General features: G+C 51.4%; 7 protein-coding genes across 14 annotated transcripts; 4 read left to right on the top strand and 3 right to left on the bottom strand.

Annotated features, from left to right (window-relative positions):
* Positions 1-8,661: 8,661 nt before the first annotated feature.
* Positions 8,662-17,678, bottom strand: ZNF3 (zinc finger protein 3). 2 transcript variants are annotated; one of them, XM_040262799.1, is made up of 6 exons: positions 17,569-17,678; positions 16,208-16,336; positions 14,094-14,223; positions 13,012-13,103; positions 12,609-12,735; positions 8,662-10,898 (listed from the first exon to the last, which is right to left on the bottom strand). In XM_040262799.1, the coding sequence occupies exons 3-6, from the start codon at positions 14,146-14,148 to the stop codon at positions 9,829-9,831; spliced, it is 1,344 nt and encodes a 447-aa protein (XP_040118733.1). In that variant the 5' UTR covers positions 14,149-14,223; positions 16,208-16,336; positions 17,569-17,678; the 3' UTR covers positions 8,662-9,828. The 2 variants fall into 2 exon arrangements, with proteins under 2 accessions (XP_040118733.1, XP_040118730.1); XM_040262796.1 differs by having other exon boundaries at positions 12,609-13,103.
* An 8,823-nt stretch (positions 17,679-26,501) lies between these two features.
* Positions 26,502-29,374, top strand: COPS6 (COP9 signalosome subunit 6). The gene is made up of 10 exons (XM_040262899.1): positions 26,502-26,612; positions 26,829-26,954; positions 27,374-27,505; positions 27,823-27,911; positions 28,010-28,072; positions 28,374-28,421; positions 28,498-28,612; positions 28,699-28,791; positions 28,876-28,976; positions 29,114-29,374. Exons 1-10 carry the CDS (start codon positions 26,546-26,548, stop codon positions 29,252-29,254), a joined length of 975 nt encoding a protein of 324 aa, XP_040118833.1. The 5' UTR covers positions 26,502-26,545; the 3' UTR covers positions 29,255-29,374.
* A 283-nt stretch (positions 29,375-29,657) lies between these two features.
* Positions 29,658-37,207, bottom strand: MCM7 (minichromosome maintenance complex component 7). 5 transcript variants are annotated; one of them, XM_040262699.1, is made up of 15 exons: positions 36,968-37,207; positions 35,694-35,773; positions 34,999-35,163; positions 34,704-34,828; positions 34,449-34,629; positions 34,019-34,156; positions 33,575-33,724; positions 33,260-33,374; positions 33,041-33,172; positions 32,771-32,854; positions 32,112-32,505; positions 31,788-31,871; positions 31,039-31,207; positions 30,182-30,291; positions 29,658-30,040 (listed from the first exon to the last, which is right to left on the bottom strand). In XM_040262699.1, exons 1-15 carry the CDS (start codon positions 36,996-36,998, stop codon positions 29,839-29,841), a joined length of 2,160 nt encoding a protein of 719 aa, XP_040118633.1. In that variant the 5' UTR covers positions 36,999-37,207; the 3' UTR covers positions 29,658-29,838. The 5 variants fall into 5 exon arrangements, with proteins under 5 accessions (XP_040118633.1, XP_040118625.1, XP_040118650.1 ...); XM_040262691.1 differs by lacking the exon at positions 36,968-37,207 and adding an exon at positions 36,757-36,775; XM_040262716.1 differs by lacking the exon at positions 36,968-37,207 and adding an exon at positions 36,416-36,488 and having other exon boundaries at positions 29,668-30,040.
* Positions 37,208-37,257: 50 nt separating this feature from the next.
* AP4M1 (adaptor related protein complex 4 subunit mu 1) lies at positions 37,258-41,259 on the top strand. Its single transcript, XM_040262861.1, has 15 exons — positions 37,258-37,473; positions 37,576-37,664; positions 38,034-38,140; positions 38,229-38,325; positions 38,426-38,536; positions 38,624-38,704; positions 38,927-38,989; positions 39,070-39,136; positions 39,239-39,292; positions 39,422-39,528; positions 39,630-39,724; positions 40,049-40,093; positions 40,316-40,366; positions 40,490-40,601; positions 40,760-41,259. The coding sequence occupies exons 1-15, from the start codon at positions 37,416-37,418 to the stop codon at positions 40,979-40,981; spliced, it is 1,359 nt and encodes a 452-aa protein (XP_040118795.1). The 5' UTR covers positions 37,258-37,415; the 3' UTR covers positions 40,982-41,259.
* Positions 41,163-48,478, bottom strand: TAF6 (TATA-box binding protein associated factor 6). Of its 3 annotated transcripts, none has more exons than XM_040262747.1 (15): positions 48,395-48,478; positions 45,585-45,800; positions 45,402-45,488; positions 45,128-45,281; positions 44,878-44,934; positions 44,681-44,800; positions 44,316-44,461; positions 44,157-44,234; positions 43,949-44,050; positions 43,686-43,868; positions 43,121-43,195; positions 42,868-42,993; positions 42,232-42,405; positions 41,811-42,008; positions 41,163-41,696 (listed from the first exon to the last, which is right to left on the bottom strand). In XM_040262747.1, exons 2-15 carry the CDS (start codon positions 45,738-45,740, stop codon positions 41,316-41,318), a joined length of 2,037 nt encoding a protein of 678 aa, XP_040118681.1. In that variant the 5' UTR covers positions 45,741-45,800; positions 48,395-48,478; the 3' UTR covers positions 41,163-41,315. The 3 variants fall into 3 exon arrangements, with proteins under 3 accessions (XP_040118681.1, XP_040118667.1, XP_040118673.1); XM_040262733.1 differs by having other exon boundaries at positions 48,416-48,451; XM_040262739.1 differs by lacking the exon at positions 48,395-48,478 and adding an exon at positions 47,950-48,388.
* A 203-nt stretch (positions 48,479-48,681) lies between these two features.
* CNPY4 (canopy FGF signaling regulator 4) lies at positions 48,682-53,041 on the top strand. The gene is made up of 6 exons (XM_040262625.1): positions 48,682-48,947; positions 50,873-50,999; positions 51,098-51,194; positions 51,431-51,553; positions 52,058-52,175; positions 52,268-53,041. Exons 1-6 carry the CDS (start codon positions 48,833-48,835, stop codon positions 52,402-52,404), a joined length of 717 nt encoding a protein of 238 aa, XP_040118559.1. The 5' UTR covers positions 48,682-48,832; the 3' UTR covers positions 52,405-53,041.
* MBLAC1 (metallo-beta-lactamase domain containing 1) lies at positions 52,566-54,794 on the top strand. Its single transcript, XM_040262613.1, has one exon. It carries the CDS (start codon positions 53,664-53,666, stop codon positions 54,453-54,455), a length of 792 nt encoding a protein of 263 aa, XP_040118547.1. The 5' UTR covers positions 52,566-53,663; the 3' UTR covers positions 54,456-54,794.
* The last annotated feature ends 5,509 nt before the right edge of the window (positions 54,795-60,303 follow it).

Genomic DNA, 60,303 nt, shown 5'->3' with positions numbered 1-60,303 from the left:
GACCGGTTGTCTAGCCAAGCCACACCCCAGGAGACACTTTCTCCTTCCACGAAAAGCTGATGCTCAGTACATGGCTCACAGCTCTGCCCGCCAGTTTCCCCTCTCTGGCCTTTAGGGCCACTCCTGAGCAGGGCCTTGTGAATCATCACATTTTTGGTTCACACATCAAAGTACTGAGCTGAACCCTCTGTGAGACAGAAACCCTACTTGTTTCTTCCACCACATCAAAGGGAAATGAAGCCATAGGTGTGAGCAGAGAGACATCAGTTCAGCAAAGGTAAAGGACATGGGGGTGTGGGTCTCCTGCTTACGTGCCTTATGACTTACGGGCCTGCTCAGATTGTCTAGTGACTACATTCATATTTGTCATAAGTCACAGTATTGCAGTCTGTATGTATTGGGGAAGGTGGAGACAGATTTTAAGGAGAACAGGCTTTAATCTTGAGAGGCACCTGAGTCAGGTGGGATCTTTGCATGGTCTTCAGGCAAAATGGGGCTCTTCTGCATCAAGGGGGAAGAGAGGTGCTTTTGTTAGGCCAGAGGGCTCGGGAATTTAGGATTCCAGGTGATAAAGCATTCCTACTGAAATGTCTCAGATACCAGGACCCCAATCAGGGCCTGGAATTTTGGCCTCAGTAACTAGGTGAGGCTTTTCATTTAGCCACCTTTGCAGCTCTCCCACCCTTACAACTAAATCCTGCACCTGGTTTTCAGAGCAGCCTGCCTTCACTGCAGAAGGTGCACCCTTAAACTCTACCTGGAGGACTTTGTGCCCTCAATAAATAGTTGACTGACCCGAGTCTGTTGTTTTCTTCAAAGCTTGAGAGAAGGAAACTCTGCAGCCCTTATAACTGCTCCTGTTCTAGTAACATCCAGGTCACAGAACCAACCACCATTGAGTTTATCAGCAGTCTCCTTTAAAAAAAAAAAAAAAAAACACACACACCTGTTCCAGAATCCCGTTCTGAGGACTCACTTTCTAGGGCCACTTCCAGTACCAACTGTCAGTTTGGATTTCCCCTAAAACAGAGCCTAGGACAAGAACCTGGGGGCAGAGAGTTTATTTAGGGGATTAGAGGAAGCAAGGAGAGAGGAAGGAAAGTCAGTACCGGATGCAGTGTTGAGCTGGTGCTAATGTTGGCAACCAGTGCTCAGGTCTGCTGGGGACCTTCAGAGATGGGGGAAGACCACTGGTTTACCTGAGCTCTGCTCAGCCCCAGTGCAGAGCGGCGGAGGACCCCTGGTGGGCTGGGAAGGTCACTATCCCGGGGACTGGGAGGCCGGCTTGGTTTGAAGATGCTTGTGAGCGTCGCCTCGTATGTCACGCAGATACACGTTCATATGCACACATACACAGGACCCCTGGCTGGGCTGCCAGGTTTAGCAAATAAAAGCACATTTGGATTCCAGGTAAACAGTATACTTGGCACATACTTCTTATACTGGAAAAACTATTCAATGTCTGAAATTAGGGTTAGGGTATCTGAGCATTTTATCTGGCAGTCCTACCCCCAGTATGTGTGAGCAGCAAAGCCTCCACCTCTCTGTCCAACCTACTCCAAGAGCATAAGGGAGCAAAGGAGAAAGAGAAACAGGACATCAAAGTGCTTTAAAGGACGCTGTCAAGAAAGTGAAAGGACCACCCACAGAATGATAGAACATTTTTGCAAATCGTGTATATGTGATAAGGCACTTTTATAATGAATATATTTACATCTGAGTAATAAAAAGACAGCCAGTTGAAGACAGGCAAAGGAAAAAGATAAACCTGTGGACAATAAGTTTATGGAAAGGAAAGGTGCTCAAGATAGCCATGAGAAAAAGGCAAATCAAAACCACAATGAAATGACATCATACCCACTAGGATGGCTGTAATAAAAAGTTAACATCAAGTGTTGAGGATGCAGAGAAGTCAGAAGCTCATACCCTGGCCGTGAGAATGTAAAATGTGACAACCACTTTGGAAGCCAGTCTGGCATTTCCTCATTAAATACAGCATTTGACTGAAATTCCTACCCTAGATACGTACCCAAGAGAAATGAAAACATATCCACACAAAAACTTGTACCCAAATGTTCAAAGCAACATTATTCATAATAGCCAAAAAGAAGAAAAATCCCAAATGTTTCCATCAGTGGGTGAAAGAATAAACAAAATGGGATTATCCATAGAATAGAATATTATTTAGCCATAAAAAAGGATGATGTATAGATTCCACACTGCAACATCCATAGGTGAAATGACATCATTATACTAAGAAGCTTAGAAAAGAAAAGCCACATATTGTATGACTATGATACCAGTTAACATGGAACGTCTAGAATAGGCAAATCCATGGAGACAGAAAGTAGACTGGTAGTTGTCTAGGGCTGGGGGAGTTGGGGGAAAGTGAGGAATGACTGTTAAAGGGTGTGGGGTTTCTTTTTAGGAGATGTCAAATTGTGATGACAGGTTACACACTCTGGATACTAAAGACCGCTGGATATGGTGATGAATTACATCTCAATAAAGTTGTTTTTAAAACAACACAAGCTCAAGCAAAGGCTTTGCCAAGTGGCCAGCCTTGGTGGAGCAATGAAGGATTCACGCTGTGGAGACCAGTGGATGCCCATGTAGGCTGCTGCTTGGAATATGCACCGGGCCAGGGACTCAGATGTGAAAAGACAAGATTCACACCAGCAGTTAATCCTTGCATGTAATATCTAGGGAAATTTTCCATCCATTTCAGCTGGAATCGAGGATCAAGAATTCTGTGTGAGAAAACCCCCTCCCATCTGAGAGTCGACTTTCAGAGCACAACCCTTCCTAGATGGCAGCGCCCCTCACAAGTCTGAGAATGTAGCAAACACAGCCCTCTGCAAGAGCCCTTTGCATTTGCTGTCCTTGGGCTTGGAGTGCTTTCCCCCAGTTGTGAACATACTGGGAATTCAGCAACCTGGAAAGAAGGGCAGGACTCTGCAAACAGAACGGTACCAGCAAAGACATAGGGGTGGAAGTTAGTGGCAAACACATGAGGAAGGGGCTGGGGGTCCTGGGGAGACTGGTGAGCGGAGAGGCCTCTGATGGTGGGTTGCGGAGTCTGTGGTGAAATCTGACAGGACAGAGTGACAGTTCCAGAACAGGTGTGAGATAAAGAAAAAGGGGTGGGGCTACCCCAGAGGATCATTCAGCTGGTGAAGTTTGGTGTATCTATGGTGTAATTAGAGCAGATATGAATTACTGAGAACTTCTATGTTTAATTCAGGATACAAGACAGGTAACATAAGTAGCTTTATGAGCAATTTTTTTTTTTTTTTTTTTTTTTGTCACTTGCTACTCCATGAGTCTGCGTCAGCCTCTTTCTGCAAAAGAGACCACCTGAACTTCCTTTTCACTGGAACTTTTCGTCTGGAGTCCACACTGTGATAAGGCAGACCAGGAGGGAAGAGGGTGGCAGTGGTATTTCACAGTTCTGGACAGTTTTGTCTTGATGTCCTCCAGCCCCCAGCCTAAGTGTTGTACCACACAGAACGACACACAGCACAGAAGGTCCTGCACTTGGGCATGATGGTGACGGTGACTGTGATGTCGAGATGGTCCAGGGTGGTATCTAGGAGGACATGATGGAGTCTTGAGGGAAGGAGAAGTCACACCCTTGTTATTAGAAAAGGAACAGTTGCCTGTATTACTGGTCCCTGTTCTCAATTCAGCTTTAATGCCATTTGCTCACTGAAGCTTTTTTGTGTCGGCCACATGCTCTGTCCACAGGCAACACCAGCTGGCTTCCTGTGACTCCCCATTTCATTTGCAGAGTCAACACCGCAGTGTAATTAAGAGCCCAAGCTCCAGAGCCAGACTGCCTGGGTTTGAACCCTTGTTCCACTGCTTACTGTCTCTATCATGTATTGGGTTCTCATCCATAAAAAGAGGGGTGTTAATATGACTAACAACACATGATCGTGTGAAGATAATGCTGACTTTCCTGTTCATGCTGGCGCATAGATGGTCAGTAAAGATACACTGTCATGATGGTTCCCGACCTCTCCTAGGGTCTCACTCTGCCTCCCATTAGGCTGGCGTCCCCTTCGTGCAGTGGGTAGTTCATCTCTGTATCCCCCACGGCGCTCACTGAGCTGCTGGCGAAGAGCTTCAAGGATCAGTGGCAAGAGATCTGGGGAGACTGTGATGAGTACCTCTGAGTCTCCCGGCTCCATCTAGTCTATTGTGTCTGGAGAACTCCCCTCCCTCCTCTCCTTCCTTTCTTCTTTCCTGAAGAAAAGGGAATAAAAACAGGGCAATAATAGCACCCACCTCGCAGGCTGGCTACAAAGATTAAATGAGTTATCAGGTAAAGCGCTTAGAACAATTCCTGATACACAGCGTGTGTTCCATGGCTGGTACTCCTTACTACCTTTATTTTCCCTTTTTCTTGATGTATATATTTTTTCTGATTATGAATGCCATACTTATTTGTGGTAGAAATGTGTGAAAATGTAGGGAAAACCCCCACTAGAGTGAAGGAGACAGAGGTATGAACAAATAAGTAGAAGACAGAGGAGGAAGAAGATAAGCAAAATCGAGCGTGTGTACAAGGTGCAGAGGCAGCTGGAGGAAATGGTGGACCTGGTGGGGCCGGAAGGTGGCGTCCCCCAGGCCCTGGGAAGGCTCCACAGACTAGGGGAAGGTTACGGAGGAGGAGGTTTGCAGAGACGAATTAGGTGGATGGAACAGAGACGCGTGTTAGGTGGATGAAGGGGAGGGCCATTAGCATGTCCAAAGACACAAGGCATTAAATGACATCCGGGCGCTGTCACTGCCGTTCTGCATTGCCCCCGTGTGCTGGAGGGGAGGAGGGTCGGGAGAGTGGGTAGGGCCGGGAAGTGAGAAGCCCTGTGTCGACAAGAAGAATTTAGACTCTGACCTGGGGGAAGAGAAGGGGGCCCTGGACGGCTTGGAGGTGCCATCATCCAATCAGCATTTAGGAGAGATGACTCCAGCACAGGCAGGACCAATGGGCTGGAGGAGACTTTGGGAGCAAAGAGACCTGCTGTTAAGGCTGGTGCCAAAGTCCGGAACCAGTTAGAGACAGCCGCTGCGGAAGACCCCGGAATGGGCCATATAGGATGGGCTGGAGACGTGGAGGGAGAGGATGTGGGGAGGAAAAGTAGCGCAGCCAGAATGACGCCCAGGTCTGGGTTGTGACAGGGAAGTTGGTGTCAGCAGTCAAAGCAAGGGATACACGAGGGAAGCCATGTTTGTGGAGGAAGGTGCTGAGAACCCTCTGTCATCCCCAAGAAACCACGCTGGTGACCATATTTATCTGCGTGTGTAGATGGTAGTCCATGGGAATTTTTATTCATTAAAAAAACCCTTCAGTTCTTCATTATTGATAGATTTTAAATAATGCACCTGACTGCTTTAAGTGGAAAAAACCCTTAAACTCTATAAACAATTTGTTGTTCAGTCGCTAAATCATGTCTCTTTGTGACCCCGTGGACTGCGGCACACCAGGCTTCCCTGTCCTTCACTGTCACCCAGAGTGTGCTCAAATTCATGTCCATCCAGTCAGTGATACTATCTCTCTCATCCTTTGCTGCCCTCTTCTTTTGCTTTCAGTCTTCCCCAGCATCGGGGTCTTTTCCTATGAGTCAGTTCTTCACATCGGGTGGCCAAAGTATTGGAGCTTCAGCTTTAGCATCAGTCCTTGCAGTGAATATTCAGGGTTGATTTCCTTTAGGATGGACTGGTTTGATTTCCTTGAAGAAGAAAAAAGAAATCTTTGGGGAGCTTTTAAAGACAATCTTTTAATCAGAGAGGAACAGTTTGCTAAGATGTTCTTTTCCATCACCACCCTGTTGTTCACACTGCTGGCAACTGCCATGTTCGGATAAAATCAGGCTTTTCCCCTACTTGGAAACTGAAGACAGAATATTCTCTCTCAGAGTTATTTCAGTTGGAGCTCAAAGGACAGGTGTAACTTAGGGTGGGCAGGAGGCAACAGGGATAAAATTGCTTTGCTATTTTTGTTATGACTGATAATGTCCCTGTGAATCACTCACAGGTGAGAAGGCAGAGCTAAGGGTGGGAGGCAGGAGCGCACGAGGGGGCGGCACTCAACACAACTTAACATCCAGCGATTTTGCCTGGGGCAACAACCGGCCTCCCATCCCTGCACACAGCACCGTGGAGAGGAGAGCCATCTGCCGAGGGATACTGCCCCAAGTGTCTGCACTGAGCGGAGGCTGAAGATGCTTTCCGAGGCCCTCCTGGATTCTAATTCTCATTGGCTGGAGGTAGGGAGCTGGAGCAGGATGCAGGGGGAGTGAACATGGGGTGTGTTTGGGACTCATTCATCCTGCTACTTGATGCGACAGACTTTTTGCTTGAACAAACCTTAGGCTTCCAAACCTTTTCTTAGGCCCCCCTCTGTGCTCTTCCTTGTAAAATCTAGTTTTAGTGAGTCCCCTGCCCTTCACATCTGAACCCCCTTAATATCTAGTCATCTTGCACCAACCCCCTAGGGAGATGTCCAACCACTCTGCCCTTTCTCCAGCAAGTCAGTTTAGCCAAACCCCTCTGACCCCTAAAGCTTCCCCTTAGAAAGTTCTCATCCACTGACCCCCTCCCTGCTCCTTCACTATAAATCCCCATGTGGCCATACGAAAACCACTTGGGAAAGGGTCAGGAAGAGTATGTGCCACGGGTCTGCATCTATTATGACCTTCACTTGGAAACCCCCCACCTCCATGACCTCAATTCTGAAACCTTCCCCTGTGACAGCAATTCATCTTTCCCGCTCAGGACTTGATGCTGGTCAGATGTAGGAGGATGAGAATAATTAATCTTTTAAATTTTTTATTTATTTTTTGGCTGCACTGGGTCTCTGTTGCTGCTCCGAGGCTTTCATTGAGGTGAGCATGGGCTGCTCTCTAGCTTCCTGGCGCACAGGCTTCTCAGGGAGGTGGTTTCTCTTGTTGCAGAGCACGAGCTGTAGGGTGAGAGGGCTCAGTAGTTGGAGAGCACAGGCTGTTTCCCTGTGGCATGTGGTATCTTATTTCCCAGGGATTGAACCTGTGTCCCCTGCATTGGCAGATGGATTCTTAACCACTGGACCACCACCTCAGACCTTTTGACCTTGAGCGGTTTATAGAAATTCTGAGAGGGGCCAGTTTATGGGGGGGAAATATATCTGGTTTGAAAGAAACAATTGGAAACTTTCAAAAGGTCCAAATGTAAATGCCCCACAGTCTGATGAGGCCAGAGACTGGAGGTTGGGAGAGATCAGGACCACGTGTGTGGATGTAAAAATTAACTGAAGTTAATAATTGAGGTCATCGGAGTAAATGGGTTCCCAGGGTAACAGCATAGGCATAGAAAGAGACCACTGATACCGTGACTGAACAGTGAGGAATGCAGTTAGGGACGGAAAAGAGCAATCAGGAGAGAAAGGGATGAACCATCACAACACTCAGGTGAATCAGATGGTATAGCTATTTCAAAGGTTTTTTTTTTTAATGTATTTTTCAGGCAGTGGCCCTGCTGAGTCTCAGGTCCCCCTGAGAAGCTCTGAGGAGTGACGGTCATGGTCTTTTTGGAGTGGAGGCGGTCAGTGCTGGGGCAGAGAAGGGACTGAGCCCCCCCCCTCCCGCCCCCCGCCGTGCAGTGACGGGCCATCACCTAGCAGCTCCACGTGCTCAGTCTCTCCCAGAGCTTCACAACTGCACCTGCACATGAGGAGCCAGGCACCTCCTGCCTGCCACTTCCTCTCCTTTACCACGCAGAGCCTAGTAAGGCCCCGCTCAACGTTTAGCTCCTAGAAATGTTCTCCATTTCATGACCAGTTCTTTTCAGTGTAAAGGTTTAGGAGCGCTACCCTCAGGAATTATACTTCATGGGTCTGACTCGAACTCTGACACCTGTGTGACTAGCAAGCAGCCTAGTGACCCTGCTGTGATGGTTTATGGTCTGCACTTGGAGAAACAAAGTCAGTCTCAAGTCTGTGGTGGGCGTCAAAGAGCCAAAAATGGAGTTTAAAATATTTAAAACATATTAGATGGCCAATCACAGTATATGATCCAGAATTTTTCAGAGGCTAGAGTTCCAGACATTTCCTCATCTTCTCCATCTCAGCCTTCTTCATGACTATAACCCCCCACCCCCAGCCAAGAGCCAAACCAAGAAATCTCAATGTCCCTATTGTTTTGTTTTGGGCTGTGTGGTATGGCCTGCAGGATCTTAGTTCCCCAACCAGGGACTGAACCCTGCACCCAGACAGTGAGAGAACCGAGTCCCAACCACTGGACCTCCAGGGAACTTCCTCGCTATGTCCATTGTGACCCAGCATCTAAGTAGGCTCCTGTCAAGGACCCCACATACAGAAGCGCCTTTCCAGTCCTGGTTGTGGGTGCTAAGTACCGCACCACACAGGACATGCAGCACGTAAAACCCTAAAGGCAGGCGTTGAGTGTGTAAGTGGCCGTGTGAATGAGACAGCCCGTGTGTGGCGTGAAGTGTGCCGTGTGCAGAGGACAGGCTGGGGTCAAGGGAGGGAGGTTCCAGGTTTGAGATCAGAGGAGAAATAAATGGTCGTTTGTAAAAAGTTTTAAAGATTCCATTCATAGTCACTGTTTGCTTAAACTGAAATAAATTTGGCCCCTGCACAAAGACACACTCAAGCCATCCTTCTGAAAAACTATTCTGTTTAATAGTGCATTTCATTTATGCTACAGATGAGCAGGATTGGGAAAACAGAATGAAAGGTCATCCCTTCTGCTGGGAAAACTTGGGGAGCTCCATCCTAACCCAGCAAGGAGCCCTCCGCTATGCTCAGGCCCGAGCTTCCTCCTTGGGGCTTTGCTCTCTGCATTCGCACTTGGCTGTTGAAGTCAGAGGTGAGGTCGGGAGAGGTCTAGCGGCTGGGGCCAGAGGTCATAGGTCATAGGTCTCAGAAGGCGGGGCAAGCTGGCTGAGTGAGCTCCTTAAAAGCATCCTTGGTAGCTAGGGGTTTAGCTTAAATCACTTTCCATCACAGGAGTGGCCGGAGGAAGAGGAGGAGAGGAAGGAAGGAAAACGGAGGCCAGTGCTAAAGGCTTTGGATCCTTCCCCTCAGGTTATGCTCACGGAGGAGCTGGGCTTTGCAATTAGTCCTGTCATAAAAGGGATGAGCGAGTTCTCCACCAAACGCGTGGAGGTTTGGTCTTGATGCTCCAAGAGCCCTGGAGGATACACGGTCACTACAGAAAACCTCTCTCGGTGTTCCCTCACACCTGCCCAACAAATCCCTCAGCACCAGATTTCCATAATTAATGAAGTCAGGAAACAAAATAGCACATTCCTTATCAAAAGGAAGAAATTCCTCATCAAAATTTAAAGCTGGATTAGAAGCAGTGGCTTTGAAATGCAGCCTCCATTTCCCCTTTCTAGCACGAAACCCAACCCAGAACGTTCTTTCCACTTTCTTCTGTGCTGACTATGCCAACTCCAACTAGAGGAACCCCTGGAATTTTATTCCTACTGTGCTTCCATCCCCACTGTGGAAAGGCTCTTCTGGTGTGAGAAAAATGATCTAGTGCAAACTCCCCTCCCAAATGGAAGGAGACTGGTCCCAGAGTTTCCTCTGCTCCCAGCGCTCTGTCTGTTGCTGGCAGCCTAATTCTTCAAGGCTGGAATCATTCCTGGGAAAAATGACTAGGTTGCTAATCACTGGGCCAGGATGATTTGCCCAACAGGCCCCGTTCTCTAAGGTAAAAGGCTGGAGTCAGAAGGGACACGTCCTAAGTTCATACTCAGGTAGTAAGGCAGGAGCTCTGGAGACTCAGAAAGTGAGGAAAACTGGCGTGTGGCTCTCTTTCACGTAGACTCTCTGATATTTACTTCAGCAGTAACTTGGAGGGAACTTTTATTCACTCCCATTACATTCAAAGGCTTCTCTCCAGTGTGAATTCTCTGGTGGCGAACCAGAGCAGAGCTGTACCTAAAGGCTTTCCCACACTCACTACATTCATAGGGATTCTCCCCAGTGTGGATTCTTTGATGCTGAATAAGGCCTGAGCTATAGGTAAACTTCCCTCCACATTCCATACATTCATAGGGCTTCTCTCCAGTGTGGATCCTCTGGTGCTGATAGAGGTGTGAGCTCTGGCTGAAGGCCTTCCCACACTCGTTACATTCATAGGGCTTCTCTCCAGTGTGGATCCTCTGGTGGTGAATGAGGGTGGAGCTCCTGCTGAAGGCTTTCCCACATTCGTTACAAGCATATGGTTTCTCTCCAGTGTGGATCCTCTGGTGGTGAGTGAGGGTGGAGCTCCAGCTGAAGGTTTTCCCGCACTCGTTACATTCATAGGGCTTCTCTCCCGTGTGGATCCTCCGGTGGAGAATGAGAGCTGAGCTGCAGCTGAAGGTCTTCCCGCAGTCATTGCACTCGTAAGGTTTCTCCCCAGTGTGGATCCTCTGATGCTGAATAAGGTGTGAGCTCTGGCTGAAGGCCTTCCCACACTCGCTACATTCATAGGGTTTTTCCCCGGTGTGGATTCTCTGATGCTGAATAAGGTCTGAAGTTCGATTAAAGCTCTTGCTACATTCATCACATTTATGGGGCCTGTCCCCCACAGGGAGTCTCTGATGGGAAATGAGGTTGGCGCCCACCGTGAAGCTGTCCCTCAGATCGCCGCACTTCTCACTTCTCCCTCCTGTGGGGGCTCGCTGCTCCTCAGCTGCCACTTGACGAAACTCCTGCATCTTCCTATTCAGTCTCTCTCCAGAGGAGCTCCCCAGCTGCCTCTTCAGACTGACTTCTTGTTCATAGGCTTCTTCAAACTTAAGACCCTGAGAAATATCCTTCTGGAATCTTCCCAACAGCGTCCCGTGAGATCCTCTATCTTCAGAAATTTCAGAATCAGGTTCAGTTCTGGTCTCACCATCTGGCACAATACAGAACACAAATATCACTTGTTCCTTGTGGAAAAAAGGCTCAAAACCAGAGACAGGCTAATCACATCATGTTCACAGGCTAAAAGCACATGCCACTTATCAATGTGCAAAAAGGCCTGCCCAGGCTGTATGCAGCTGATGCAGAATAAGAGAACTGGGCCAAAAACACGGAAGGAGAAAAGAAGGAAAATCGAGAAATAAGCTGGAAGTGAAGAGAAAACTGGGTCAGGCAGAGGCAGGGAACCAAAAAATAGGAGAGGCAGGACAAACTGTGTAATGAAGTGACAAAGTCCTAGAGGTCAGAGGCTCAAGATAAACTGGGAGGTGGTGACAGCCGGGCCAGTGAGAGGATGAAGGGGAGTGGGTACAAGAAACACAACGTGGACCAGTCTGTCTCCCACAGGAAGACACAGCCGGGTGTGGAGAAGCAGCAGCAGATCAGGAGGCCACACAAGGGTGCAGCCCTGCAGCCCCAGGGAGACAGGACACTCTGGTCTGCACTCATGTCACCTTCACCAAGTCCATGGGAGCAGGCAAGAGACAAAGGTCAGTCCACCTCCAGCCTGGGCCTAGAACACTGTGCTAGCTGAGTGGATTTGTAAACAGTTTCTATGTTTGACTTTGCCATTCTCAGCGCTCTAGGGTTTCTAAGGGAACTTCAGGCATAGAGGACAAGTGGAAGGGGTCCAGATGGTTAGCATGTTTAGTCTGTCAGTAACTGAAGGAGTGAAGGCAGGGCAGTGAGCGTTACGGACAGAAAGAGCTGTTCCTCCCTCACCCGAACAGGTGCCTCTCAGGACCTCTCTGCTCTCAGTTCCCTTCCAATCCAGGCCCCTCGGCAATTCCTCTCACTCCAGCCCAGAGATCACGTCAAAATTCAGAAAAGGGAATCCTGCTCATGGGGAAAGACAGGACAAGGTTTATCCTGTTCGTACCCAACAGCCCAGAGCTCAATCCCAGACCCAGGACCTGCAGGGGACAGAGAAGACACACAGGGGGAGGCCTCACATGGGAGCAGGGAAGACCCTGGCCTTGCCCAGGAAAACGTCCTGACAGTGGGTGAGGGGGAAGGAAGGAACAGTCCACAGGTTTAAAAGGTTAAGAAGCTAACTGCTCCCTGACACAAGGTGAAATTTCTACAAGGGCAGCAGTTACCCAAGGTCCATCCACAAAGCAGCAGGTCCCTAAAGGAAGTCCAACAGAGAAGGGGAGGAGCCTGACAGAGTTCCAGAATCTTCACTTGGGCACAGAGCAGTGCCTCACATGTTCAGGGATCCCAATGTGTGAATCTTTTGAGAAAATCTCTAGGTTTTATGTTAACATGTTAAGTCCTACGAATAACATGAGAAAAAGTAACAGATTGAGAGTTTAAAGGCCAGGGCTTGGGTCCAGCCAGTCACTAGCAATATGACTGTATGCAAAGCATTTAAGACCTCTGAGCTCTCTTTCCTCACCTATAAAATGAGGATAATTCTGGCTGCCTCAACAGCTGCAACATTGTGAGGATTGAAGGAAAGACTATCTGTAAACACTCTTTAGGAACTACAAACTGCAAATGGGAGTCACTATCATTGTTGTCAGAACTTTCTGAGACGAAGTCAGTCCTTAAATAATGATTTTCAGTGACTCAACTGTTACTAGCAAAGGAGGAAGCAAAGGAAGGCCAAAAGGGAGTTTCACTGAGGAAGCATCATTCCTACCCAGCGAGAACACGTTGCCGTAATTCTCCAGCATCACGTCCCTGTAGAGGTCCCTCTGGGCAGGCTCCAAACGCTTCCACTCCTTCCGGATGAAGTACACAGCCACATCCTCAAAGGTCACCAGCTCCTGAAACGACACATTCTCGTGTGCAATTTCTGGTTCAGGGATGAGGCTGGTAGAGCCAAAAGCTAATTCGGGATGGGGTTGAATAACACTTCCTAATATTTGGGAAGTGAGAATGGTGGTCAGGGTGGAGGAAGACAGAGGAGAGGCTGAGACTAAGTGGAGTCCATGATTCCACAGGGCAGTCCCGCGGTCCTGACGGGAAGCACAGAACGGGATGTTGGTGCACAAGAGATTTCTGCACAGTGGGAAGGGAAAGAAGGGTAAAGCACGGCTCACCTGGGCCTTGGCCTTCAGGAGTGCAGCTGCCAGCATCTCATCCCCCAGACCGCCCTTGTCAGAAAACGCTGGGCCTTTTGAGGAAGGAAGAGCTGAGGACGAGAGGGTCCGTGAGAGTCGATCTGCACTTGAGCCTCTCCACCTGTTATGGAAACTCCTGGGTCCAGGACAGCGCAGTACCCCCAACTCCTACATCTCTAAGTTCGCTCCCTCTGCCACTGGAAGAGGTGCTCGCGGCCAGCATGGGCCTCGTGGCCTGAGCAGAGACGCCCACAGCCCTCTGACCCTGGCTCTCTGGTCTGTCCCAGGAGGCACCAGCTATCCTGTTAGTGTCTCTTCCATCGTTCTCCACATTTCACCTCAATCTCTTGGACTTCTTACCCAGAGGAAAGCTAGCTTCACTCGAACTCTGAAGCAAATCATAATGCCCACGATTCTTATTTTCTCAATACCCAGATCAAATCTACACACCGTAAGTGTTTCCCATTTCTGTGCTTGATTATGTATCTTCTCCTGTAATTCTTAAGTTAACATATTGGTCCCTGAAAGACTAAATCTCTGGAGATACTAGATTCTGCAGAATCATGCAGATAAAAATGTTTTTAAATGCATTTTCCTGATAAGCATGGGAATAATACTTCCTTGGATGCAAACTGGCTCCAAAGTTACTGGCAGTCTATGAGAACAAAATACAAATACTTTTCACGCCCTTCCTCTTCCTTCTACCCTTTTTGCCTGTGATCTGCAAAATAACTCCCCAGAGCTCCCCTAAGCACATGCTCCAGAAGAGCACAAACCAGGGCTATTACAAAGCACCTGGAAAATGGAGTTTGGTGATTGTCACAGTTTTCTAAATGCTGCATGAGGAACCCAGAGCCCTTAAAAATATCTCAGCTATAAAACCTATCAAGCTGTACTTCATGAATGGCTTCAGTCAGCATTCCCCACTAGGCTGGGAGTTAGTGAAAGGCAAGGACTATGTTCTCTCCAGTCAGGATTCCAGTAGTTACCCCAGCCCCTGGTGAATGAGCGATTTCAATGGGCGTCTGCTGAATAAGTAAATATAAGAATAAATTCCTTACTGCTCTCAAGCAAAGCCTGAGGTTCCTGAGATACTCGATCAGCCTGAGTTTCCATGGGTCGTGCTAGAAGCTCGGATCTCTGGTCTCCTATTTTCAGAGTCAGCAGGTTTTCTATGAGAAGGTAGAAGCACTGCAGAAGCAAAAGTTCAAGGTTCAAAGATAATTTTTTAAAAACCCTCCTGCATACAGAAAGAGGGGAACTAGCATTTCAGTTAGTACCAAAACAGCAAGAGGAAATGCAGTAACTGGGACCAGTCTTTTGGGTCAAAGGCCCAAGTTCCTGGACAACATCCCACTTTAGGCTCCCCAACTCACACTGGGTGGAATTTCTAACAACAAAAATGGAGAACGCAGGTGCCAAATGAGGCCATTAACAAAGTTAAATACTAAGCAATTACTCAAATGAAGGATAGTGAAAAAAGAGTGTTACAGGCTGCAAAATGTGTAAGTATCAAGTTTTAAATATACTTGGAATAATGGATAAACTAACGTATACAGATTTTTTTTTAAATCCTCATAAACATTTTTCTTCTACCAAAAAGAAAAAAAATTTTTTTTACTATGGTACATTTCTAGCTGTTATAGTAAACATAGATGCTCTCTTTAGAAGAAAAGGGGCCAAGAAGCAGCACCCAAATAACAGATATTACAGAATACTTCCAGAACTTCCAGAAGTTCTCTGTCTCATTTTATAAACCCTGTCTCACAGAACTAGGACAGATAGCTCAGATCTACTAAGATAAATTTGGGAGTTCCCCAGTGGTCCAGTGGTTAGGATTCAGTGCTTTCACTGCAGTGGCCCAGGTTCAATTCCTGGTCAGGGAACAGAGATCCTGTAAACCATGCAGCATGGCCAGAAAAAAAAAGATAAACTCTTCCTCCATTTTTCCCTGAGACAGTTTTCCGTTTTTAGTCTCAGTCAATGGTGGGATGTTATTGACGGATCTGGGCCCTTTCTGCGGTCCCTGTATAGTCTCATCACAGGGTGTGGGTGGGCATATTCGCCAGGTTCTGGGAGACTAGTCCTAGTTGCTGTGACTCCTTGCCCGGAGAAGTAGCAGCCAGCCTGCTTTTTTAATCTCCCTTCTCTCATAACAGATTTCCTTGGATCAGAATGTAAGTCCCTGAAGCAAGAATCAATGCTTTTAAAAAAGCCAAATATCATTTATTACTGAATTTTTATCCCTACTAAGGTCCCTGCTCCCTGGTTGCCATGGCAATCAAAAGAGGTCTGTTCTCTGTTGCTCCAGTGAATAACAGTGAATGTCAAATTAGTACCTAGACTAAGATTTGAATCTCAAGTACAAGTCTGTCCTCAAGAATCAACAGGTTGAGAAGAGTGCAGCAGTCCCCAGAGCAGCCAGAAACTTAGGCAAGAACCTAGGGGAAAACCCCTGGATTTTGTCCGCCTCCCTCTCTTTATTCATCTACTCATATAACAAACATCTGTTGAGTGCCAAGTACATTGCAGGGTACTCCTGAAAAGAGTGAAAAATCAAGAGTGACTGTCGCATTCACGTAAGATATAAAAGAAGAAGGGCCCCCTAGTCACTCAGAGTTTAGAGAACTCTAGTCTTTGGGCAGTAAGGGGCTATAGAAGGCCCATCACAATGCCATTATATGGTGAAAAGCAATGCATCAGGCATGAGCCAGGCCCACTGACAATCAAGGTGACACACCCTCTTGCTATCATCACCCTCCTAGCTGGGGCCCTTCAGCTTTTTCTCAGAGTCAGCCATCTTATTCTTCCTGTTGCCCAACTTAACAATCTCCAGGACTGGTTATAAGCAGATACTCCCAATAAATACACTCTCAGTCTAAACTCTCCTTAGAAAGGAAAGTCAGAGGCTCAGACTCCAGAGAAAGAAGTAGCACTCCCTCCTCGCAGCTGGGTTAACCAAAGCTGGAGCTCAAAGGCATACTGTTGAGAACAAGTCCCCAGTGTCTCGATCACTGAACAATGTTTCTCACAGAAAGAAAAACCTCCATTGTGCCCTTAGAGCTTCAGGTCCAGGCAGGGCCCTTCCCCTGCTCCACTGCCCATGTGACCCCCTGCAGTGCTCCTGGGGACTAGGAAAGATGACCGGGCAGTGAGAAGTCATGGAAAGCTTTACCTGCTGGACTCTTTCCTTCCTTCTCTGGAGTCAGTCTCTAGAAGGCCAGAGTAGCAATTATTGGGAATTTGGCAGCCTCTGTTCAAATCCCTGGGAGTTCAGACTTTAGTTGCTATCAGTGCTGTAGGACTAAGGAAAAGAAAAAGAAAAAGGAATTTCAAATGTTTATGTAAACTTCTAGTCTAGCTATTTGGAGTTAAGAGGAAAAGACAAAGGACCTATGCTAATAAATACTGATTAAGACCACAGCTGGTATTTTGTGTTGCACCTTTAGAACTGGAAGGAAATCATGGTTCTCCAGGTCAACCTCCCACCCAAGACAAGAAACACCTTCTCAAGTTCCTAAGGTTCTGGCCTCTAACTTGCTACTAGACACTCTCAGCTACTTCAGGGAGTCTCTCCCACTGCCGTACCGGTAAGCCATTAGAAAGGGCTTTGGATGCTTAACTGAAAAAAAATCTACCCCTTGGACTTTCACCTCTGAGAGTCCTAGTGTCCGGTGTGATAGAACCTTCTCCGTCCGCAGGACTTTCCACAAACAGGTGAAACCAGATGATGCCCACTCTCCACAACTTCTCTTCTTGGGGATAATAAATAGGTTTAGTTCCTCTAAGTGCCCCACAGATTTCAAGTTCAGGGTCCTGCTTCTCCTCTCCATGAGTTTCAGAAAGGAAACACCCGGTCTGTGTTCAATCCCAGATGAAAAGCGAATCAAATCAGGGACCTAATGCAGCTGAAATGGGACCCAGTTGCACACCTCTCCGAAAAAGACTCGATTGACTGGGCGCCAGGGGGATTCTTCTGTCATCTGAACAGTTCTAACTGCGCTTCCTGCTGCTGCTGCTGCTGCTGCTAAGTCGCTTCAGTCGTGTCCGACTCTGTGCGACCCCAGAGACGGCAGCCCACCAGGCTCTCCCGTCCCTGGCTTTCTCCACGCAAGAACTGCGCTTCCTAGAACCCCTCATTCTCTGGTCCGGTCCCAGCTGATTAAACCCTCCCTCCCGCCGGGAGCGCGGATAACTGTTAACATCATATGAAAACGTCTCCGGGAAGGACCAAGTTAGGGTCGCTGTCATCGGCCGTTTAAAGAGAGGGATGCCTCTCCAGCCATACTGGAACTTTGAAAGGCTGGAGCCGGGCGCTGTCGCAGAACCAGAACCACAGCCCCTTTCCTCCCCCGACGCAGGGCCGGCCGTGAGGGGCGGGGTGCCGGGGAAAGCAGAGTTGGCACCGGCGCCCCCCTGGCACCCTGCTCCAGGTGGTCCTGGGGACCCCGCGGGCCGCGGCGGCAGGGACACCACCCCTTCTCCGGCGATCACTGCCTCCGTCCCACCTCGAGCCCTGGGGGCGGCCGGACTCACCCTGGGGGCAAGGACGGTAGATTTAGGGGACCGGACACCAAACAGGCCCTGTTGGACACTGTCAACGGACCCACACACCGGGGACAGAACAAAGAACGGAAGTTCCCTCCGTTTCGCTTCCGGGTCGGTCTTAGTCACCCCCTCCACCATCCTGGATGTGCCCCCTCCACGTCCACTTGTTCCCTCTAGGAAAATGGGAGGTCTTCGCCTCTCGGTGGTTTGCTGACTGGGCGCGGGCCCCCAGCGCTGAAGCGACACGGCGGGGCTGCCGTCTCCGCCCTTCGCGCCCCCTGCTGGCCAGGCAGGGAGGGCGCCGCCGCGCACCTGCTCTGCCGCGCGCCTGCCCGGCTGGGGAGCAGAAGGCGGGGCGCAGGGAGCCCAGTGGGTGCCGGCTGTGTGCCCGTGTGCTCTCCCGTGGGGCTGCCGAGGGCCAAGCCAAACGCCCTGGGTCCAAGCGATCCGAGTCCCCAGCTGACCCGCGGCCAACAGGAGGACGCCTGAAGGATTCGATATAGAAAACTCACCCATATTTGAAGTTTATGCTTATGCTTCCAAACAGACCAAGCTTATGCTTCCAAACAGACCAAGTTCATGTAAAAGTGCCTCCTTTAAATGACTAAAATCTGAAGAAAACCTTCTGGCCCATCAGAGTTCATGTGAGGACAAAAACCTGTACAAGTGATGCGAGCAGAAAAGACTTGAGAAAGTTACCGATCCAGATCCACCCAGATCCGAAGAAAACTGGTGAAGCCAGTTTTCTGAGAAGAAAGTGTGAAATAAGTGAAACTCTTGAGGGAATGAGGGGCGACGCTTCGCGGTTCACTCACGTTTATTCCCTTCCAGGAGGAATCCTGGAAGTGTCGGAATCCAATCCTTCAGATTATAAACAAAATGAAACCTTGTGATCTTCTTGATTCCCCTATGGCCCTGCCTCGCATTTGATCTCAATTTTCACTGCCTTCAATATTTGTAGCGCACCCATTCAGCTCTGCAGTACAACCGAACTTACTCTCTGGCAACTCAGTCTAAGGACAGTAATCTAACCAATTCCAGTAAAATATGGTGGTGGTGCTCAGTTGCTAAGTGACATCTGACTCTTTGCAATTGTAGCCCGCCAGGCTCCTCTATCCATGTGATTCTCCACGCAAGAGTACTGAAGTAGGTTGGATCTTCCCAACCCAGGGATTGAACCAGTGTCTCTGATGTCTCCTGCATCGACAGGCAGGTTCTTTACCACTAGGGCCACCTGGGAAGCCCTCACCTACTGACAGTCCTCAGGAAACAGCTCTTAGATTCCCAGTACCCTCGACACAATCAAACCTATTACTGTGGAGCCTAGAAGTCAATTTGCAGTTCACTTTTTTGGTGTTTGCCCCAGAATCCAGCCATCTGGTTAATTCCCAGCAAATTCGCAAAAGCCCTACTATTAATTTTTCTTGAGTCTGTGGACTCTGAAATGCCTTGAGTCACAGAGAGGATTCCCAAGGTAGTACATCAAGGTGGAGAAGAAAACATTTAAACTTCTATATAACTTTTATCTAAAAAAAAAAGAAAAAAAAAACAGAGTAAAAAAATGTAAGCCTTGGTAAGCACAGCTGCCAGAGGCTCTTTCGCCTGCCTCAGCTCTGGCTCTGAGTAGGGGGCTCCTGATCTGCCTGGAGCTCAGACCCCTCTCCCCTCTCCAGCCCTCCCCTGCCCCTTCCTTCACTCGGGGCCAAGAGAATGACCGTTAAGAAGTGGATGCCAGATGCAAATGTGATGAAACAGTCAATTTGTCCTAAAGATGCAGCTGTGGCTTTTCAAACAGATTAGAGCAGAATTGTAACTATTTTGTTCTCTATCTCAGAAGAGACTTTCATAAGAATTCATCTTTGAAGTCATCTGGGCCTAAAATTTCTTTATGGAAAGACTTTTTAAATTCTTGATTGAATTTTTTAAGATTGTAAGACTATTTTTCCCCCTTTTCCTTTCTTTCTTTTTTGGCCACAGCAGGCGGCATGTAAAATCTTAGTTCCTCAACCAGGGATCGAACCGGTGCCCCTTGCCATGGAAGCTCAGAGTCCTAACCATTGGGCTGCCAGGGAAGTCCCTATAAGACTATTCATATTTTTATTTCTTCTTGAATCATATTGGGTTTGTTAAGTTCTTTGTATGAATTTATCTGTTTCATCTAAAATCTCTAATCTTCTTGTGTGATGTTGGTACTATTATCTTATTATTGAAATAGCTGATTTTGAGCAGTTTTCAAACAATGTTCTGTGAACCTGTGTGGGTCCCTGAGACCAGGTGGTCTGAGAGGTCAAAACTGTTTTCATAAGACAGATTGTTTTTGTTTTTTTTTCACGGTATTGACATTTGAAATGATATGAAAGTGTGAAACTGCTAACGCCTTAGCATAAATTCAGGTAGTGGCCCAAAACTGAACTGTTATATTCTTCATTGCTATATGCTTATAGCTTTTTAAAAAATCCAGTTTCAAAAAAAATCTGGTTTCACTTAAGAATGTCCTTGATGAAGCAGTAAAAATATTAATTTCATTTTAAAAATAGTAAGCCTTATCAGAGGTCAATAGAAGGAAGGGTACTGGTGGCCTTATGTGGGTCTCACATCAGACAATAGCCGTCTTCAGAGAAGGATGTCAGGACTTGGTTTAGCGTGGAAGGGTGGGGGTAGGGGGTAAAAACAGAAATCTTCCTAAAATGTGTGTAAAGAGAGCCAGTTCTCTCTTTTTTTTTAAATATTTTATTTTTATTTATTTACTTATTTGGCTGTGCCAAATAAGTAAGTGTGGGATCTTTAGTTGTGGCATGTGGAATCTAGTTTCTTGACCAGTGGTTGAACCTGGGCCCCCTGTGTTGAGAGTGTTCAGTCTTAGCCACTGGACCACTAGGGAAGTCCCTGCTAAGGAACAATTAACAAGGAGGCTGCCCCATCTTTACTGCTCCAGGGCATCTTGTCTCCCAGAATGCAGAAAAAATTCTTAGCTTATTTGTTTGGGAGCTGCCTTTATGGAGTGACACACTGTGGAAAGAGCTGGCCTGGAAAAGCTGCTGCTTTGAGGGCAAGACCTTTGGCCAGCCCCACCACCAGCCCGAGAGTAAGGACCACCACTCTACCTTGGTTCTGGATGACCATCGCCACCAGGCCAGTTTCTTCCCATCACTTGGTCCCTCTTGTCCAACATCTCAATATAGGACCCCAGAGGACTGAGACAGGCCTCTAATTGGGTACTTGGGAATTCTGGACAGCGGGAGGAAGCAGGCTTGGAGCTATGGAGAGGGCAGACAGGACATGTGGATGTCCTTCTATTCCAGCTCTCTGGGTGTGAGCATTCTTAGGGGATCCACTTGAACCCCAGGCTGAATTCGAAGGGCATCCCAGTTAGTTCTTAGCAGTTATTGGAAATTGATGTGTAATTCTATGGTTCTTTATTCACCTTTCTACCCAATGCCCTAAGATTTTTGCAGGGTGATCGCATTCTCTGCACCCCTGAAATCAGAGAGGCCCCTTACTCCTTGTCTTTTGGTCGATACCTCAGTGCTGATCCCTCGGGGTCACCCCTTTTTACCACATAGCCCACAGCAGCAGCAGCTCTGGGGCATCCCAGCTGTGAGCGCCTCCTGCTCAGTGATTGGAAGTTCCTGGCCTTAGGGAGGTGTCAGTGCTAAGATCCAGCGCTTCATCACACAAGTAACTTAGCCTCTTCAGACTCACTCGCAGGTGGCTCAGTGGTGAAAGAATCCGCCTGCAATGCAGGAGACACAGGAGGTGAGGGTTCAATTCCTGGGTTGGGTAGACCCCCTGGAGGAGGGGATGGCAACCCACTCCAGTGTTCTTGCCTTGGGAAATCCCATGGACAGAGGAACCTGGTGAGTTAACCATCCTATGGGGTCGCAAAGAGTCAGACACGACTGAGCACTCTTGCTCACTCAGACTAACTCGTGTGAAGTAGGGGAAGGAGAGTGATGAAGGGCCCCAGACCGTGCGCAGACTCCAAAGGCGGGATCCAGCTCAGAGCTGGGACCATGAGGGAAGCAGCCACTCGCCACAACAGCGCCACCTGCTGAAACCCCCATGCTGGGGTGATGCAACTCGAACCTGAGTTAACTAGACAGTTCAGTTCAATCGCTCAGTCGTGTCCGACTCTTTGCGACCCCATGAATCGCAGCACGCCAGGCCTCCCTGTCCATCACCATCTCCCGGAGTTCACTCAGCCTAAACGGCCTCACTAGTCAAATAGAAATGATATATTTAAAAGTGTAGTAGCCTGGCTCAAGAACGGTTTTACATGAAAAAGTGGCAGCTACCGCCTTGGGGGAAACCACCTGAAGCAAAATCATGGATCGATGGGGCCCTCAGGGTCAGAGTGCACCCTAAATGCCTGGCTTCGGTTCACCTCCTGCTGGTCCACGCAACTTAGCTTAGTAAGGCAGCCTGGCCACTGACTGTGGCCATCGCCCCTTGGTCAGCCTTCTCTCGGGTAATGATCAGGATGGAAGGGATGGAGAGCTCTCTAGACTTATTTTGAAAAATTAAAGTTTATGCCCTGAACATTTGTTGGCCTGACACTTCTTTTCTTTCCCTTAATCACTACCTCAGGCTAGCCTGGCTAGTAGACTCTCTGAGTGCAGCCCCGTCAAAAGGAAGCCTAGGGAATTCCAGCTTCATTCTGGACCAGCCGTCAAGATCTCTTGTTGGGTTGATGTGGTTCCTGGTCACTTGATTGAGGATGCTGCTCTCTCCAGCTCCCCTCCAGTGGCTCATACATGCTGCGGCAGGCTGAACAGTGGCCCCCAAGATTTCTGGGTCCTAATGCTTAGCACCTGTGAATATGGCAAAAGGGATTTTGCAGATATGATTAAGAATCTTCAGATGGGGAGATTATCCCAGTGGGCCCTGAAGGTCATCCCAAGTGTCCTTATAAGAGGGAGGTAGAGAGAGAGCTGTAGAGGGCAAAGGGTAATGAGACAAAGAGAGACGTTTGAAGATACTGCTAAAATACTGGATTTGAAGCTGAGGAAGAGGCCATGAATCAAGAAATGCAAGGAATGTAGTTCTAGAACCTGGACAAGACATCAAAAGGGATTCTCCCCTAGAAGGAATGTGGCCCTACTTTGGTTTCAGATCAGTGGAAACTATTTCAGACTTCTGACCGCCAGAATAAGTGTGTGATGTTTTAAGTCATAAAGTCTGTGGTCATTTATTACAGCAAGAATAGGGAACAAAGACATGTGCCAAGGTGGAGGGAGTTATGGGTCTTTGTAAGTTTTTAAAAATGCCTCGTTGCTCACACCTGACTCTTCTGAACAGAAGGTCTGGAAATAAGGGATAATTGGAGAAAAGGAGTAGTCACAGTTACTGAAGTGTGACATCCATCACCATCTGTAGTTACTTTTTCTTGTGATGAGAACTTTTAAGATGTACCCTCTTAGTAGCTTTCATATATGCAATACAGTATTAACTGTGGTCCCCAAGCTGTCCCTCAGAATCTCTTCTTTGCAGGCTCTCTGAGCAGACCCTCTGCTGTCTTTCCAGTCAGCCCAGTCACCTCCACTCTGTGGAAGGAAAAGTTAACAAAACAACTAAATAATACATTATGTTTAGTTTTGTTGGGAGAAAAAAGAACCATGGGATGTTTGCTTTACCCTGAGGTTCTGAGGAGTTTTATTTTTTTCTCTAATTCAATGCACTTAAAAAAAATTTTTTTTAACAAAGATTTATTTATTTAATTTTCTGGTCATGGTGGATATTTGTAGCTGCACTTGGGCTTTCTCTAGTGATTGCAGCCATGAAATTAAAAGACGTTTACTCCTTGGAAGGAAAGTTATGACCAACCTAGATAGCATATTCAAAAGCAGAGACATTACCTTGCCGACTAAGGTCCATCTAGTCAAGGCTATGGTTTTTCCAGTAGTCATATATGGATGTAAGAGTTGGACTGTGAAAAAAGTGAGCACCAAAGAACTGATGCTTTTGAACTGTGGTGTTGGAGAAGACTCTTGAGAGTCCCTTGGACTGCAAGGAGATCCAACCAGTCCATTCTGAAGGAGATCAGCCCTGGGATTTCTTTGGAAGGAATGATGCTAAAGCTGAAACTCCAGTACTTTGGCCACATCATGCAAAGTGTAGACTCATTGGAAAAGACTCTGATGCTGGGAGGGATTGGGGGCAGGAGGGGAAGGGAACGACCAAGGATGAGATGGCTGGATGGCATCACTGACTCAATGGACGTGAGCCTGAGTGAATTCCGGGAGTTGGTGATGGACAGGGAGGCCTGGCGTGCTGTGATTCATGGGGTCGCAAAGAGTCGGACACTACTGAGCGACTGGACTGAACTGAACTGAGTTGCTGCCAGTAGGGGCTACTCTTCACTGCAGTGCGCAGGCTTCTCACTGCACTGGGTTCTCTTACACAGACTCTAGGTGCATGAGTGTCAGTAGTTGCAGCACACTGACTCAGTAGTCATGGCTTAGTTGCTCCACAGCATGTGAGATCTTCCTGGATCAGGGACCGAACCAATGTCCCTTGCATTGCAAGGCAGATTCTTAACCACTGGACCATCAGGGAGGCCCTTTAAAAAAAAAAAAAAGGCAAGCTTGTGATAAGCTGCTCTCTTGGGGAGGCTGCTTGCCTCTTTTTGTTTATTTCACTGCTGTGATTCTTAGTTGTGGCATGCGGGATCTAGTTCCCTGACCAGGGATCAAACCCAGGCCCCCTGCATTGGGAGTGCAGAGACATAACCACTGGATCACAAGGGGAGTCCCTACTCCTCACCCTACTTCTTTAGCATACACTTTTCCAAAGCATGTATAAGCAACTGATTCAATTTCAAAGTCATCGGTAAGTTTCACAATAACCACTGTTTTTAGTTTTATAGTTATCTGAACAATGTTTCGAAAGCATTTGAAACAACAAAAAGACAGGAATTCTGTAAAGATTGAAATAGCAATGCAAACTAGCAACTTTACCATCAGTATAATCTTTTTTTTTTTTCGGCCTTCAGTTCATCTGAGAAGCCTTATACTCCTGAGTAGCTGCCTATTATTTAAAAGAGATACATATTTCTGACCTCATTTTTCCTAAATGAGGCATGTGTAGAGAAGTGAAGTTCTCCCATAACCCTCTCACTTGACTGGGAGATTTGTCACTCACTGGGGATCAGAGTGAGAGAGACTCTTATCTTCCCTTTGGCCAGAAGACCTCTCTCCCTGCAGGATTTCTCAGGTCCCTTCCCCTGAGGGCTGCTGGCCTTTTAACTTCTCTTCATCCAGGCTGCATTTAGGCGTGATTGCTTAATTCACAGAAGTCACCCTTATCACAAAAAATCTCCTGGGATCTGCTGGTTCTCGGCACCAGTAGCCTCCGCAGGGTCAAGATACAGGTCTCTACCTGTTCTCTGGGCTTTCCTTGTGGCTCAGATGGTAAAGACTCTGCCTGCAATGTGGGAGACCCAGGTTTGATCCCTGGGTTGGGAATATCCCTTGGAGAAAGAAATGGCAATCCACTCCAGTATTCTTGCCCAAAGAATTACATGAACAGAGGAGCCTGGCAGGCTACAGTCCATGGTGTCTCAAAGAGTTGGACACGATTGATTGACTCTTATGAAAAATGAGGTCAGAAATATATACCTCTTTTAAATAGTAGGCAGTGGCTCTGGAGTATAAGGCTTCTTAGCTGGACTGAAGGCTGGGGCAAAAAAAAAAAGGTTATTCTGCTGTTAAATTTGCTACTTTGCATTGCTATTTCAATCTTTACAGAATTTCTGTCTTTTTGTTGTTTCAAACGCTTTCGAAACATTGTTCAGATAACTATAAAACTAAAAACAGTGGTTAGGAGCACTTTAGGAGGGATTGCTTAATTCACAGAAGTCACCCTTATCATCAAAAAACATCTCCTGGGATCTGCTGGTTCTGGGCACCAGTACGCTCCATATGATCAAGATAGAGGTCTCTACCTGTTCTTTGGGCTTCACTTGTGCTTCAGATGGTAAAGAATCTGCCTGCAATGCAGAAGACCCAGGTTCAATCCCTGGGTTGGGAAGATGGCTTGGAGAAGGAAACGGCAACCCACTCCAGTATTCTTGCCTGGGAAATCCCATGGACAGAGAAGCCTGGTTGGCTATAATCCATGGGGTCACAAAGAGTAGGACACGACTGAAGCAAATTCACACCTGCTCTGTGTGAGGTAACACTTTGGGTACGGTGCAGACACACACTGAAAGAGCCAGCTAGGTTGAGATGGGAGATGGGGTAAAGGCAGTGTACCCAACTTGCTTGGGTGCAGGGGTGGGAGAGGGCTGGAGTTGGCCAGGTTTGCCAAAGTTAAGTTTGGTAAGATTGGTGGAGATGGAAGGTAGAGGGAAGTTGGGAGGGGTTAGAAAACGCTGGGGGTGTTAACAGAAAGAGGAAAGATAAGCCGTGTAGACAGAGTCACTCAAGACCAGGCTCCACTGCAAAGCATTCACTCAAACATCGTTTAGGTGGCCCTGTGTCAGGCACGGATTTGGTCATCGGTGTTACAGTGATGAAGGTGACAGAGGGCCCTCAGGTGGGCGTGAGTGAGGCGTGTGAAAGAAGCAGACGTGAGAGCCAGTGTGGCTGAAGCAGGGGAACCAAGGAGCAGCAAAGTAGAGCCCATGGCCAGCTGGTCGGGCAGGGCCCGAATCTTGCAGGGCCCTGCAGGCCGTGATTAGGGATTTCGGTTTTATTCCGAGCGCAGCAAAATAGCGTTTCATTCATTCTGCAACAGTCTTAGGAACTAGGCGGCCTTATCCCAGTTTTACTGACGAGGACGATCAGGGTAGGGTTAGGTAATTTGTTCACGGTCAGTTGCAGGCGAAAAGGGGTTACAAACACCTGCCGGCCCGGCGTGGCCCAGGGTCCGGGCAGGCGTGCGCCTCGGCGACAACGCGCATGCGCCGCTGCCTACGGAAGCCGGGAGGGAGGGGGCGGGGCCGACGCTGGCGGGCGCGGGGGAAATGGCGGCGACGGCGGCAGCGGCGAACGGGACTGGAGGGAGCAGCGGGATGGAGGTGGATGCTGCAGGTAACGGGCCGTGCGGGGGCGGCTTCTGGAGACTTCCTGGCGGGCCCGTCGAGGCCTTCCTAGAGTCCCGGGAGCAGTCGGGATGGCGAGCCGGCAGCGAGCTCCCTGGGTTAACTTGCGGGAGGGATGGATGGCCCGACTTTGCCGTCTCCCGTTCCCGGCTCCCGGGAGGAACGTGGGGCCTGGACTCTCTTCCCCCACCTTTCCCCTCCTTAGTCGTCCCCAGCGTGATGGCCTCCGGAGTGACTGGCAGCGTTTCAGTCGCTCTTCATCCCCTCGTCATTCTCAACATCTCAGACCATTGGATTCGCATGCGCTCGCAGGAGGGGCGGCCTATGCAGGGTGAGTGTTCGGCGTCATTCTCCAGCCTCCTCCCCCCAGATAGTGGTCCTTTCTCCTTCCTTTGCTGAAGGCAATTCCTCCTCCGCAAATCATCATTTCTCTAGTACTTGGTTCACGTGACCTCAGACCCTCAGGCTATTATTAGAGAAGTTTGAGGATTCCTTTAGTGTTAGTCGCTCAGTCTTGCCCGACTCTTTGCGACTCCATGGACTGTAGCCCGCCAGGCTCCTCTGTCCTTGGAATTCTCCAGGCAAGAATGCTGGAGTGGGTTGCCATTCCCTTTTCCAGGGGAATCATCTTTACCGAGGGATTGAACCCAGGTCTCCTGCATTGCAGGCGGATTCTGTACCATCTGAGCCAGCAGGGAAGTCCTGGAGGATTCCTCACCCTCACCTCTTCTGTGTCCTTTTCTCCTCCAGTGATTGGGGCTCTGATCGGGAAGCAGGAGGGCCGAAATATTGAGGTGATGAACTCCTTTGAACTGCTGTCCCACACCGTGGAAGAGAAGATTATCATTGACAAGGAATATTATTACACCAAGGAGGAGCAGTGTGAGAGGGGAATAGACGTGGGGGAGAAGAGTGGGAGTGGGGGAAAAAAGAATGGGGAAGAGGGTTGGGGAAGAAATAGAGAAATAGGATCAGAGTAGAGGGATAATGAAGAGAGAGTAGCTGAAGAGAACTTAGAAAAAGAACACATACGGGTTATTCCCCACAAAGAAAGCAAGGAGTGAGAAAAGACAGAATAGATTAGTTGTTCTACGTGGAGCCAGGATGGGAAGGGGAGAAGCTGGTAAAAACACACCAGGAGTCTCAAATTAAAGGATGATTTAAAGATATACTGTGTGTCCTGGCCCCTTTCTCTCCAGTTAAACAGGTGTTCAAGGAGCTGGAGTTTCTGGGTTGGTATACCACAGGTGGGCCACCTGACCCCTCCGACATCCATGTCCATAAGCAGGTATACACGTTCACACAGGTACATATTGGGATGGAGACGAGAGAATGAGGGGAAGGAAGATGGACCCTGACACGCATGTGCATCCTCCCTTCTTCCAGGTGTGCGAGATAATTGAGAGCCCTCTGTTTCTTAAGTTGAACCCTATGACCAAGCACACAGATGTGAGTACATGACCCCGTGCCCACTTTGTCCTGCCTGCCTGTCGCTCTGCCCCTGCTTTTATTGTATGACATCTCTGTTCAATCTTTTTGCAGTTTACCATCTGTGAGACTTTAGTCATTTAACATTTAAACTGCATTTTCCCCACATGTGAAAATGGGAATGAGTTCCACTTCAGTAGGTCCTTGGGAAGATTAGCTGAGGAAATGTAATGTGAAAGGGCCCAGTCCAGTTTTGGTGCTTAGTATAGGTTCAGGTGTCTGATGTTTAGTTAAGAGTTGTTCTCTCATCTCTTCTTCACAGCTTCCTGTCAGCGTTTTTGAGTCAGTCATAGATATAATCAATGGAGAGGTAGGTAATGCTCTACCCTTCAACCCACGCAGCCTGCCCCTGGGGTTTGCTGCTTTTGACTCTGTGTGCCCCATAGGCCACCATGCTGTTTGCTGAGCTGACCTACACTCTGGCCACAGAAGAAGCAGAACGCATTGGGGTGGACCATGTGGCCCGAATGACAGCAACAGGCAGTGGAGAGAACTCCACTGGTAAGGGTGGCTGCAGGGGCTTCCTTAGAAGTGGGGGGAAGGTGTGGCCACACACCTTCTCAAACTCGGCCTGACCACCCCCCCAGTGGCTGAACACCTCATCGCACAGCACAGCGCCATCAAGATGCTGCACAGCCGCGTCAAGCTCATCTTGGAGTACGTCAAGGCCTCTGAGGCAGGTAGGACAGTTATCTCCCTGGAGTTTCCTCTCCCTCTTGGGGAAGTGACAGCATCCACATTGATGTGGCTTCTTGTTCCTTCAGGAGAGGTCCCCTTTAACCATGAGATCCTGCGGGAGGCCTACGCTCTGTGTCACTGCCTCCCGGTGCTCAGCACAGACAAGTTCAAGACAGACTTCTACGATGTGAGTGCAAGGCCCAGGATGGGGAGGTGGGGCTCCCGCTGTCTTCTACATGCAGGATACGGCCAGCTCCTGTTCCCTGGGCACATGGTGGGGGACCCAGAGCTCCTGGGAAACTGTTTTTTTCTGTCCCCTCACAGCAATGCAATGATGTGGGGCTCATGGCCTACCTTGGCACCATCACCAAGACGTGCAACACCATGAACCAGTTCGTGAACAAGTTCAACGTCCTCTATGACCGACAAGGCATCGGCAGGCGGATGCGGGGGCTCTTTTTCTGACAAAAGGGTACTTGAAGGGCTGACGTACAGGGGTCAGACAGCTGTCAAGGGAAGGGGTGCTACACTCCCTGGAGAGAAACCTGTCACTAATAAAAGGGGAGCAGCCCCCTAGCACCCCTTCTAGTGGCTCTGTTCTCTCCTGTGGGCACGGTGGATGGCTGAGGGGGAGAGGTTTGTTAGTGCAGCATCCAGCGCTCACAAAGATGAAATACCTGCCTGAAGCTCAGGAGGCATAAGTACTGGTGTCCATACTTTTGAGACTAACTGGAGGGGGGTGGGAGAGGAGACCAGTGGGGCCCGGTATCGGTGCCTTGGCAGGCAGAGCAGGAAGTCCCCAGATTTACTGAATGGCTGGAATAAGGTAAGCATAAAGGGAAAAGACAAGAATCCAGAAAACTCAAAATCCTGTTTTAACAGAAGCAGCAAATGGACACACACTTTATTAGGAAAAAGTAAGTAAAACAAGTGCAGCTTAAGCTGGGCAAAAAAGGGGACCTTCCTTTCCCCTCAAGAGCATGGTCAAGCCATCAAAGGAAGCAGGGTAGGACAATGTGCAGAGAGAGCCAGCGTCCAAGTGGCTGGACTCACACAAAAGTGATCCGCGTCCGGGCAGTGTTCACCTGCCAGACGTTGAGCTCCTCATACTCGTCCAGGGCCTCCTGGAACTGAGCAGGTGTGAAGCCACGAGAGATGCAGCGCTGCTCCGCCTCGGAAAACCGGACGCTTTGGCCCTCGGAGACCAACTCACGGACGGTGGCAAATATCACATCTGCTGGTCTCTGGGTCCTGGACAGACGAGCATGGTGTGTGGTCAGGATTAGAACTCTGAGGTCAGCACCACACACCCAGGGGTGCAGAAGCTGCAGGATGAGTTTCCTGCTCAAGACGGTCAAGGTGCCTCCTGCCACCCTCTGCTAAGCCACTCACCTAGTTGTCTGCCCCTTGTCACCCAGCAGTGAGTCCTTGGACATCTCCATCAGCCGTATGGCTTCATTCACATCTTCCTTCTCCACGGTGTCCACCATCCGCAGACGTGCCTAAGGGGAAGGTAGGGAGAGATGGGCACAGAAGGAGGGGGTGGAACGAAGTCAGGGAGGGCCCCCCACCCTGCTCCAGCTTTAAGGCTGGGCACCTGAGTATTCCTACTCACAAAGGAGTAGCGGCCCCCTCCCCGCCCACCAGGCATCCGCAGTGTGGGGCCGGCACTGTCAGACCGAGACAAGTGCAATGCCCAGGGCAGCGTCCAGCAATTGCCCAAGTCTCCGCCTCTCAACACTGGCCAGTCCCGGTGTGCAGCTGTCCTGTGAGGGAGACCAGGCCCTTCTGAATTCCACTGGGCTCCCCAACACCAGAGATGGAGCCCGGGGCGCTCGGCCGAGAAGGCGACTGGCAGGGGGTAGTGTCCCTGGGGCTCGGGAAGTGCTGGCTCAGCAGTAGGTCAGGTGATCACACTACCTGCACGAACAGCACTTTGGAGCCCCCAGGACGATGGTCCAAGGCGTGAGGACAGAAATGAAGGTTCCCGACACCGGAGCGAGGTTAACCCACCCGCCCCTCAGCAAGATCTGAGCAACAGGGAGAAGCCTCTCTCCTGGGACGCTGGGTATGCCCTGCCGGAGCAGCAAGTACCCACAGTGCGGTAGCACACAGGACCACTATCTGCACTGTCAGCACTTTAGCCCCGGCAGGGCCGGAGCAGGAGGGAGGCGGCAGCGCGGACTGGCAGGCAGGCTGCCCAGCAGAGCCCAGACGGACTAGCCTCCAGCACATAGACTGGCACTCACCAGAGCGGTGGACAGTCGCAGGATAGCCAGCAGAGTCCGGGCCGAAGTGTAGGTGGCGTCCTTACTGGCCCAAGCCTCTCGCCTCATTTCCACATATGCCGCTGTGATGTAGTCGGCCAGAGACTCTGGCACCGCGGGCTGCTTCTCCCGGCACATAGCTATGTACCGCCTGTGGGAAAGCAGAAGAGGTGGAGAGCATGTTTGTTCTGCATCAAGAGTTGGAAAACTGGGAGTAAAGAAACTGGAGGGGAGGGCGCTTTAAAGTAGGAAACAGCAATTGGTGGATGATTAGGCTTAAATATGCTGCATTTAGAAAGTCCGTCAACATTTCAAGTTATCCCCAACTTTTTTTTTAAACGAAAATGGCCTTTGCATGATTGAGACAAATCCACCTGCCTTAAGAGATGCTTTTGTTAATTCATGAGAACAGCTAAAAGTGAAAAACTACATTAGGAGCCCCTGGGAGTCCTTGGACGGACTCCTCGGAGAGCAGTGCTGTCAGGCACCCAGGCAGCAAAAGCCAGCTTTGCCAAAATCTGCACCTGGGTTACTAACCCTGAGACTGCAGGCAGCGGTGTGTGAAGGCAGGTTCTCCACCGTGGTTTCCTATGGCCAGCCGGGGGGAACCAAGACTCCCTGTTCTCAGACCCAGGACACCAGGAGGAGGGGGAGGGGGGGAAGCTTTTCAAGAGAAAGACACAGAGGCCAAGACGCCCGGGGAGCGGACCAGCCCTGTCCGGCTCTCCTACCTCATCAGTTTCATGTCCAAAGGCTCAAACTGGGCGGGGGGCTGCCGGCTGTGCTGGTGCACGTAGGTGATGTGTTGGGCCAACCTGGGAGGAGGGGAGGCAACAGGAGCGCTGTGTCTCGGTGCCCCCTCAGCGCTCCACCCCCCAGCCTGGTCAGCCAAGGACTGTTGGCGCTTCAACCCTGGCTCCGAGAACTGTGGAGCAACCCCTGCTGTTTAAGGGGAAGGTTCTGGTGTTTCCCTAAGACAATAACGGGTTTTCCAGCTTCTCCTCCCTGCACAGATGGCTACAGGGGGTGTCCCCCAAGTGCAGAACTGCAGTCACCTCAGGTCATTGTCTCGGTCAGGCCGGTCCTGGATCAGCCAGAGGAGGTCAAATCGGGAAAGCAATGCCGCAGGAAGCTGTATATTTTGTTCCAGGCTGCGGCGAGGGTTGTAGCGTCCATAGGCAGGGTTGGCGGCAGCCAGGATGGAGCAGCGGGCGTTGAGTGTCGTGAGAATGCCTGCCTTGGCAATGGAGATGGTTTGCTGCTCCATGACCTCGTGGATGGCTGTGCGGTCGGCCTCCGCCATCTTGTCAAACTCGTCAATGCAGCACACTCCCTGGTCGGCCAGCACCAGGGCCCCGCCCTCCAAGGTCAGCTCGCCACTCACTGAGTCTCTCAGCACAGCTGCCGTGAGGCCCACCCCGGAGGAGCCGCGGCCTGTCGTGTACTGGCCTACACAGAAGGGTCAGGAAGACAGACACGCACAGTCCTGTTTAGGAAAATGGAGGACAGTAAGGGAGCAACAGCAGGGCAGAGGAACGGGGCCGTGAGGCGAGGCGTGGGCTGAACTGCTCTACTGACCCAGCCGGGCCGTCCCAAGGCAGTGGCAGGTCTGGGGGTGATGACACCAACATCCACCTCCATCCCCTGGCCCTCCTACAACGGAAGCCTGGTGGTCCTCCTCCTAAGTTTGCCTCTCCCAGGATCTGATACTCACTGCGGGGGGCGAGGCGGTCAATGTAAGACAGGAGCTGTGACTTTGCCACACCAGGGTCCCCCATCAGGCAGATGTTGATGTTGCCTGGAGGAAGGGAAGGAAGCCCCTGAGTGACTGTTCCCTCGATGCAGATTGTCTGCACACAGAGAAAAGGATATTGACGTCTGCCTGCCCTAATCCCACCTTGTGCCCATGAAATCAAGATGGCGGCTTTTATTCTGTGACCGATGCAACCCTGGTCCGGCACCCTTACCTGATGTCTCCACTCACCCCTGATTTTCATGCCTCGAGGAGACTGGTCCACGCCTCCCACCAGCAGGAGCAGCAGCGCCTTCTTCACGTCTTCGTGCCCGTATATCTCTGGGGCGATGGAGGCCGCCAGCTTCTCATAGAAATCCTCCTCTATGGGAAAGCCAAGACTCGAGTGTTTTTCCAGGAGAAAGAAGCGCTTAGGATAAACTCACATTTATCTTCCCACCAACCCCTCACCTGCGATTTGCCTCAGCTCCTCCCTGCTCAGCTCTCCGGCCCCAGACTCATCCTCCTCACTCTTACTCATCTTCACAATCCGATGAGCTTCCAGATAAGTTTCCGAGAGTAAACCCTTGGGCAGGAAAACGCCAGGGCATGAATGAAGTTCTCTGCTTGCCCACCACACAATGCCCTCTGGAGTTCCTGACAAACCCTTTTGTTCCGTTCTGCCTGGTGTTCTGCTATTGAAACTTTCTTCTGTGGGGCTGGTAAAAGGGAGGGGATAAGGAGAAAGGGGACCACCACTTCCTCCTCTTAAACTCCCTTCCTCACCTGGACCATCTGTCGGAACCCAGTGCGCAGGATTGGCAGGAAGATGCCGGTAACGCTGACGTGGTCCCCGGGCTGGGCGATCCTTGTGTTCTCTCCTTCTACCAGCACCGTGATACTGCGAGGGATATTTCCCACGGGCACTTGGTCGCTCTGGGGGAGAAGGGCGCTTGAGGCCAGAGGACTAACCTCCCCTCCTGCGCACACCACTCTGCCACTCCCCGGCCTATTTGGCCCCACACAAACCAACAGAGGAAAGCTGAGCTCTCCTTTACCACATCCCAGCTCAGTCAGAAAGTTCCAGAGAAGCCTGCCTCCTACTCTCTGCAACTTCTCTGCCTCAGCTCCTCTCTCTTTCTTCCCGCTACGTCAGGAGTGACTACCAGAGTTGAGTGAACTCCCAACCTCAAACTTCCCTGGGCCCTGGACCTCATACCCTAAACTCACATGTTCTTGCATCTTCATTTCCTGGAATTTGATGAATTTGGAGCCACGAGTCTGGAGGTACAGTCGGCCTCCTGAGCGGTTGGTCTGGCACTCCTGGCTCGGGCACATGATCAGAGGCATGAAGGTAGGAGATTGGATCTAAAGTGGAAAGTGAAGCACCAGAGGAAGCCATGAGGAAGGAGCCCTCAGTCACAGAAGCCACACCCCTCCTTCGGCAGAGACGATGAAACCTTCGGGACTGTCTTAAGCCGTGCAAGGTATACATCGACAAACACAAAGAAAACAGACTGGATAGAAAGACCACTCCACAGTAGAAAGAAACCAAGAAGTAACCACACAGGCGTGTTTTACAGTAAACAGAAAAAACACCAGTAGACAAGACTCATTCTCACAGAATTAAGTGTGTTCCCGTTCTCTGGTCCATACATACCGGCTGGTAGGTTTCCGCCCCGCACTGGTCGCAAGTGTAAGTGGCCACCACCATTCTTGGTTTGACCTCAGAGACACGAGTGACAATTCCACGCACCGTTACTAGCTTCCCCACAGAGTCAGCCCGCACTTCCCGGATCACACGAGGCTTGTTACTGCTGGGGCCTTGAAAATACAGCTCACTAATGGAGAAAGTGGTCATTAGCAAGGGTCTGGGGACCTGAACCCCACTCAGGTCCCTACCGTGGCCACTCACAATCTGCGCATGAGCTCAGGAGGGTACTGGTTTTGAGGGCTTCGGGCTGCCCCCGGGTCGCGGCTCCGCTGCTCCATCATTAGCCGGTGCTCAATGTAAACATCCAGAACATCTTTATTTACTACCTAAAGGAAAAGAAAGGAAAACAGGAAAAGTGAGTGGCAGGATGGTGAAAGGAAAGAAGGTAAGAGCGCCAGGCAGAAACCACTGACCCCTTTGGGCCAGCTCAGACAGCATCAGTACCCAGGAAGTTTTTCGACACAAACCCAAGTTGTGCGCCCTGCATTTTTCTCACCTCCCTCTCCTTGTATTGAGGCAGCAGCTCTTGAATAGTGTCAGCAAAGAGCCTGGCATAGCGCTTGGTGTTCTCACAAATTGAGTCCACCAGCTCAGGGTCATCCTCAGCAAGGTCATCTAGGTCTACGTACATGGCCACTTGCTCCCGATGAGCCAGTCGGACCTGGGGTGGGGAGGAGAAAGCAGCGGAGCCAAGTTTACCTTACCAGTGTTCACAAGCAAAAATTAGTCGTCATGAGCTCAGCACACAGGATCCAGGCTCCACAAGCGAGAAAGGTGTGTATCACTATGTTTGCAATAATTAAGGTGTTTTCAGGGATTGAGGGAGCCGAAACTGAGTCCTGTTGAGTCTCACATCACTTTCTCCCAGGTGGCACAGTGGCCAAGAATTCGCCCACCAGTGCAGGAGACACAAGACGCATGGGTTTAATCCCTGGGTCGGGAAGATTCCCTGGGGAAGGATATGGCAACCTGCTCCAGTATTCTTGCCTGGAAAATTCCATGGACAGAGGAGCCTGGTAGGCTAGTCATAGGGTCGCCAAGAATTAGACTGAGCACAGACGCAGCACAGTGATACACAAGTATCAGGTATGGTGCTAAATTCACCACTTCCAGAAAGACATACCTGCTAAAATAAGCCAGGCCTTATAGCTCAAGTCACCACCCCTTCCCTCTACCTAACCTTAGACTCACCAACTGGTTCCCATACTTGAACTGCTTCTTGCCAGATTCGTCATCCTGGTAAAACTCTTGTAGGAACTTCTTCACTTTTTCTGTAAGGAAGAATAAAGTCGTAAGGACGGACTTTTCTTCATATACCTTACTGCAAACCCTTGATGGAGATCTAAAAAACTTACTTTTGTTTAAAGTGGAATCTCTAAACAAATTAAATGAACATTCAAATAGGCCTACGTAATTCTCCCCAACAGAACAAAACTCCTTTTCGCAAGTCTGTTTTGACCTAAGGAAGAATAAGTGGCCCCTAGCAGTTTAGAGTATTACCCAATACGCCCCCCCCCCAGGGGAATTCCACTCTCTGCCTTAATTAGAAATCTCAGTACCCTTTTCTAAGGGCCTTCCACACCCGGCAACACACTCAAGTCTCACGGTTCTCAGCTTTCCTTCTACGTGCTCTATTCCCCCTTTCTTTCGGTCCCTTAAATTGTTGCTCTCCCGGGGATCTCCGCCACCAGGCCCGTCCTCCGCCCCACCCCCTCTCCCGCCACTGCTTCCGCTCTTAGTAAACAAAGAAGCACATGGGCCCAGATGCCGCCGCCTCACAGCCCGGGATTCCTCCGCCCGAGGCGGGAGCCCGTCCGGCGATTGGCCGGCTGGTCGAGGGCCACCCTGCCCCACCCCACCACTTCATCCCTCGGCCTCCTCAGAAAGCCCTCCAATTCCAGGCACGCCCCCACCCTCGGTCGCTCTCTCCGAGGCCACCGCGCGGAAGGACACTGTTTACACACGACACTCCCTCCAGTAGCGTCGCGCAACTTCCGCCCGCCTCCACTTCCGCTAGGAGGTGGACCTAATGCGGCCCAATCCCCGCGCGCAGCGGCCCGGGACCGCCCGCCCCACCCTACCTCGGGCTTCGGCGCGTCGGGGGGGGGCGCTGGGAGTGCCTAAGCGCGCGGAGAAAAGCGGGACTGGGGGGTGCTGGTTAGATAGGCCCCTGAGGGCCTGCTCTTTCCTAGACGCGACCCTTCCCTCTGGAGCTTCCAGCTCGGGTGTCCGCACCCCGCCGCACGACTCTCACTCTTTTCCTGGACACGATCACCAGCTCTCCCCCGGCCTCGGCGGCCCGTGCGCACCCCAGGCACCATGCGCCTATACTCCGCCACCTCCCTACCCTGCCTCCGGCCTCGCGCGCCGAGAGCCCGGCCCCGCGGGACTCCAGCCCACACCAACAGGTGTCGCCCAGGAAGCTTCCCGCGCAGAACGCCCCTCCTACACTCGCAGACTCTCACCTTTCTCGAGCACGTAGTCCTTAAGTGCCATTGCTGCCGAGGACCGTAAGGCAGCAATTGGCGGGCTCTGAGCTCTCACTCCCCGGGCAGCAAAAAAACGTCCGCGCGGCGGACCGCGGCCGACCAACCGAAATTGGCGCGAAACGTCGCCCCCCACGTGACCAACGCCGCCGCTTGCGGGCCAATCGGAGAGGATGCGCTTCGTCCCTCCCGCTTGCCGCGGGCCCCAGCCTGGGCCAATCAACGGGCGAACCTGGGCTGAGTGACGGGGAAGAGGCGCGGGTGTTTGGAGGGAAGGACTGGGCGAGGCGGGGCGCGCGCCGGGTTTCCCGCGGTCGGAGGAGAATCGCTCTTAAAGGGCCAGCCTACTCGCGTCCTTTTGTTCCGGGGCCGCAGGGCGGGGCAGGCCCAACGTTTGCTGTCTGCTAGTCTATTCTCCAGAACGGCCATGATTTCCCAGTTCTTCATTCTGTCCTCCAAGGGGGACCCGCTCATCTACAAGGACTGTATCCTTGGCCAGCGGGGCGGGGGGAGAAGGGCTGCGTGGGACTAGGGCCCCAGTGCCAGCGAGTGTCGCCAGCTCCTTAGCTTTCCTTCCACTCCGTTAGTCCGCGGAGACAGCGGCGGCCGGGATGTGGCTGAGCTCTTCTACCGGAAGCTGACGGGACTGCCTGGAGACGAGTCTCCGGTTGTCATGGTAACCACTGGTGGGGGTGGGGGGGTGTGTATGCGGTTGGTGGTCTGGGGTTGGGAGGCGCCTCCTCCCGAAACGTTCTCTAAGAGTTCATACGCGGGGCGGAAGGGGGTACATTCTTCTAAATATTAATGGCGGTTTACTGAACGCTAACCGCACCAGGCACGGCTCTTCACACGTTTCAGCCACTTTGGAGTAGGTACTATTACTAACTTCATTTACACATTAGGAAGCTGGGCCTTGGGGAGGTTTCGTATGTGGCCTAAAGTCACGCTGCTATTAAGTACGGAAATCAGGATACCAGCCTCAGTCTCATGGCCAGGAATCACTGCAGCTCTCTTCCTAACGTTTTCCTCCATGCCTCTGCCTCAGCACCACGATGATCGTCACTTTATTCACATCAGACACAGCGGTCTCTATTTGGTGGCCACTACTTCAGAAAACATTTCTCCCTTCAGCCTCCTGGAGCTGCTCTCCCGGTGAGGAGGGCAGGGCTGGGCACTCGGGTGGCAGGGGTCAGGGAGTCAGAGAGGAGGAGTTATGCACCCTCTGTCTGGGTTTTCGCAGGCTGGCCACTCTTCTGGGTGATTACTGTGGCTCCCTAGGGGAGGCAACCATCTCTCGCAACGTGGCTCTGGTCTATGAACTCCTGGATGAAGTCCTGGTGAGGTTCCTCCCTGTCCCAGGTTCCCTGAAGATACAGTATTCATTTTCACCCCTTCCCCCACCGACTACCCAAAAAGTGCCTTTCCGCTGCCCCCTAGGACTATGGCTACGTACAGACCACATCCACGGAGGTGCTGAGGAACTTCATCCAGACAGAGGCTGTGGTCAGCAAACCCTTCAGCCTCTTTGATCTCAGCAGCGTTGGCTTGGTCAGTCCGGGCACAGAGGAGGCCAGGATTGAGGAGGGTTAGTGGGAAGCATCAGCCATGAGGACTGATTGATTTGGGTGCTTTCAGTTTGGGGCTGAGACACAACAGAGCAAAGTGGCCCCCAGCAGTGCAGCCAGCCGGCCCGTCCTGTCCAGCCGCTCTGACCAGGTGAGGGAGGGGCTGTTGGGTTCACATCCTCTGGTTTTTGAGTCCCCAGAGTGCAAGATCCTGGCATATCTTTCCCTCTTCTCTAGACATGGAGGATCCCTTTCCTTAGCCCTGTGTCCCCATCCCGGGGCCCCAGCCTCCACTGTTCTCTCCCTTTTGCCTGTCCACATTAGAAGACAGACCAACCAACCTCCAACCACCAGACCCCCTTTCTTTCCTTAGAGCCAAAAGAACGAAGTGTTTTTGGATGTTGTCGAGAGATTATCTGTACTGATAGCCTCTAACGTAAGTTTGGGCCCCCAGCCCTACGGCTGAGGATGGTGGCACCTGGGAATTGCTGGGCATTGACCTCCCACTGCTCTCAGGGCTCGCTGCTCAAGGTGGAAGTGCAGGGAGAGATCCGGCTCAAGAGCTTTCTGCCCAGCGGCTCAGGTGAGCAGCACGCGGGCTGGACCAGGCTGGGGTGTGGGAATGGCTCCTTGGTGGCGGGTAGGGTAGTACGGTGGCTTCTTCTGATACTCTTTTGTCTGACAGAGATGCGCATCGGCTTGACCGAGGAGTTTTGTGTGGGGAAGTCCGAACTGAGAGGTGAGGAGAAAGCGGGTCTTTTTCTTCTAAGTAGAGGTCGCTGTCCTAGGTTTCATCTGGGGAAGTTAGACGGATCCCCACCCCCTCCCAAAACACAGGTCAGCAGAGGGGGTCTTTCTCTCTTTCCAGGCTACGGGCCGGGAATTCGGGTGGATGAGGTCTCCTTTCACAGTTCGGTATACCTGGACGAGTTTGAATCTCATCGGATCCTCCGTCTGCAGCCCCCTCAGGGTGAGGTCAGGACCGGGCTGGCCTAGCACATTCCATCTACTGAGGGGGAGGGAGGCCATTCAGGTGCAAGGAGACCAAGCTCACCTCCGTTCCTCTCTGGTCTCAGCTGACTGTGATGAGGTACCAACTCTCAGATGACCTCCCTTCCCCGCTCCCCTTCCGGCTCTTTCCCTCTGTGCAGTGGGACCGAGGCTCAGGCAGGTGAGACCATTTCCCCGTTCTAGAACTTCTCTGGAGCCCAAGCCAATGTATGTATGTACGTGTGTGTGTACATATATATTTGTATGTATATATGTAACTCCCAGGTTGATTCTGGAGGAGTGTGGTGGTGGTGGTGACATTGGCTCCAAGTTAGAATGGGCACCCTCCCCCACAAGCGGACCCAGCTCCATGCATGTAATGGCTCATGGAGCTGGGTGGATCTCAGCTCTTCTCTTTCCTTCTTGGGGCAAAAGCCACAGCCACACATGGGGGCCCTGCCAGTGGGATAGGGCCTGAGTAACAGTATTGTACCTCCTCACGCAGGCTCCAGGTTTATCTGAAGTTACGTTGTGACCTGCCCCCAAAGAGGTGAGTGGGGGTAGCCCAGCCCAGTCCAGCTATGGAGGGTAGGAGGCAAGGCCCAGATAGCTGCTTCTTCCACCCCAGGTGCGGCCGGCAGCCTCAGAATCCAGGAGAGAGCCTGGAGTTTGGGAAGGGGGTGGGGGGCGCTTGTGCCCAAGTCCAGTGGTGACATTAATGAAGATGGGATGCGGCTTTCCTGGGACTGAACTGCTCCCTTCTCCCTTGCAGCCAGGCTCTGAACGTCAGGCTGCATCTTCCCCTGCCTCGAGGGGTGGTCAGGTAAGCGCATGTGCACTGTGGGGCCCATGGGCAGTCGCACTAGCTTCTCGGGAAAACAGATAGCACTGGGGTGGGAGCTGTGGGGCAGGGGCTGAGCCTAACCCTTTCCTCTCCCGATTCCAGCCTGTCTCAGGAGCTGAGCAGCCCAGAACAGAAGGCAGAACTGGGGGAGGGAGCCCTTCACTGGGACCTGCCTCGAGTGCAAGGAGGCTCTCAGCTTTCAGGCCTTTTCCAGGTACCAGCTGCTGATTCTCGAAGGCCCTGCCCCCACCTCCACCTCCAGCCGTGACCCATGCCTTCTCACGCAGGTGGTCAGCTTCCTGGCCCCTTGGCTCTCTTGCCCTCCCTCCTCTCGGGGCCTTCAGCACCCCTCCCTGCCTCTCCCCCTCACAGATGGACGTCCCGGGCCTCCCTGGGCCTCCTGGCCAAGGCCCCTCCGCCTCAGCTCCTCTGGGGCTGGGCCCCGCCAGCCTCTCCTTTGAACTTCCCCGGCACACGTGCTCCGGCCTCCAGGTCCGCTTCCTCAGGCTGGCATTCAGACCCTGCGGCAACGCCAACCCCCACAAGTGGGTGCGACACCTAAGCCACAGCGACGCCTATGTCATTCGGATCTGAGGCTCCCAAACAAGGACCCAGGAGGCAGAGGTGGCGGTCAGGGCATCGGAGAAGGACGATGTTTTCTCTCCTAGTGTCCTGGCTTGGGGCTGGGGCTGGAAGAGTCCTGAGTCCTCGAGACCAGGGAGCTCGACAAGTTAGACTCTCCTGTGGGACTTGACCCAGGGGGCACTGAAGTGGATCACAATTTAAAAATCAAACTTTTATTCTGAGCAACTGGCTGTACAATATCTAAAGAGAAAGTCACATGGAGGGAAGCTGGCTACTACCTCCTTCCACCCCGCATGTGTGTCTGTGTGTGGGGGAGAGAGAGAATCCAGGGAGAAGGTCTGCATCAGGGTGCGGGAGGAGGAGAGCCGGTCCCTGGGGGCTGCGAGCCATTAGCCTTTGGAGTCCCTGGAGCAGGAGGGGGGCTCTCCCCAGCTTCCGGTTTCCCCCCACAGAGGGCGCTGCCCCCAAGTGGGGAGGGGGCTGAGGATGGGGTAGGGACGGGAGAAGGATGGGAGGCGGGGCCTCCTTTGCCCTCCCCTGTGGGCGGCAGAGACACCACGATGTACTTCTGGACACTGCCAGGACCAGCGGGGGCCGTGCTGGGGGGCGCGGTGGTGGCGGTGGAGACCAGCTTGACGATGGGCTGCACACTGGGGACGGTGGTGGTGACGGGAGAGGTCGTGGTGGAACCGGAGCCCGGGGCTGAGGTGCTGAGGGACAGGACCTGGGCCAGAAGGAAGGCAGTGCCGCTGGCCTGCACCCGCCCCACACCCCAGACCAGGGGACGCCTCCCGTGCTCCAACTCGGGCCCCAGCATCCCCGGGCCCACGTGGGGTACCTGCTGGGTGGATGAGGCGCTGGAGGATGAGGACATGACGATGAACTTGGTTGGCGGCGGGGACGGCTGTGGGGGGGCAGCAGCTCGCGCAGACACCAGCGTCTGGACAGGCAATGCGATGGAGCCAGGGACCTTCAGCAAGCCGGGCGTCCGAGGGCCGGGCTGGGGGGCCTGTGAGAGGGTCAGCGTGGGCCGGGGCTGTAGAAAGCAGCAGCAGGAAGAAAACATCACCATCTGTGTTCACCAGCTCCCCCAAGATGGCTGACTTAGGGGGCCCCATGTTTCACAGAAGTCAGGGTGCACACCCCAGTGTGTAGTGTCTGTGAGCCTCACTGGGATGGGAACCACCCCCCGACTTTTCCTTCCTTTCACCCTCCCTTCCCTCTCCACTTGCTCCCCCTTCCTCCAAGCCTGCACTGACCTGAGTGATGGTCAGGGTGGTCCTGTTGACCTGCTGAGCCTGCAGTGCAGCCTGAGCCCGGGCCTTGACCACGTGCGAGCAGAGGAGGGGCCCAAGGGACCCAAATTCTGCCCGATAGGCGTCCTGATTGTCGGGCGGCGGGCGCAGCTTTGCCAGGACAGGGGCACAGTGTTTCTGTAGAGAGAAGGCAACCGGGAAGGGGTGACAAAGGAGGTCATCCATTATTTCAGTGTGTGCCTGCCAGAGGCCGGGCTGCACTCGCTGGTTTGTCAGTGTGGACGGAATGCGGAGGTTCCCCGTAGAGAACACAGCAGCTGGCTGAGTGGACAGCTGGCTGAGTGATTACACGGCCACACCTAAGGGCCAGCCAGGCCACAGGGCATGTGCCTTGTAGAGGCATCAGGGTGGGTCAGGCTTGGAAGTCACAGGCTGAGTTCAGACTCCTTACTTCTTACTCAGTGTCTTACACAGCACCAGCTGTTAACAGTATTGGACTCAGGTGTGCTCTGCATATGAGATAAAGAGGGGATACGTGAATGGAAGACGCTCTGTGCTTGCTAAACACTGTCCTGTGTGTGTGTGTGGCGGGGGCAGAGGGGGCATCAGTGGAAAGAAGTGGGGGTGGGGTTCTGTCACCAGGAGGAGGCTCTGCACATGGTCAGCCCCAATGCGGTCAATGTTGCTCAGCACCGGGCCATCTAGAACCCCACGGATCCGCTCCCCCTCCTGCTGCAGCCGCGGCAGAATCAGTGTCTTAATCACCTGTTAGAAAAGGAAGGGAAAAGCCAGGGTCTGGGGATCACCACAGGGTTTCCCAGGTCAGGAGGCTGTTGCCCGCTCTGACCTTCCAATCCCTCCCCTCCCCAGGGCTCCCGTGCCAGGGCCTAACATCGTGTCCCAGCTCCGCCAGGCCTGCGATGGAGCCGTAGCGCGTTGTCCATGGGGTCTTCTCATCCACCCAACTCTGTAAGGGGATGGAAAATAAACCCAAATCAAGGGGTGTGAAAAGCTAACTGGTAAGGACTCAAGTCTCATATACTCACTTCCTTATAAATCATTTTAAGACACAACAGCTCTTTCCCGACCACCCCCTGCTCCCCAAAGTAGCTGCTATTCTGACCTCTACTGTCAGAGATTGGTTTAATTCTTTGGCAGCACTGTGCAGCATGTGGGATCTTAGTTCCCTGACCAGGGATCGGACCCTTGCCCTCTGCATTGGAAGCACAGAGTCTTAACCACTGGGCCACCAGGGAAGTCCCGCAGAGATTAGTTTTTGGTTTTGAACTTTAAAGTGGAATCCTACAATTAGAAAAAAAAGACACTGCGGATCTGGCCCAAGTCCAGTCCGCACCTCTCTGCAGCTGGTTTTCAGCGTCACTTCCTGAAGCCACACTGGCGTGGGCATGGCACTCACTGTTCGGGTGACAAGCCAGCCAGTGACGGAAAGGGCTCACCTTGGTGAAGGTCTTGGTGATGCGGGACTGGATGTTGTTCGTGGTCGTGCTGAAGTGCTTGCAGATCTGGGCCACCAGGCGGGCGGCGAAGTCCCGCAGGGCCCAGTGGTTGTCCACATCTGGCCGCAGGCACAGCTGCCGGCTCACGATGCAGGTCATCACAGCTGGGATCAACTCGTGCACCTGGGGAGAAGCCCCGCATCAGCCCGCTGTGACAGCTTGTCCCGGAGCCCGGATGCGAGGCGGGCGGGCGGTCCACTTACGTATTTCTCGAGGTACAGGGTAGGGTTGTCCATGAGCGCCTTGACCATGCGCATCAGGTAGATGAGCAGGGCCAGGTTGTTCTGCACCACATTCACGCGCACCTGGGGTGGGGAGGGAGCAGGGATGGGGCAGTGGGGGCCCTCTGTGAGCCTCCTCTGCTGCCCGCCCGCCCCCGGAACCCCATTCCATCCTCCCGTGGCCTCTCACCCCCTCCGAGATGAAGGTGCTGAAGCGTGGCAGCATTTGGTAGAGACCTGGGTCCGTGGCAATGCTCTGCAGAGCCTCCTGTTGGGGAGGGGAGCGAGTGAAGCGGGGCGAGCCCTGGGGCCGAGGCGGGGAGAAGGCAGGAGCGGAGCGGGGCCTCACCGCTCTCTTGGCCTCACAGGAGCCCACACAGGCCTCGGTGATCTCCTTGTAGTACAGCTGCTGCTCCACTGACAACTCGTGGATGCTTCGGGGCTTCAGTCGCAGAGGTGCCCCCTCCAGCAGGGGTGGCGCCTTCTTCTCTTTCCCTGTGTGAGTCAGGAAGCCAGGTTTAGGCAGGAAAGCTCCTGAGGAGGCCTGGACACCAGGTAGACCTCTAGCCTCACCTCCCACACCCAGGGAAACCGGCTTCTTGGCCGTTTCTAGGGCTCACTGGCCAGAGCTCACAGCCTCTGCCCTGACCTCACCCACCTCACACACGTGACCATCTGGCTTTGGGGCAAGAGGCCTGGCCCAGCAGTACTGACCTTTGCCGTCAGCTGGAGCGGCCCCTTGACCTTTGCCTTTCAAGGGGCCATCTTCCTCCTGGCCTGGCTTGGCTGACTTCAGGGGTTCTGTGGCCTCGGCCTTCTGCTGCTCCTTGGGAGCTGGTGGGAAAGGAAAGCAGTTGGGAGGAGACGTAGGGGGAGGAGGGAAAGAGGTGGACGCTGGGCATGGAGGTTACCTGGGGGTGGGTTCTCTGGAATCGCGGGCTGGCAGCCTTCGATGCTCAACCAGTGAGCTGCGAGGAAGAAAGGTGTCCAGGTGAACCACCGGGCAGGGACATCAGGCAGTCAGTCCACACAAAGGGATGTGTTTTCCTTCGTGTTCCCCACTGGGGGTCTCACATGGAGGGCTCCTTCACCAGTGCCCTTTCTCACACCCACACACAGCCCTTTCCCTCCTCCCTGGCCCCTGTTCTCCCCTCCCCCGACCTTTGAGGCAGACATCCAGGGGCACCCGGGGCAGAGGGGTGTTGATGATGTCGCTCAGGTCAACCTCCTTCTCCTCATAGAAGTAAAGCTCCCGGCCGCCACCAGAGGCGAAACGGAAAGGAATGAATTCCTGAGCGTGGAAGCCATACAGTGGCTACAACAGGAGGGAGAGAGACCCTGGATGAGAAGGCAGCCTGAGTTGACTGGGCTGAGGTCAATGCAATGACTGGGAGGTCTCGGCACCCTGCCCCTTCGTCCTGTGTGTCCCCATCACCTCAACGTTCTTTAGCTTCAGTGCGTAGTCAATGTCACTGGTGGTGAGTTTCTGCCGCTTCCCCATGTGCATGAACTTCAAGGCATCCTGGGTCGGGGGTAGGAGGACAACGTCAGCCAGAGACCCTGGGGAAGAAGGCGGCCTGGGCAGCAGTCTCTGTACAGTGCAGGAAGACCAAGGTACCTGTGCGATCTCCTTGATGCGGTAGCTGACCTCATCTGTCAGCAGCTGGCAGGTCTCCTCCTGAATCTGAGCGATGCCCATGGACTCGGCCACCACCTTCATGGACTCCGAGGGCAGCACGGTGTTGCTCAGCTTCAGCTTCTTCTCCTCAGCCATTCTGGAGCCCCTCCTCCCCTCCCCGGAAGGATGATGCCCCAGGGCAGAGAGATGGAGACCCTGGCAGGGGTTGAGAGGAAACTTGAGAATGAGACCTAAAGAAGAGGGGCTGTCCAGTCAGGAGAGACCGCCACAAGGGGAGAACAGTGGAGCATGAGGGGGATGGAGTTGGGGGACGTCTTCTGTCCATGCTCACATGAGCAGCACTCACTGAACAGGAGGTAGGACTTGGACCCAACTGGACGCAATTTATTGAGCTCTGGTTCTGTGCCAGGCACAGTACAAGTCAGGTATAGCAGAACGATCTCAGTTCTTAGTTTCAATCCCAGCCCCAGCACTACCTAGCAGTGTTGTCTAGGCTACTTAAATGCTCCCGGCTTTGGGTTTCTTTTCTGTAAAATGTGCAAAGTGTCCTTTTTTCCTCAGGTGGTTGACATGCCTACCTTCATGTCTCTTGTCCCTTCTTGCATCATCATTCATGCTTGACAAATATAAAATGTTGGTTAAATACAACTTGCCCTGTCTGAGCCTATGTGCCCCTTCCATTGAATGTAATGACAAAATACAGAACCATGTTGACCAATCTGCACTTTAAATTCATGGCCACAAACTTCAGATGGGCTCTTGATGCTGCTCTGATGGTCACAGAGCTCAGTGCACTCAGGTTCCATCTCACCTGTCATCTCTTCTCCTCCCTGATTTTTGGCCATCAGAAGAGACTTCCCCAGGCTCCCAACGCTAGGTCCACCCGCTGAGCATCTCTGGCACCCACGTGCTCTGTCTTACCTGTTACTATAGAGGTTCTCGTCATGCCCCTCCCCAACTCCTCTCTTTCTCTTGAACCTACCCCAGTTAGGATTTTGACTCCTGCTCTTGGTTTTCCTCCTACTTCACTGGCCCCTTTACATTGCCTTTGCTGGTTCTTCCTCTTCTCATCTGCCTGATGCTGGAATGCCCTGCGTTTGGTCCTCGTATAGCTATGAGGTATACATATTCCCTTGATGACCTCAACCATTCTCACAGCTTTCAGTATTGCATACAGGCTAAGGATGGTAAATTTATATCCCCCACCCAGAACTTTCTTCCCAACTCCAGACTTGTATATTTAACTGGCTACTTAAAATTTCTTCTAAACTCAACTCCTGACATCCCCCTCCCCACCTGCTCCAGCCTCAGCTTTCCTCATCTTCATAGCAATGCCATTAATCCAGATGCTTATTCATCATGTGAGCCCTCACCGCAAACCCATCAGGTGATCCGACTTGATCCCTCTGCTCCCACTGCGTGGCCAGCTCACCATTATCCACCCGCCAGGGAACCTTAAGAGCCTCCTAACAAGGTCTTCCTGCTTCCATCCTTGCTCCCTACATCTATTCCCAACCCAGCAGCCAGAATGATTCTGTCAAAATATAAATCAGATTGGGTCATTTCTCTGCTCAAAACCCTGTACTGGCTCCCAGTGTGCCACAGCGTAAATACAAAATCCTTATTTCGGTCTTCAGGGTCCTTTATGATTTGCTGTCTCCCCATCAAGTCTCTGACCTTTCCTTTCTTCTTCCACTATGATCCAGCCCCATGGTCCTCCTTGCTGTTACAAGATGCCAGGCATGTTCTTGCTTTGTGGTCTTGCTCTGTTCCCTCTGCCTGGAATGCCCTTCCCTAGATGTCCCCAGGCTGCCTATTCCCATTACTCTGTTTAATACTGCACCCCACCCCCGCTCTTTTTTTTTTTTAAATTCCCATGGAATTTAATGTCTGCTGATACATACTGTATTACTTCTTAGGCTTCTCACTACATCGCCCCTTCCCTTCTGTGTGGACAGAGAGCTTTGTTATGTTCACTGATGTATGCAGAGTCCCCAGACAGATACTCAACAAATACCTGCTGAATATATGAGTGAGTTGTAAGGCTTAGAGATTAGGAACTCACTAAGGACTCGGTACCATTATTATCGAACAAGACATAGGCCCAAGCTTGGAATCTACTTTATGGCCAAAAGGAAAGTGGCTCACTTGAACCTGGCATTAGGAAGTCTAATGTCAAAAGTGTTTAGGAGCGACTGCAAGGTGGTGAGGGGCAGGTGTGGGCCTGATGGAGGGGCGAGAAGAGGGGAGGGAAAAACAATTTCGTTCTTCTCAACCCATCCCAGGTCTCCTCCCCCACTTTCATAAATCTTATCTGCAGAGGACACATTTATTCAACACATACTCTAGACCTGGAGCCGAGTAAAGAGGAGGCGGTCGTGTCCCAGTTCCCTGGTGAGCTCCTACTAAACCTTCGATAGCCCGCGGGACCCTCTGCCAGTGTAAAGGCTCACAAAACACGCCACGGCCTCAGGAAACCTCAGGTCAGTGGAAGCGGCAAGGAGGCGTCACAGAAGACTAACTTGATCTAGATCCGTGTAGCATTCCCCAGCAGGGAAGCGGGTCGAAGCTTCTCCAGGCAATGGGTACAGCGCGAAAGAAAGCGTAGAGAGCCCACCTCATCCCCCAACATCCCTCCAGTGCAAACACACAGAGCCCCCACGCACACGGACACTCAACCAACCGTCCCCCTCTGGGTCCCCACACGGGCCCTTCCAAGAGTCTAGTCCCGGGTACCACTCAGACCCGCCCCCGCCAGCCGAACGCCCAGCGCAGGAAAAGCCTCTCACCGCCGCCAAAGCGCCGCTCACCCGGCGCTCGGCGCCATATTGGCCCCGCCCCTCCGGGAGCAGGTCCTGGCAGAGACCGAGAGCGGGTCCCTTGCCCCTTCCCCGAGCCGGAATGAGCTCCCTAGTCTCAGAGCCTGAAATGATATAAAAATGGTGTCTCTATGCTTGCGTGTAAGGAGCACGCTCTCTTGCTGTAATTACTTCAGTTTATTCTTTCACTATGCGGCGGCCAGGACCTGCGGGAGGCGCCACAAAACCAGGTGGGGAAGCCCAGAGCGCAGCGAGGCCCCGCCCTCTTTCGAGGCGGCACTGCGCGTGCGCCTCCCGTGCCAGGCTGGATTAAAGTTGCCGCCGACCGCCTGGCGATTTAAAGGGCCCGCAGCCTGCTCGAAGTTGGTTTGAAAGCGAGGGGTGGTTAGCTGTGGACGGCACTTGGTCATGGGACCTGTGCGGTTGGGAACGTTGCTTTTCATTTTGACTGTTTACGGTGCTTGGGCTGGGACGCCGAAGGAGGAGGACGATGACACAGAACGCTTGCCCAGCAAATGCGAAGGTATCTAAAGGGAGTAGCCCCTATTCGCATCCTTCTGCCCTACCTCCTTCGTCTGGGCGAGACCAAATGGAACGTGATGGGTGGGTCACTCGACCTCCTTGAGGACCTGAGGGAGGTTCTCATGGAGCCTCGTGGAATTCGAATGGGGCCAACAGAGGGAACGCATAGCGCTACTCCCAAACTATGGCACTCCAATTCCCATGAGACATCCAGAAGTTGGGGGAGGGGTGCCTGCTTTTTCTTGCTGGTTTGGGCCCCAGTGGCTTGTGGGAATTGTAGTTCAGAGACTGTCGGCCCGATCGCCCACTCCAGTCAGCATCTTCTGTGTGTGTGTGTGTGTGTTTCCCCCAAAGGACCAGAGCTAAATCTGAAGATCCTGCAGGAGTGAGCTGTCAGGCTCATTACCTTGTAGATATCCTCTGCTCCACCCCAGCAGAGACGCTCCCAAATTATAGGCCCTACGCCCTCCTGCGGGGGTTTGAGAGTGAATAAATCAGGCTTTGAAGCTTATAAAAGAGAGAGGTGGCCAAACAACTGGGAGAGGTTCCCCATAACTGTGAGGCTTTGCAGAGCGTGTGCACTGTGTGGATTTTTCGTCGAGCAGCATCTTCTGTAGCTGCATCTGTGGGACCAGCTGGGAGGGGGCACTTCAGAGCTGAGCCGTCGAGTGCCCTGGTTCCCTAGTTTGTTGTCTTCTTGGCTTTAATTTCTTCCTGGATTCTATTCCCCTCTGCCTTACTCCACCCTGCATTTCAGTATCAAGGTTCTTCATGACACGGGCCTAACCGCTCCTTTCCTTTCATTTGTATTCTCACTCTTAACCGGCTACACCTGTCAAGTCTTTCTAAACACAGGCTCAGTTGAGTCCCTCCTTGCTTTAACACCTCTTCATGCCTCCTGCTGTGATTAGACTCAACGTTTTTGGCACATCATTCAAGTCTCTTTCTTTCTTACAAGCCTCCATCTTTCTTACATTTCCATACCCTATCTCCCATCCCCAAAGTGCCCATGCTTCAAGCCACACTGAATGTCTCAGTGGTCACTGAACCTGCCTGGTCCTCTTGCTCCTCTGTGCCATTGCACCTTGTTTTTGTCCTTTGCCTGGAATGATCCACACTCTTCTGTATTTGGTTCTTCAACATCCAATTTAAATGTCACCACCTTTGGAAGCCTCCTTCCTTATCTGTCACCTCTCACTGTATTGGAGGGAAGGAGAGTACCTATGTCTCCCTGGTCCTAGCATAGTGCCATAGGCATATGTGAGATACTTTTGTTACTTGCCCCTGTGGTGAGTTTGCTTGGCACTTCTGTGTAGGCCACTCCTTTTCTTGGGACCCAATGGTACTGGAAAGACAGTGGTGGAAGAGACACAGTGCTCATCCTTGAGGAAATCACAGGCTAGTGGGAAGTCAGTGAATGACCCTCGAGGGAATTCTGCATTTCCTAGTGAGATTAAGTCTCTTGGTTTTATCTCCGTCCCCTCCCCACCCGTGTAGGGCCAATTACAAAATATTGTCACCGTCTTTTTATCTGTCCCCAGTGACACTGGTACTGTCCTGTCGATAGGGATCACGGGTCTGTTGCTCTCTGGATTGCTACTGTGTATCCAGAAGGAGCTCAATAAATAACCGCAGGAAACAGCAAACAGTAATGCAGTGCTCACCACCTTCCAGGCACTATTCTAGGGGCTTTACGTAGATTGATTTAATCCTCACCACAGCCCTGTGATGGAGGCACTTCATTTTAGAGGCGAAGAAACAAGACCCAGCAGGGTTGTCACCCAGCTACTAAGTGGCTGAGTCAGGATTCCAGCCTTACCAGTCTGGCCCCAGGGCCTGCACCCATAACCACTGTGGCTCTGCTGCCATCTACAGAATGAGGTGCTGGTATGTTTGTTTATTTTTCACATCCCCTTGGACATCTAGTATGTAAACTCCTGAGCCTGGAGCTACAGGAAGAGCTGAGTCGTACTGGCCGATCTCGAGAGGTGCTGGAGCTGGGGCAGGTGCTGGACACAGGCAAGAGGAAGAGACACATCCCTTACAGCGTTTCGTGAGTCCTTCTCGATATTCCTCCACCTTCCAGTCCTCTGAGGAGCCGTGGGAGCACCCACAGCATCCAGGGAGTCTTTGTTTCCCCTCTTCCCACAGAGAGACAAGGCTGGAAGAGGCCTTGGAGAATTTATGTGAGCGGATCCTGGATTACAGTGTTCATGCTGAGCGCAAGGGCTCATTGAGATATGCCAAGGTCAGACTCTCCTCTAGGGCAGGATCCCACCTTTCAGAAGCTACAACCTGTCTCCCCTGAGGTCCTCACGAAGTCTGCCCATCTTCTCCCAGCTCTGCAGTGTCCCCTCCCCATGGGAGACTCTCTTCATCCCTGTGGCACTCACTAGAGTCTCCAGTAGATGACAAAGTGGATCTGGCAAAAAGGGGAGGAGGTGGAGCAGGAGACCGGACTGAGCTCAAATTCCCATCTTTCAGGGGCAGAGTCAGACCATGGCGACACTGAAAGGCCTGGTGCAGAAGGGGGTGAAGGTGGATCTGGGGATCCCTCTGGAGCTGTGGGACGAGCCCAGCGTGGAGGTCACATTCCTCAAGAAGCAGGTAGGACTGGATACTGCATTGCCCAGGGAGGTGAGAAGGGAACCTGAGAGGGGAGCTCGATCCTAGGGAGGTCCATCTTTGAGCAAAGCAGGGATTCTGCCATTGACTGATGTGGGCCTAGGAGCATATCAAGAAGTAATAATGGAGGCTAAGAATATAGACTGCCATTTATTGAGTACCTACTGTGTGCCTGCTTTTGGGCCACATACTTTCCGGCTGCTGCCTCATTTTACTCTCACAACAACCTGATGTGGTAGATATTATTACCACTTCCCATTTTACAGGCAAGGAACTGAGACTCGGAGTTTAATAACTTACTTGGCAGGGTAGGTGCCAATAAATGTCTGTTGAATGAAAGAGGACCACAAATCTAATAACCCAAGTTTAACTGCCTGGCTCCCTGCCTCTCCAAAGTGGGGTGGGGAGACCGGGAATGAAGAGCAGGGAGGAGGGTCTGCACAGAACAGCAGGGCAGATACCCTTCTGACCCTTCCACTTGACCAGTGTGAGACCATGCTGGAGGAGTTTGAAGATGTCGTGGGAGATTGGTACTTCCACCATCAGGAGCAGCCCCTACAGCATTTTCTCTGTGAAGGTCATGTGCTTCCAGCTTCTGAAACTGGTAAGTGTGGGAGCTGGCCCGTTTCTTGCCAGGCTACAACCTCTCTGCCCCCCAGGACTAAGATCTAAATTATTTTCTATTACCCAACCTAGCGTGTCTACAGGAAACTTGGACTGGAAAGGAGAAGATCACAGATGGGCAAGAGAAGACTGAAGAGGAGGAGCAGGAGGAGGAGGAGGAGGTGACTAACACACCGGTCCACTCCCAGCGTGACCCAGAGGATCTTTGACCCTTGCCTTTGAGCCCCCAGGAGGGACAGGGGTCATGGAGAGTCTGAGCTCTCCCTGCCCCACAGCTTTAAGAGTGTGTGTATCTGTGAGTGACCTCACCCTACAGCTTGTAGCTCTTCTCTCTCATCTGGTCTCAGGCACGATCCTGGTGGTGTAGCATGGCCTGGCTATGGAGAGAAAGGTGGAAGCAGTAGATAGACGCCTGGCCCCAGCAGATGAGTCCTCTAAATGCCATTCAGCCCCTTCTCAGGTGTGTGTAGTGACAGTATTGAGTTATTTGTATATCTCCACTATTCCCCACTGGACCCAGAGGTCAGCTGGGCATAGGAGCAGTGGACCTTGGCAAAGTCACTTTGCTCCTTGAAGGTCTGTTTTTAGATTCTTTAAAGAGAAGCCAGAATGGACATTCTGAACAACCTATACACACTGCTGGCATCTAGGAGGCTACATGCCAACAATCTGTGAACGGGAAGGGGGCACTGGATAGGGACAGGGCAATACTGACAAGTTAGATGAAGTTAGATGGGGTAGACACTTTGATCTACTTCGTAGTAATTTCACCGAGAGACGACCATGTAACATCAAAGGTGCCAAATTTTCTATAACTCTAGTAAACTTTTTTTTTTTTTAATATCAGTTGGATCCCAAATTCCAAACAACTGCCGTGCACGCATCATAGCTGCCCGATAAACAGCAGCGTCCGGTGAAGAGGGCCGTCTGCCTCCGGCCTGTTAGAAGTTAATGGTGCTTTGTAATTTTGCAGCCTAGGAGGTTGGCAGGGATCGGCGGGCTGAGACCGGTTTCAGGCTGGCGGCTGTGTAGAGCCGGTCTGCGCATGCCTGAAAACGCGCCGGAATAAAATTCCGTGCGCGGCGCCGCCCGGGCCGCCATATTTGGGTTACGGGAGCTCGCAAAAGACAAACTCCCTCTCGCTTTTCCACTGTCACTTCTTCCCTCGAAGTGAGGCAAGTCCTAAGAGAAGCGCTAAAGCTCGGTCCAAGGTGGAGAGCGGCTCAGGTTAGAGAGAAGGAAATAACTACGACACCCCCGGGGTTGCGGTTGAGAACCTCACACGCGAGCGGGGCGGTGGCCGAAGTCGCTGAGGGACTGGCGGGTTCAGTTGGGCGATGCCAACTTAAGCGTGCGAGGGGGGTAGGAACTGACGTGTGGGAGGTTCCATTCGGCGGAGGCCGGGCGAGTGTGGGAACCTGAAGGGAGTCGCCCACAGCCCCTCTTCTCAGCTGATCCGTCTCGGGCCATGAGCGGTCTAGTGCGCACCGAGCCGCTGCCCGGGGAGGCCCCTCTGCTGGTGCCCGGCGACCCCTACTCTGTGGTGGTTCTGCTGCAAGGCTACGCGGAGCCCGAGGGGGTCGGTGACGCCGTGCGAGCCGACGGCTCCGTGACCCTTGTCCTGCCCCGGGCCTGGGGCCCGGCCTCCAGCCACCGAGAGCCCCAGCCTTACGAGGCGAAGACCGCCCTAGAGGAGGCGGCCCGGGGCCCCATCCTCGTGGACACCGCGGGCCCCTGGGCTCGCGAGGCGCTCCTGGGGGCCCTGGCGGGGCAGGGCGTGGCGCCCGGAGACGTGACTCTGGTGGTGGGGACCCACGGACACTCCGACCACATCGGGAACCTGGGGCTGTTTCCCGGGGCGGCCCTGCTGGTCTCGCACGACTTCTGCCTCCCCGGGGGCCGTTACCTCCCCCACGGACTGGGTGAGGAGCGGCCTTTGCGGTTGGGCCCGGGACTCGAGGTGTGGGCCACACCCGGCCACGGTGGCCAGCGGGACGTGAGCGTGCTGGTGGCTGGCACGGCCCTGGGAACCGTCATGGTAGTGGGCGATGTGTTTGAACGTGATGGGGACGAGGGCTCGTGGCAGGCGCTGAGCGAAGACCCAGTGGCTCAGAAGCACAGCCGAAAGCGGGTCCTGGGCACCGCCGACGTGATCGTGCCTGGTCACGGAGCCCCCTTTAGGGTGATAAGGGAAGCCTCGGCGCCAGAGACAGAGCCAGCCAGATCTCGTGACGGAGAGGAGCCCACGGTGCACGGATAAAATCCAGTCTTGACTGGATCCTTTTCAGTGATCCCATCTCCCACCCCTCAACCGAGGAACTGAACGTCCAAGAGACAAGATGACGTGCCAAAGTAGTCATGGGTAGCCTCTTCCAGGAGGCCAGTTCTCCAGTGAGGACAGAGTGCTTTTGCCACAGCTGGCACCAGTATCATTGTTTCTCTGACCAAACTAGGACCAAGGACTCCACAGCTCTGTCTCATCTCTCAGCCATCATTAGTAAAATAGGAGAATGTTCTTGGGAGTCTTCCAAAATAAAGGTAGAAACTGCATTGAAAACCACACTGCGCTTCAAATATATTCCAATTAAAAGATTTTTTTTTAAGGAAAGAAAATCACACTGCCCTAATGTAAATGTGAGTGCCTCAGGTGGCACAATGGTAAAGAATCCACCTGCCAGTGCAGGGGAGGCAGGAGACTTGGATTGGATCCCTGGGTCAGGAAGATCCCCTGGAGTAGGAAATGGCAGCCCACTCCAGTGTTCTTGCCTGGAAAATTCCGTGGACAGCAAACTGGCAGGCTAGAGTCCATGGGTCTCAACAAGTTGGACACAACTGAACACGCACACATAACATAAAAGTGAAGCATCCGTAGTGATTATTATGCAGATATAATCCAACAACTGCAACAAGGGGACACTTTGGCAATACATTGCCTGTGTCTCAGAGGAGGCAGTTTGCTGTGAAAAGGTGCAGGGCAGAGAGAGATCATTGGAGTCATGTGACTTTAAGTTGTCATTCATTTGATCAACGAATGCTTATTAACACACCTGCAATATCTCAAGCATGGCTGGAGCTCTCAGGGATATAGCAGTGAGCAATCAGACAAACTCAAGACAGGTAAACAATAATAGTAGTAAGCCAAATAACTTCAGGTTCTGGTTAGTGATATGAACAAATGGCAGGGTGAGAAGGGGATAGAGTGCTGGGGTGGGAGAATGGTCAGGAAAAGCCTCTGGGAGGTGGTGCCTAATGAGAGAACTGAACGAGAAAAAGCTGGCCGTGTGGGAGAGGGGCGTTCTAGGCACAGATGACATTGCCAGGCACAGGCAAGCTTGACTGACTTGAGCAGTAAGAAGACCTTGGGGTTGGGTTACAGAGCATGGAGGAAGAGCAGTAAAAAATGAGGCTGCAGAGTGGGCCAGCACCATCTTGCAGGACCTTGGTGACCATGGTGAGAGGTTTTGATTTTGTACCAAGATTGAAAGTTTTGGCTTTATACTGACACACAAGACCAGGTTGTTGACCTAGTGTCATTTATGTTTTAAAATAATCACTCTTGTTCTGAGCGGAGAAGGGGTTGGAATGCGGCAACAACTAGGTTGAAAGCCATTGTGGTTGAACTTGATGGTACCTGCCCTTATTCCAGAAGTCCTTTTGTGGCTGTGGTCTTCCTCATAACTGTGTCCCAGTACCAGGGCCCTCTGTCCACACAGCCCAACGTGGACAGAAGTGTTTAGATTGCAGAGAGGAAGGAAAGGACAAAGTCCACCTCATTGTGGATGATGAACCTCCCTGGATGGATGCTGTTGGGGAAGGCTAGGCTGGAGGTCATTTCTTAGGTGTCCACAAAGGCCACATGGTCCGCAAAGGCAGCTCAGAAGAACCAGTTCACCTGGAGGGCTTTCCAGTCGCTGCTGTACACCAGCTTCTGTTCTGTGTTGGCCAGTTTGATGACCACCAGAGTGCGGGGCTCCTGGGCCAGCAGTGCAGTCACAGCAGCCCGAATCCCCAGTCTCATGGGCCACCAGTTGTCATGAGGCTGCTGGTATGTGGAGGGAGCTCAGGGGCCAGCTGTGTGCACACCAGTGCAGCACTATACCCTGAGTGGTGTCCATGGCCATCGGAGGACCCATCTGATGCACGGTATATTCCACTAGCTTCAGGGCTGCATGGGAGGATGAGAAAGGAGGGGATGGGTTTTTTTTAGAGCTGTGTGCTCAAGTTTTACAGGTTAAAAATTCCAGTCTTGAATTATTTTCTAGAGCATAGGTATCCTGCCCTTGATTCAGGACTGGTCACCCAGAGCAACATATCCCTTTGGCCACGTTGATTGTCTCCAGGATGGACGGGTCACCTACTAAATCTTAGTAATCTTAGTGGTTTTGCTGGATCTAGGGCAGAAAAGTCCCGTTCTTTCCTGCAAAACTAACATGGGAGGACGAGTCGTCTTGCCTCCTTGTTGGAGGAGCCCACTGCTGCTGGGGCCACCGAAGAGGAATTGAAAATGAAGCTGAACGGTAGGGGGCAGAAGTGGGCAGTGAAGAGAAACAGACTAGGTGAACAGTGAGAGCAGTGGAAGCCAGATCTGCTGCTTAACTCATCAGTCACCTGGGCTAATCAACTCCTTTCCTGCCTAAGCTGTCCTGTGTTTTCAGTTGTTTACAAGATGAGTCTTGAATGGATACAAACACTGATGGAAACGACCCTTAGAGACAGGCAGTGAGGACGGTGTGGGGAGGAGGCTGACGGTAGAGGGGAAAAGTGCTAAAGATATTAGGGGGTTGGGCCCAGAGTGATTGTTCTTTTCAAACTTTTTTTGTGAAAACTTGACCTATATGATTAACTGCCTCTGCTCACAAATCAGTGGCAGACATTGGCTGCAGAATAATCCAAACTTTCTTGCCTGGTTCTCTCCAAGAACAACTCTCTGCTCCAGTTTGGCTGACTGCCTGCTGCTTTCCAGACACCCACATCCACCTCTCCTAGGCCTTTGATTCTCTTCCCACCCACCGCCCCCCACCCCAGTCCTCTTGGTCTTTTGCGCCAATCTCAAACACCCACCAATCGCAGACACCCAGGCTCAGCTTTTTCATCTCCTACAGAAAACCTCCCCTGAATTTGCCAACCTTATTTTAAACTCTAGCAATGCTTTCTCTGTATTGTTCACTTCAGTTCAGTTCAGTCGCACAGTCGTGTCTGACTCTTTGCAACCCCTTGAATTGCAGCACACCAGGCCTCCCTTTCCATCAGCAACTCCCGAAGTTCACTCAAACTCATGTCCATCGAGTCAGTGATGCCATCCAGCCATCTCATCCTCTGTCATCCCCTTCTCATTAGGTAATACTTGGTGTTGGTCATTATTTCTGGAAGTGTCCTCTCCTTGTGTCCCTTGGGAGCAGAAGCTGCAAGGCCACATGAGGTCTAAGCTGAGAAATTGTACATGACTTAACATCACATTCTGTTGACCAAAGCATGTCATAAGGCCAGCCCAGATTCAGGCAGGAGGAAATAGCCTCTCCATCTTGATAGAAGCAGCTGTAAGGAATTTGTGGCCATTTTTTCTGTTACAACGTATCACAATAGGTTAGTTGGTGATAGCAAGTTCCCCTTCTTTTGAGGGTGTGTGTGTGTGGTTATTCTAGTTCTATTTTTATTTTTTAAGTTTTAAAATTGAATAGTTAATTTATAATATATTAGTTTCAGGTATACAACATAATGATTCAATATTTTTATAAGGTGTACTCCATTTAAGGTTATTAGAATGGCTGTATTCATCTGTGCTGTGCAGTGTATCCTTGTTGCTTATTTATTTTTTATTTAGTAGTTTGGTTCTCTTAACCCCATACCCCTATTTTTCCCTCCCCTCTTCACCTCCTTCACTGATAACCACTACCTTGGTCTCTATATCTGAGTCTGTTTCTGTTTGTTTGTTTCCCACCCACCTCCTTTGGCTGTATCATGTGGCTTGTGAGATCTTAATTCCCCAACCAGGGATCAAACCTGGGCTCCAACAATGAAATTGCCATCTTAATCACTGGACCGCCAGAGAATCCCTGTGTTCTGTTATATACATTCTTCTTATTAATAAAGGCAATCCTTTATGCCTTCTCCCAGGACTGATGCTGAAGCTGAAACTCCAATACTCTGGCCACCTGATAGGAGGAACTGACTCATTTGAAAAGACCCTGATGCTGGGAAAGATTGAAGGTGGGAAGAGAAGGGGACAACAGAGGATGAGATGGTTGGATGGCATCACTGACTCAATGGACAGGAGCTTGAGTGAACTCCGGGAGTTGGCGATGGACAGGGAGGCCTGGCGTGCTGCGGTTCATGGGGTCGCAAAGAGTCGGACACGACTGAGCGACAGTTGAACTGATTGTGCAAAGCAGCTGTCAGTCACACTACATCATTCTGTCCTCACTTCCAGAAGGGGGCAGCACTTGCTTCACAGAGAAAGCAAAGACCATTGTCCCTGCTGTCTCTGCTTCAAGCCACCTTATCAGAAAACTGCATCTGCACCCAGGCTCACCTCTAGAAGAGGAGTGATCCTCCCTACCCCACCAGACACTTCATATCCTTGCTGATTCCTCTTCATCAGTTTCTGTTTATTGCCCTGCTCAGACTGGCTCCTACCCTGAGCACACCACTGAAAGGGCTCTGGACAGTGCTACTTATGAACATCGAAATTACCAAATCCAGAGTTCACTTAGTGCTTGTTTTACTTGACCACTGGCAGCACTTGACATTCCTTCTTGAAACTTGCACGCGCCCTTGGCTTCCTGGACCCCACGGTGTTCTCCACTTACCTCACTGCCTGCTCTTTGTCAGTTTCCTTTGTGGGCTCCTCTTTCTCCTCATGTACCTAAATAGTCTAGAAAAGGTTTTTCTTGATTAAAAATTAAGTAATTACAAGAATATCTCAAAAGATAACAGAGAACAATAATGCAACAAACACCTGTCTTCACCACCCAATTTAAGAAAAATACATTATAATTACTCTAAAGTCTTCTTTATGTTTTCCTCTAATCCCATCCTTTTCCGGGCCCCTCAGAGGAAACCACTACCTTGAAATGAGTGTTTATCATTTAGATGATATTTTTTTGTAATATTACCATATATATTTGCATTTACACGGGTTGTTTTTGCATGTTTTTAAACTTTATATAAAATGAAATCATATTCACTCATTATTATCCTGAGAATTATTATTTATTGTGGATAGCTATTATTCACTCATTTTCACATGTGTAATATTCAATTTTGTGAATTACCATATAGTTTTAGGAAAATTGGATATCCATGTGTGAAAAAATTAGACCCCTATACCAGCGGTCCCCAACCTTTTTTGGTACCAGGGACCAGTTTTGTGGAAGACAATTTTTCTGTGGCCGGTGGTGGTGTGGAGTAGGGGATGGTTTGGGGATGATTCAAGTGCATTACATTTATTGTGCATTTTACTTCTATTATTATTACATCGGTTCTACCTCAGGTCATCAGGCATTAGATACCAGAGGCTGAGGACGCCTGCCTTATATCATACAGAAAAGTTAACTTGGAACAGATTGCAGACTTAAATGTAAGATCTGAAACAATAGACTCATAGAAGAAAACAGGGAAAACTCCTTTGACATTGGTCTTGGTTATGGTTTTCTGGGTATTTCACCATAAGCCAAGGCAAGAAAAGCAAAAACAAATGGGACTACCTCAAGCTAAAAGCGTCTTCACAGCAAAGGAAACAAAATGAAAAGGTAACCTACAGAATGGGAGAAAATATATATACTATATAAACTATATACTGATAATCGGTTAATACCTAAAATATATAAGGAATTCATATGACTCAATGACAAAGAAACACCTCAATTTAAATATTGGCAAAGGACATGAATAGATGTTTTCCCAGAGAAGACATGCAAATGGCCAACAGGAATATGAAAATGTGCTTAATATTCCTAATCATCAGGGAAATGCAAATCAGGACCACAATGATACCTCACTTCATACCTGTTAGGATGGCCGTAATCAAAATGACAAGAGATAACAGGTGATGATGGAGAAAAGAGAGTCTGTGTGTACTGATATTGGGAAAAGGTGACTATGAGAGGTGA

The sequence above is a fragment of the Oryx dammah genome, unplaced genomic scaffold, assembly GCF_014754425.2.
Source record: "Oryx dammah isolate SB20612 unplaced genomic scaffold, SCBI_Odam_1.1 HiC_scaffold_2, whole genome shotgun sequence".
NCBI classification, from domain to species: domain Eukaryota; kingdom Metazoa; phylum Chordata; class Mammalia; order Artiodactyla; family Bovidae; genus Oryx; species Oryx dammah.
Note: the sequence above shows the minus strand (reverse complement) of the source record. Positions and strands in the feature narration are given on the sequence as shown.

Coding starts and splice junctions, on each gene's coding strand:
- ZNF3 (XM_040262796.1), bottom strand. CDS start 14,148: ATGGAAACTCAGGCTGATCGAGTATCTCAGGAACCTCAGGCTTTGCTT. Junction 13,104..14,093: donor TCAGGCTTTGCTTGAGAGCA/GTAAGGAATTTA, acceptor TCTCGTCCTCAG/CTCTTCCTTCCTCAAAAGGC. Junction 10,899..12,608: donor CGGCAACGTGTTCTCGCTGG/GTAGGAATGATG, acceptor GTATTGTGCCAG/ATGGTGAGACCAGAACTGAA.
- COPS6 (XM_040262899.1), top strand. CDS start 26,546: ATGGCGGCGACGGCGGCAGCGGCGAACGGGACTGGAGGGAGCAGCGGG. Junction 26,613..26,828: donor GATGGAGGTGGATGCTGCAG/GTAACGGGCCGT, acceptor TCCCCTCCTTAG/TCGTCCCCAGCGTGATGGCC. Junction 26,955..27,373: donor GGAGGGGCGGCCTATGCAGG/GTGAGTGTTCGG, acceptor TTTCTCCTCCAG/TGATTGGGGCTCTGATCGGG.
- MCM7 (XM_040262699.1), bottom strand. CDS start 36,998: ATGGCACTTAAGGACTACGTGCTCGAGAAAG. Junction 34,630..34,703: donor CCTGAGCTCATGCGCAGATT/GTGAGTGGCCAC, acceptor TTTCTCCATTAG/TGAGCTGTATTTTCAAGGCC. Junction 32,506..32,770: donor TGACCGCCTCGCCCCCCGCA/GTGAGTATCAGA, acceptor CCTTCTGTGTAG/GCCAGTACACGACAGGCCGC.
- AP4M1 (XM_040262861.1), top strand. CDS start 37,416: ATGATTTCCCAGTTCTTCATTCTGTCCTCCAAGGGGGACCCGCTCATC. Junction 38,326..38,425: donor AACTCCTGGATGAAGTCCTG/GTGAGGTTCCTC, acceptor GCTGCCCCCTAG/GACTATGGCTACGTACAGAC. Junction 38,990..39,069: donor CTGTACTGATAGCCTCTAAC/GTAAGTTTGGGC, acceptor CACTGCTCTCAG/GGCTCGCTGCTCAAGGTGGA.
- TAF6 (XM_040262747.1), bottom strand. CDS start 45,740: ATGGCTGAGGAGAAGAAGCTGAAGCTGAGCAACACCGTGCTGCCCTCG. Junction 45,489..45,584: donor GCATCAAGGAGATCGCACAG/GTACCTTGGTCT, acceptor CCCCCGACCCAG/GATGCCTTGAAGTTCATGCA. Junction 44,935..45,127: donor CCTGGATGTCTGCCTCAAAG/GTCGGGGGAGGG, acceptor TCTTCCTCGCAG/CTCACTGGTTGAGCATCGAA.
- CNPY4 (XM_040262625.1), top strand. CDS start 48,833: ATGGGACCTGTGCGGTTGGGAACGTTGCTTTTCATTTTGACTGTTTAC. Junction 51,554..52,057: donor TCACATTCCTCAAGAAGCAG/GTAGGACTGGAT, acceptor CCACTTGACCAG/TGTGAGACCATGCTGGAGGA. Junction 52,176..52,267: donor GCTTCCAGCTTCTGAAACTG/GTAAGTGTGGGA, acceptor TACCCAACCTAG/CGTGTCTACAGGAAACTTGG.
- MBLAC1 (XM_040262613.1), top strand. CDS start 53,664: ATGAGCGGTCTAGTGCGCACCGAGCCGCTGCCCGGGGAGGCCCCTCTG.